Source organism: Triticum aestivum, chromosome 3D, assembly GCF_018294505.1.
Source record: "Triticum aestivum cultivar Chinese Spring chromosome 3D, IWGSC CS RefSeq v2.1, whole genome shotgun sequence".
NCBI lineage: Eukaryota > Viridiplantae > Streptophyta > Magnoliopsida > Poales > Poaceae > Triticum > Triticum aestivum.
The window spans coordinates 153,202,130-153,274,218 of NC_057802.1; positions in this window are offsets into that span (position 1 = coordinate 153,202,130).

A 72,089-nucleotide genomic window follows, 5' to 3' on the forward strand; every position below is an offset into this window, starting at 1 on the left:
TCACATATTTTATGCCAAGCATTCTATGTAATTCTTCTTCTAGTACTTGAGCACAATTTTCCTTTCCATCATTTTCACGAAAGACATTAAAAACATGAAGCAAATGAGGCAACCTTAATTCCATATTTTTTAGTTTTCTTTTATAAACTAAACTAGTGATAAAACAAGAAACTAAAAGATTCGGTTGCAAGATCTAAAGATATACCTTCAAGCACTCACCTCCCCGGCAACGGCGCCAGAAACTGCTTGATGTCCACTACGCAACCTTCTTCTTGTAGACGTTGTTGGGCCTCCAAGTGCAGAGGTTTGTAGGACTGTAGCAAATTTCCCTCAAGTGGATGACCTAAGGTTTATCAATCTGTGGGAGGCGTAGGATGAAGATGGTCTCTCTCAAACAACCCTGCAACCAAATAACAAAGAGTCTCTTGTGTCCCCAACACACCCAATACAATGGTAAATTGTATAGGTGCACTAGTTTGGCAAAGAGATGGTGATACAAGTGTAATATGGATGGTAGATATAGGTTTCTGTAATCTGAAAATATAAAAACAGCAAGGTAAATAGTAACAAAAGTGAGCAAAAATGGATTGCAGTGCTTCGAAACAAGGCCTAGGTTTCATACTTTCACTAGTGCAAGTTCTCTCAACAATAATAACATAATTGGATCATATAACTATCCCTCAACATGCAACAAAGAGTCACTCCAAAGTCACTAATAGCGGAGAACAAACGAAGTGATTATTGTAGGGTACGAAACCACCTCAAAGTTATCCTTTCTGATCGATCTATTCAAGAGTCCGTAGTAAAATAACACAAAGCTATTCTTTCTGTTCGATCTATCATAGAGTTCGTACTAGAATAACACCTTAAGACACAAATCAACCAAAACCCTAATGTCACCTAGATACTCCAATGTCACCTAAAGTATCCGTGGGTATGATTATACGATATGCATCACACAATCTCAGATTCATCTATTCAACCAACACAAAGAACTTCAAAGAGTGCCCCAAAGTTTCTACCGGAGAGTCAAGACGAAAACGTGTGCCAACCCCTATGCATAAGTTCACAAGGTCACTGAACCCGCAAGTTGATCACCAAAACATACATGAAGTAGATCACGTGAATATCCCATTGTCACCACAGATAAGCACATGCAAGACATACATCAAGTGTTCTCAAATCCTTAAAGACTCAATCCGATAAGATAACTTCAAAGGGAAAACTCAATCCATTATAAGAGAGTAGAGGGGGAGAAACATCATAAGATCCAACTATAATAGCAAAGCTCGCGATACATCAAGATCGTGCCAAATCAAGAACACGAGAGAGAGAGAGAGAGAGAGAGAGAGAGAGCGAGAGAGAGAGAGATCAAACACATAGCTACAAGTACATACCCTCAGCCCCGAGGGTGAACTACTCCCTCCTCGTCATGGAGAGCACCGGGATGATGAAGATGGCCACCGGTGAGGGACCCCCCTCCGGCAGGGTGCCGGAACAGGGCCCCGATTGGTTTTTAGTGGCTACAGAGGCTCGCGGCGGTAGAACTCCCGATCTAGGTTATTTTCTGGAGGTTTCTGTATTTATAGGAATTTTTGGCGTAGGTCTCACGTCAGGGGGTCTCCGAGCCGTCCACGAGATAGGGGGGCGCGCCCAGGGTGGTAGGGCGCGCCCCCACCCTCGTGGGCAGCCCGGGACTATTCTGGCCCAACTCTTTTACTCCCGGGGCTTCTTTTGGTCCATAAAAAATCATCAAAAATTGGCACGTCAATTGGACTCCGTTCGGTATTCTTTTTCTGTAAAACTCAAAAACAAGGAAAAAACAGAAACTGGCACTGGGCTCTAGGTTAATAGGTTAGTCCCAAAAAATCATATAAAATAGCATATAAATGCATATAAAACATCTTAGATGGATAATATAATAGCATGGAACAATAAAAAATTATAGATACGTTGGAGACATATCAGGCACCGGAATGATAGACCTCCTCGATAACGTAAGGACCTTCCCATTTAGAGAGGAGTTTTCCTGCAAAAAATCTTAAACGAGAGTTGTATAACAAAACATAATCAGCTACATTAAACTCACGCTTTTGTATCCTTTTGTCATGCCATCTTTTAACTTTTTCTTTAAACAGTTTGGCATTCTCATAGGCATGGGTTCTCCAGTCATCAAGTGAGCTAATGTCAAATAGTCTCTTCTCACTGGCAAGTTTGAAATCATAATTGAGCTCTTTAATGGCCCAATATGCCTTATGTTCTAGTTCGAGAGGTAAGTGAGATGATTTTCCATAAACCATTTTATACGGAGACATACCCATAGCATTTTTATATGCAATGCTAGAGGCCCATAATGCATCATCAAGTTTCTTGGACCAATTCTTTCTAGATCTATTAATAGTCTTTTGCAAAATTTATTTAATCTCCCTATTACTCAGTTATACTTGACCACTAGACTGTGGGTGGTATGGAGATGCAATTCTATGATTAACATCATACTTGGCAAACATTTTACGAAAAGCACCATGAATAAAATGTGAACCACCATCAGTCATTAAGTATCTAGGGACTCCAAACCTCGGAAAAATAACTTCTTTAAGCATCTTAATAGAGGTGTTATGATCAGCACTACTAGTTGGAATAGCTTCTACCTACTTAGTAATGTAATCAACGGGAACTAAAATATGCGTATATCCATTAGAGGAAGGAAACGGTCCCATATAATCAAAGCCCCAAACATCAAATTGTTCAATAGCAAGTGAATAGTTCATAGGCATTTCTTGACGTCTACTAATATTACCAATGCTTTGACATTCATCACAAGACAAGACAAACTTACGGGCATCTTTAAAATGAGTAGGCCAATAAAAACCGGATTGCAATACCTTATGTGCAGTTCTATCACCAGCGTAGTGTCCTCCATAAGCCTCGGAGTGACACTTGCGTAGCATTTGTTCCTGTTCATGCTAAGGTACACAACGTCTAATAATACCATCTACTCCTTCTTTATAAAGGTGTGGGTCATCCCAGAAGTAATGTCTTAAATCATAGAAAAACGTTTTCTTTTGCTGGTATGTGAAACTAGGTTGTATAAATTTAGCAACAATGTAATTAGCATAATCAGCATACCATGGAGCAGTACGAGAAGCATTTATGACAGCTAATTGTTCATCAGGAAAGCTATCATCAATAGGTAGTGGGTCATCAAGAACATTCTCTAACCTAGATAAGTTGTCTGTAACAGGGTTCTCAGCTACCTTTCTATCAATAATATGCAAATCAAATTCTTGTAGCAAGAGAACCCATCTAATAAGTCTAGGTTTAGCATCTTTCTTTTCCATAAGATATTTAATAGCAGCATGATCAGTGTGAACAGTTACTTTAGAATCAACTATATAAGGTCTGAACTTATCACAAGCAAAAACAACTGCTAAAAATTCTTTTTCAGTAGTAGCATAATTTCTCTGGGCACTGTCTAGAGTTTTACTAGCATATTGGATAACATTTAATTTCTTATCAACTCTTTGTCCTAGAACATCACCTACAGCATAATCACTAGCATCACACATAATTTCAAAGGGTAAGTTCCAATCAGGTGGCTAAACAATAGGTGCAGAAATCAAGGCTTTCTTAAGTATTTCAAATGCTTCTACACAATCATCATCAAAGACAAAAGGAACATCTTTTTGTAAGAGATTAGTTAGAGGCCTAGAAATTTTTGAGAAGTCTTTAATGAACCTCCTAGAAAAACCGGCATGACCAAGGAAACTTCTTATACTTTTAATGTCTTTAGGACACGACATCTTTTCAATAGCATCAACTTTAGCTTTATCAACTTCAATTCCTCTTTCATAAATTTTTATCCCCAAGACAATACCTTCATTAACCATAAAGTGGAACTTCTCCCAATTCAAGACAATATTAGTTTCTTCACATCTCTGCAAAACTCGATCAAGGTTGCTTAAGCAATCATCAAAAGAAGTTCCATACACGGAGAAATCATCCATGAAAACCTCAACAATCTTTTCACAAAAGTCAAAGAATATAGCAGTCATACATCTTTGAAAGGTAGAAGGTGCATTACATAAACCAAAAGGCATATGTCTATAAGCAAAGGTACCGAAAGGGCAAGTAAAAGTGGTCTTTTCCTGATCCTCTTTTGACACAGGTATTTGAGAGAAACCAGAATAACCGTCTAGAAAGAAAAAATGCGTATGTTTGGATAATCTTTCTAGCATTTGATCAATAAAAGGTAAAGGGTAATGATCCTTTCTAGTAGCTTTATTTAATTTGCGGAAGTCAATTGCCATTCTATAACCTGTAACAATTCTTTGTGGGATCAATTCATCTTTATTATTAGGAACAACAGTAACACCTCCCTTCTTAGGGACGCAATGGACATGACTTACCCACTGACTATCAACAACGGGATAAATTATACCTGCCTCCAGAAGCTTTAGTATTTCATTTCTTACCACTTCTTTCATCTTAGGATTTAACCGTCGTTGGTGATCAACAACCGGTTTAGCGTATTTCTCCAATTTTATTTTGTGCTGCCATAGAGTGGGACTAATGCCCTTAAGATCACCGAGAGTATATCCAATAGCAGCACGGTGCTTATTCAGAGTTTTCAATAATTTCTCTTCTTCCTGCTCTGAAAGGCTAGCACTAATAATAACAGGATATATCTTCTTTTCATCAAGATAAGCATATTTAAGAGTACCAGGTAATGGTTTAAGCTCAAACACGGGATCACCCTTAGGTGGAGGAGGATCCCCTAAAATTTCAACAGGCAAGTTGTGTTTCAAAATAGGTCCGTGTTTAAAGAATACTTCATCTATTTCCCTTCTTTCATTCATAAACATATCATTTTCATGGTCTAGCAAATATTGTTCTAAAGGATCATTAGGAGGCATGGCAATAGAAGCAAGACCAATAATTTCATCTTTACTAGGCAATTCTTTATCATGGGGTTGTCTACGAAATTTAGCAAAATTAAAATCATGAGACATATCCCCTAAACCAACAGTAACAATATCCTTTTCGCAGTCTATCTTAGCATTAACAGTATTCAAGAAGGGTCTACCAAATATAATGGGACAAAAGTCATCTTGTGGGGAACCAAGAACAAGAAAATCAGTAGGATATTTAACTTTCCCACACAAGACTTCAACATCTCTAACAATCTCAATTGGTGAAATAGTATCTCGATTGGCAAGCTGAATTGTAACATCAATACCTTCTATCTCGGCAGGTGTAATATCATGCATAATTTCTTCGTATAAGGAATGAGGTATTGCACTCGCACTAGCACCCATATCACATAAGCCATGATAGCAATGATCTCCCATTTTAACAGAAATAACAGGCATGCTACAACAAGTCTAAGTTTATTTTTAGTATCAGGTCTAGCAATTCTAGCAGCTTCATTACAGAAGTAAATAACATGCCCATCAATATTATCGACCAAGAGATCTTTAAACATAGCAATACTAGGTTCAACTTTAATTTGCGCAGGGGATGTAGGTGTTCTAGCATTACTCTTACGAATCATAGTTGAAGCTTTAGCATGATCCTTTATACTAACAGGGAAAGGTGGTTTCTCAATATAAGCGGTAGGAACAATAGGATCAACATTTAAGTGATAGTCTTTTCTTCAACTTTAATATGTCAACTACTTTTACTTCAATGGGAGGATGATATTTAAACCACTTCTCCTTAGGGAGATCAACATGAGTAGCAAATGATTCACAAAAAGAAGCTACTATCTCAGAGTCAAGTCCATATTTAGTCCTAAATTCACGAAAAGCATCGGTATCCATAAAAGATTTAACACAATCAAACTTAGGTGTTATACCTGACTCCTTACCTTCGTCGAGTTCCCAATCTTCAAAGTTGCATTTAATTCTTTCCAATAAATCCAATTTTAATTCAATAGTCTTCATCATAAAAGAACCAGTACAAGAAGTATCGAGCATGGAGCGATTATTGAGAGAAAGCCGAGCTTAAAATTTTTGAATAATAATTTCTCTTGAGAGCTCATGATTGGGGCATGAATATAACATTGACTTAAGCCTCCCCCAAGCTTGAGCGATACTTTCTCCTTCGCGAGGCCAAAAATTATATATATAATTACGATCACGATGAACCAGATGCATAGTGTCGGGGATATACCCTGCAGTATGACCCGGCCGGAGTTATGACCCGGCTGGGATAGTTAAGTCAGATCATAACCTGGCAGATGTTAAGTCAGATCATAACCCGGTAGATGTTAAGTCAGATCATAACCCGGCACATGATAAGGAAGATGTTAAGTCAGATCATAACCCGGCAGATGTTAAGTCAGATCATAACCCGGCAGATGTTAAGTCAGATCATAACCCGGCAGATGATAAGCCAGATGGTAAGTCAGATGGTAACCCGGCAGACAGTCATAACCCAGCAGACAGAGTCGCCTGGGATTAATAAGCCCGAGACATTAAGAAGCCCAAGATGTTAAGAAGCCCATGAAGAGAAGTCAGAATAGTTTAAGTCTTAGTCCGAGATGGACTCTACATGTAACCCGCCCCTTCAACTTATATAAGGAGGAGCAGGGCACCCCAAGAGGGGAGAGGAATAATCTTAAGGCTAGACATAACTAGGAGAGCCGGTTTACGGTGACTCCTCGTGATGATAATGAGACCTAGCCACAAATAGCATGTAGGGTTGTTACCGGATGATGTTTCCCGGGGCCCGAAGCTGTCTAAACCCTTGTCTTGTGTGTTGATCCGTCTCGCGTATCTCATCCCGATCAACCCATCTCAAGCTACCACATAGATGCGTTGGCCTCACGACTAAGTCCTCACACTAGGACATCTACCGTGACAAATCCACGACACATAGGGTAAAACTTCTGATGAAATTCCAATTTCAATCAGTTGTAGTTCCATGATCCAATATCATCACATAGCCTAAACCATGTCAATGCCTTTCCCTTCAAAGATAAGGGGAAGAACTTCTTCTTCATAACATCCTTGGGCATACCTGCAAGCTTAAATAATCCACAAACTTCATCCACATAGATTAGGTGCATATCGGGATGTAATGTTCCATCTCCTGTAAAAGGATTAGCTAGCAGTTTCTCTATCATACCCGAAGGAATTTCCAAGTAAACATTTTCAGTAGGTTGAGGAGCAAATCTTTGCTCTATTGGTCGGGGTGAAGATACCCCGAACAAGCCCCTCAAAGGATTATTTTCCATAGTAACAAGTGACAGTAAATTTCAGCACACTATATAATTTTTCCTACCAAATTCCACCTACCAAAGGCACTTCACTCCCCGACAACGGCGCCAGAAAAGAGTCTTGATGACCCACAAGTATAGGGGATCTATCATAGTTCTTTCGATAAGTAAGAGTGTCGAATCCAACAAGGAGTAGAAGGAAATGACAAGCAGTTTTCAGTTAGGTATTCTCTGCAAGCACTGAAATTATCGGTAACAGATAGTTTTAGATAAGGTAATTCGTAAGGGTAACAAGTAAAAAAAGTAAACAAGGTGCAGCAAGGTGGCCCAATCCTTTTTGTAGCAAAGGTCAAGCCTGGACAAACTCTTGTATAAAGGAAAGCGCTCCCGAGGACACATGGGAATTACCGTCAAGCTAGTTTTCATCATGCTCATATGATTCACGTTCGTTACTTTGATAATTTGATATGTCGGTGGACCGATGCTTGGGTACTGCCCTTACTTGGAAAAGCATCCCACTTATGATTAACCCCCCTCGCAAGCATCCGCAACTACGAAAGAAGAATTTAGGTAAACCTAACCATAACATGAAATATATGGATCCAAATCAGCCCCTTACGAAGCAATGCATAAACTAGGGTTTAAGCTTCTGTCACTCTAGTAACCCATCATCTACTTATTACTTCCCAATGCCTTCCCCTAGGCCCAAACAATGGTGAAGTTTCATGTAGTCGACGTTCACATAACACCACTAGAGGAAAGACAACATACATCTCATCAAAATATCGAACGAATACCAAATTCACATGACTACTTATAACAAGACTTCTCCCATGTCCTCAGGAACAAACGTAACTACTCACAAATCATATTCATGTTCATAATCAGAGGGGTATTAATGTGCATAAAGGATCTGAACATATAAACTTCCACCGAATAAACCAACTAGCATCAACTACAAGGAGTAATCAACACTACTAGCAACCCAGAGGTACCAATTTATGGTTTTGAGACAAAGATCGGGTACAAGAGATGAACTAGGGTTTGAGAGGAGATGGTGATGGTGAAGATGTTGATGGAGATTGACCCCCTCCCGATGAGAGGATCGATGTTGATGACGATGGTGATGATTTCCCCCTCCCGGAGAGATGTTTCCCCGGCAGAACAGCTCCGCCGGAGCCCTAGATTGGTTTCACCAGGTTCCGCCTCGAGAGGCGGCGCTTCGTCCCGAAAGCTTCCTTATGATTTTTTCCAGGGCAAAAGACACCTTATACCAGAAGATGGGCATCGGGGGGCTTCCAGGTGGCCCACGAGGCAGGGGGCGCGCCCAGGGGGTAGGGCGTGCCCTCCACCCTCGTGGACAGTGGGTGGCCCCCCTCTGGTGCTTTCTTCACCCAATATTTTAATATATTCCAAAACTGACTTTCGTGGAGTTTCAGGACTTTTGGAGTTGTGCAGAATAGGTCTCTAATATTTGCTCCTTTTCCAGCCCAGAATTCCAGCTGCCGGCATTCTCCCTCTTCATGTAAACTTGTAAAATAAGAAAGAAAAGGCATAAGTATTGTGACATAATGTGTAATAACAACCCATAATGCAATAAATATCGATATAAAAGCATGATGCAAAATGGACGTATCAGTGGCGGAGCAGGCAGAGCGCTCGGCCGAACAAGCCGAGGCGGCTCGCGTGGGGATGATGAATCCACCCGGCGGCCACGCCCCTGATACGTCTCCAACGTATCTATAATTCTTGATTGTTCCATGCTGTTATATTATCAATCTTGGATGCTTTATAATCATTTTATAGTCATTTTATATAATTTTTGGTACTAACCTATTGACATAGTGCCAAGTGCCAGTTGCTGTTTTCTGCATGTTTTTTACATCGCAGGAAATCAATACCAAACGGAGTCCAAATGCAACGAAACTTTATGGAGATTTTTTTGGACCAGAAGACACCTAATGGGCCAAGGCTGCGCCTGGGGGTGCTCCGAGGAGAGCACAACCCACCAGGGCGCGCCAGGAGGCCTAGGCGCGCCCTAGTGGGTTGTGCCCACCTCGGGTGCCCCCCGGACTGCCTCTTTGCTCTATAAATACCCCAATATTCCAGAAACCCTAGGGGAGTCAACGAAAATCAATTCCAGCTGCCGCAGAGTCCAGAACCACCAGATCCAATCTAGATACCATCACAGATGGGGGCCTATCTCTACATAGATAGATCTTGTCTACATCATGTTATCATTCGTATTGCATTACTCCGTTTCTCCATGAACTTAATACACTAGATGCATGCTGGATAGCGGTCGATGTGTGGAGTAATAGTAGTAGATGCAGGTAGGAGTCGGTCTACTAATCTTGGATGTGATGCCTATGTAATGATCATTGCCTGGATATCGTCATGACTATTTGAAGTTCTATCAATTGCCCAACAGTAATTTGTTTACCCACTGTTTGCTATTTTTATCGAGAGAAGCCACTAGTGAAACCTACGGCTCCCGGGTCTCTTTCTCGTATTATTTGCCTTTGCAATCTACTTTTCCTTTGCTTTTATTTTCAGATCTGTTAAACAAAAAAATACAAAAATACCTTGCTGCGTTTTATTATTATTTATTTTATTTGGTGTTCGATCTATCAATCTACTACAATTTTATCTCACGTCCATTTGCCATCTGGGGCGCCGCTACCCGAAATGGATTGACAACCCTTTTTACACGTCGGGTTGCGAGTAGTTGTTATTTATGTGTAGGTGTTGTTTACGTTGTGTTGCTTGGTTCTCCTACTGGTTCGATAACCTTGGTCTCAACTGAGGGAAATACCTACCGCTGATGTGCTGCATCATCCCTTCCTCTTTGGCGAAATACCGACGTAGCTTCAAGCCGCATCAAAAGGAATTTTTGGTGTTGTTGCCGGGGAGGATCAAGTCAAGATAGTCTCCCGGCCACGTGCCAGTTTCTGGCGCCGTTGCCGGGGAGGATCATCAACATCTACCAGGTTCCTAATCACAAATCTCATCTCCCCGCAATTTACATTATTTGCCATTTGCCTCCCGTTTTCCTCCCCCCACTTCACAAAAATCTGCATTTTTATTCGCTCTCTTTTTCGTTTGCCCTTTTCTCGTTTGATCTTTCGTTTGCTTATATATGTTGTCATGTGCCTTCTATTTGCTTGCATCTTCGCTTGCTAAAAATCTATTGATATGGATCCCCATCCACTTGCTAATCTTTTTAAAAGATCCAATCATGATGAACCAATTGCTAGTGAGTTGAGTGCACTAGATTATCTTTATGAGGTTTTGCTTGAGATTCGTGAATCTAAAAATTGTGTTGAAGAAAATTATGAAGTGATTCATGATAGCTCCTTGAATGAAAAGCATGATTGCAATGATTTTACAATAAATTCTATTAATGTCAATTGTGCTAATAATATGCAAAACCCCAAGCTTGGGGATGCTAATTTTGCCATCTCCACTACTTGTTGCAATGATCATGATTGGGGTGATAATGACTCTTATGATCTTGAAAGTTTATTTAATCCTCGTGATGAATATGATTGCAATAATATTGAAAGTGTGTTTGGAAGAGCGTCAACTTTAGGTAAAAATAATCCCACATATTTGGAGAGTGTTCAATCTTATGAAATTTTTCATGAAAGTGGGTTCGGAGAGGTCATGACTTTATTTGATGATAATCACACTATTTTGGAAGAGTGTCAACTTTGCATGCATGTGGATCATGAAGAGAATATTTTACATGATAGTTATATTGTTGAATTTGATTATGATCCTACATGTAATTATTATGAGAGAGGAAAATATGGTTGTAGAAATTTTCATGTTACTAAATTACCTCTCATTATGATGAGATTGCTATTGTTTCTTTCTTCCTTGCATATGCTAGTTTTTGCTTGTCTTGATAATTTGTTTTCCTATAAAATTCCTATGCATAGGAAGTATTTTAGACTTAAATGTGTTTTTTCATATGTTTCATGATGCTCTCTCTTTGTATCTCAATTATTATGTTTCGTGTGAGCATCGTTGAAATTTTATGCCTAGCTAAGGGCGTAAAACTATAGCGCATGTAGGGAGGCAACCCAATGAATAAAATGTATTTTTTGCTTTTTGCTTTCTGTTCTTGAGTGTTAGCACAATTATGCTACTATTATGATTGTGTTTTTTGTGTTTTAATTAGTGTTTGTACCAAGTAAAGCCTTTAGGATCTTCTTGGGTGATAGTTGTTTGATCTTTCTGAAAACAGAAACTTTTGCTCTCACGAAAACAATTCTCATTTTTTACCAGAGCGTGCTAAAATGCCAATTCTTTTTGCAGTGGGTTAATATACAAATTGCTCAGGTCGTCCTAATTTTCAGAATATTTAGAGTTTCAAAAGTATTCGAAATAGTCAGATTGCTACAGACTGTTTTGTTTTGACAGATTCTATTTTCTTTGCGTTGTGTGCTTGTTTTGATGGCTCTATGGTTTTCTTTGATGAGTTTTTCCCATGGAAAAGTTGGAATATAGTAGATATAATGCAAAAACAAAATATGAATTGGTTTGATATAGTACTTATAGTAGTGATTTGCTTTCTTTTACTAACGGATCTCATGAAGGTTTTGTTGAGTTTTGTGTGATTGAAGTTTTCAAGTTTTGGGTTATCTTATGATGGATGAAGGAATAAGGAGTAAGAAGAACCTAAGCTTGGGGATGCCCCGGCATCCCAAGATATTATCCAAAAGAGAGCAAGCAACTAAGCTTGGGGATGCCCCGAGTGGCATCCCCTCTTTCTTCTAACGACCATCAGTATTTTACTCGAAAATATATTTTTATTTGACACATACTATGTGTTTTGCTTGGAGCGTCTTGTATGATATGAGTCTTTGCTTGTTTTATTTTGTGTTTTAAGTCTTGATTCCTTGCTGGACACACCTATTTGAGAGAGCCAAAATTATGTCATGACTTGTTAGAATTGCTCTCTATGCTTCACTTAAATTTTTATGAGCTATGGACTTGCTCTAGTGCTTCACTTATATCTTTCTGAGCACAGTGTGCTTTGGTATTTTTGAAGAAATGCTCTCTTGCTTCACTTAGATTTATTTGAGAGTTAGTAAAATTTTCAAGAAATTCTCTCTTGCTTCACATAAACTAATTTGAGAGAAAGAAAGTAATATTATGCTCATGATCTTCACTTATATTTGTTTGAGCTTATCAAAAGAAACACATGAAAATTAGTTCCAAAGTGATAGATATCCAAGAAGGATATAATAAAAACTTTCATGAAGATCATTGGATGAAATAAACTTGATTCTTAGAATAGTTTTGAGATATGATGATGTGATATGTGAGTCAACTTGATGAGTAATTATGCTTTAGTAAGAATATTGGTGTTAAGGTTTGTGATTCCCTATGCAAGCACGAAAGTCAATAATTATGCAATGAAATTATATCCTACTTGTGGTGCATTATTCGGTGTTAATTATGCTTAATGCTTGCTTATGGGATTATTCGTTTCTTGGTTGGTCGCTTCTCAATCTTTTGCTAGCCTTCATTTTGCACTAAGTATGATCACTACTTGTGCATCCAAAAACCTTTAAGCTAGTTTTGCCACATGAGTCCACTATATCTACCTATATGTGGTATTTTTTTGCCGTTCTAAGCAAATTTGTATGTGCCATCTCTAATTTTCAAAATAAACTTCTCTTTTGTGTGTTCGTACCGCTCGCGGAGCGGTGAGGGGTGGCTAATATTTTCCATGCTAGATGTGTTATTCTCACGATGAGTGTTTATTCACTTGTCATTGCATGAGAGTAAGGCAAATGTTTTAGGGATGCCCAGTCCCGAAATGAAAAATGAATTTACTTTATGTTGTCAAATAATAAATTCCTTGGAAAGTGTTGGTATGGAAGGCAACCGTGGATACGGCTAGCCATGGAAAGTGAAAGTATGGTTGAAAAAGGAATAAACTTTATTTTCTGTTTGGGAAGCACCTATGATATATCTAGCATGAAAGTGTTGGGAATTCTAAGTCGTTTTTGTTGGTGGGAAGGACACACCTCCCAAAATGTTTTTTATCACTAAGTTTTTCGCTTTGAGCTCTGGCACCTCTACAAATCCCTACTTCCCTCTACGAAGGGCCTTTCTTTTACTTTATGCAATTTTTATTTTTGAATTTGAGTCTCCATCTTCTCTTAGAAAAGCACCAACTAGGAGGCAATATGATCGTACTTGAGCATTGGGTGTAGCTAATATGAGAGTGTGTTTCATGAATGGATCAATGATTGAGCATGATGGGCTAGGGATAGCTTATTTTAGCGTTGATATTTTGAAAGACATGGTTGCTTGTTGATATGCTTGAGTATTTAAGTTGTCCTGTCAAAACTAGAGTATTGCTTTGAACAATATAAAAGTCCAAATGTCCATGCTATAAACAAAAGAATATGATATGACATGATAGGCAGCATTCCACATCAAAAATTCCGTTTTATCACTTACCTACTCGAGGACGAGTAGGAGTTAAGCTTGGGGATGCCGATACGTCTCCAATGCATCTATAATTTTTTATTGTTCCATGCTGTTATATTATCAATGTTGGATGTTTTATATTCATTTTATATCATTTTTTGGTACTAACCTATTGACATAGTGCCAAGGGCCGGTTGCTGTTTTCTGCATGTTTTTTACATCGCAGGAAATCAATACCAAACGGAGTCCAAATGCAACAAAACTTTACGGAGATTTTTTTTGGACCAGAAGACGCCTAATGGGCCAAGGCTGCGCCTGGGGGGGTGCTCCAAGGAGAGCACAACCCACCAGGATGTGCCCTGGTGGGTTCTGCCCACCTCGGGTGCCCCCGGACCGCCTCTTTGCTCTATAAATACCCCAATATTCCAGAAACCCTAGGGAGTCGACAAAAATCAATTCCAGCCGCCGCAGAGTCCAGAACCACCAGATCCAATCTAGGGGAGTCGACAAAAATCAATCCTCTCGCTGAATTCTCAATACAATGATCTCTTGGAGATCCATATGATGTAACTCTTTTTGCGGTGTGTTTGTTGGGATCGGGAACTTTGAGTTTATGATCAGATCTATCTTTTTATATTCATGAAAGTATTTGAGTTTCTTTGATCTCTTTTATGCATTATTGCTTATAGCCTCGTATTTCTTCTCCGATATTTGGGTTTTGTTTGGCCAACTTGATCTACTTATCTTGCAATGGGAAGAGGTGCTTTGTAGTGGGTTCGATCTTACGGTGCTTGATCCCAGTAAAGGAAATATGCCCTAGAGGCAATAATAAAGTTGTTATTTATATTTCCTTATATCATTATAAATGTTTATTATTCATGCTAGAATTGTATTAACTGGAAACATAGTACATGTGTGAATACATAGATAAATAGAGTGTCCCTAGTATGCCTCTACTTGACTAGCTCGTTAATCAAAGATGGTTAAGTTTCCTAACCAAAGACATGTGTTGTCATTTGATGAACGGAATCACATCATTACAGAATGATGTGATGGACAAGACCCATCCGTTGGCTTAGCATTATGATCGTTTAGTTTTATTGCTATTGCTTTCTTCATGACTTATACATATTCCTCTCACTATGAGATTATGCAACTCCCGAATACCGGAGGAACACTTTGTGTGCTATCAAACGTCACAACGTAACTGGGTGATTATAAAGATGCTCTACAGGTGTCTCCAATGGTGTTTATTGAGTTGGCATAGATCGAGATTAGGATTTTTCACTCCGTGTATCGAAGAGGTATCTCTGGGCCCTCTCGGTAATGCACATCACTATAAGCCTTGCAAGCAATGTGACTAATGTGTTAGTTACGGGATGATGCATTACAGAACGAGTCAAGAGACTTGCCGGTAATGAGATTGAACTAGGTATGATGATACCGACGATCAAATCTCGAGCAAGTAACATACCGATGACAAAGGGGATGACGTATGTTTTTATGCGGTTTGACCGATAAAGATCTTCGTAGAATATGTAGGAGCCAATATGAGCCTCCAGGTTCCGCTATTAGTTATTGACCGGAGATGTGTCTCGGTCATGTCTACATAGTTCTCGAACCCGTAGGGTCCGCACGCTTAACATTCGATGACGATTTGTATTATGAGTTATGTGATTTGATGACCGAAGTTTGTTCGGAGTCCCGGATGAGATCACGGACATGACGTGGAGTCTCGAAATGGTCGAGAGGTGAAGATTCATATATTGGAAGGTTATATTCGGACATCAGAATGGTTCCGAGTGATCCGGGTATTTTTCTGGAGTACCGAGGGGTTACCGGAACCCCCGGGGAAGTTAATGGGCCTTAGTGGGCTTTAGTGGAGAGAGGGAAGAAGGGCCACGAGGTGGCGCGCGCCTCCCCCTGCCCAAACCGAATTGGACAAGGGGTGGGGGCGTGGCCCCCCTCCTTCCTTTCCCTCTGGTGGAAGAAAGGAAAAGGGGGGCAAATCCTACTTGGACTAGGAGTCCAAGTAGGAATCCCCCTTGGCGCGCCCCTCCTGGCCGCCGGCCTCTCTCCTCCCTCCTTTATATACGTGGCCAGGGGCACCCCAATAGCACAACATACAATCTCTTAGCCGTGTGCGGTGCCCCCTCCACAGTTTAACACCTTGGTCATATCGTCGTAGTGCTTAGGCGAAGCCCTGCGCCGGTAACTTCATCATCACCATCACCACACCGTCATGCTGATGGAACTCTCCCTCATCCTCAATTAGATCAAGAGCTCAAGGGATGTCATCGTGCTGAACGTGTGCTAAACACGGAGGTGTCATACGTTCGGTACTTGGATCGGTTGGATCGTGAAGACGTTCGACTACATCAACCGCGTTACTAAATGCTTCCGCTTTCAATCTACGAGGGTACGTAGACACACTCTCCCGTCTCGTTGCTATGCATCTCCTAGATAGATCTTGCGTGATCGTAGGAATTTTTTTGAAATACTGCGTTCCCAACACCCAGTGACAGAAGGGGAACCGACACGTATGTATCGTTGCTACTAAGGATAAAACGATGGGGGCCTATCTCTACATAGATAGATCTTGTCTACATCATGTCATCATTCTTATTGCATTACTCCGTTTCTCCATGAACTTAATACACTAGATGCATGCTGGATAGCGGTCGATGTGTGGAGTAATATTAGTAGATGCAGGTAGGAGTCGGTCTACTAATCTTGGATGTGATGCCTATGTAATGATCATTGCCTGGATATCGTCATGACTATTTGAAGTTCTATCAATTGCCCAACAGTAATTTGTTTACCCACCGTTTGCTATTTTTCTCGAGAGAAGCCACTAGTGAAACCTACGGCCCCCGGGTCTCTTTCTCATATTATTTGCCTTTGCGATCTACTTTTCCTTTGCTTTTATTTTCAGATCTATTAAACCAAAAATACAAAAATACCTTGCTGCGTTTTATTATTATTTATTTTATTTGGCGTTTGATCTATCAATCTGCTATAATTTTATCTCACGTCCGTTTGCCATCTGGGGCGCCGCTACCCAAAAGGGATTGACAATCCCTTTTACACGTCGGGTTGCGAGTAGTTGTTATTTGTGTGCAGGTGATGTTTACGTTGTGTTGCTTGGTTCTCCTACTGGTTCGATAACCTTGGTCTCAAATGAGGGAAATACCTACCGCTGCTATGCTGCATCATCCCTTCCTCTTTGGGGAAATACCGACGTAGCTTCAAGCCACATCAGCCCCGTACGCGTCCTGGAGCCAGCAACGCATCGGGTCTCCGGCCGGCTTCTCGTCGCCGCCACAACCCTGGGGCTACGCGCCATCGCCGGGCTATGCCGACGGCGACGCGCATGGCGTGTTCAACCCGAACATCACCTTTCCTCATGGTCACCCGGCCCAGCGCACGCCCTCGCCCGCCTTCGCCAGCATGCAATACCCACCGTACACCTACTCGCCGCCAGCTTACGCAGCCTCTCCGACGCCGCCTCTCCGCCGTGGTGCGCTGCCCTTCTCACAAGCCTCCTCGTCGCATCTCGGTGACACCGACGCGACGGAGGCTGACATGGACGACATCATCACGGTCGGATCGGCCGCCGCGGCCGCCTCCCCAGGGTTCACTTCCCAAGACGATACAATGGACCTCAACGGTGGCATGGACTGCGAGCTTGACTATGGCGAGGAGGAGCCAGAGGAGGAGGAGGAGGAGGAGCCGGTGCCTTCTCCGACGAGGAAAGGGAAGAAGAAGAAGAAGCGGGCGGCCAGGACCGGCGAGCCGTGCATCAAGTGGGCGTCTAAGGAGCAGAGTGCCTCGCCGAAGCGTGGAAAGTCGTCTGCCTCGACCCGATCAGCGGCATGAACCAGAGCATCGACATGTATTGGGAGTGCATCAAGGCCGAGTTCGATGAGCGCAAGCTCGTTGACCCCTACTTCAAAGGCGATTACATGCAGCACGGGTCGAAGGCAATGGCGAATGATTGCGGGCTCATCCAAACGGCGTGCAACAAATGGCATGGGATCCTCGAGGATATCGCGGCTCACCCAGAGAGCGGCGCCAGCATGGAGGATCAGGTATGGCACGTCCGTCTCCCACTTTTTTTTGCCGTGTGCGGGCCCACCAACTGTTTGTTCCTCGGCGCAGCTGCTGCGGATGTTCGCCCTATATTGCCAGGACAACAGCGACCAAGATTTCAAGTACCTCCATGTCTTCAAGCATATCGACAAGTGCGAGAAGTGGGCGGATACCCGGCGCACCCTCGCCAAGGCCAAGGAGTCCTACAAGCCAGACGCGCCGACACCGGGCGCGGGCGACGGGCGCCTGGAAGGCAACAAAGGGGACAAGAAGGGGAAACATGTCAACTCGGCTACCGCATGAGTCCAAGAGTCCATTGAGCATTGCCTTGCCGACGCACAGGCCCGGGCCGCCCTGCGTGAAGAGAAGACCAAGGCGCGGTGGTTGGCGTTGATGACGAACAGCGCTATCAAGCTCGACCTACTCCGGACCAACATCACCGCGAAGACGAGGAACACCGACCTGTCTTTCTTGATGGGCGGGCGGACATGCTCCAGAGCAATGACGAGCAGCTCAAGGCGTGGTATCTAGTGGAGCGTGGCCTCATCCTGAACCAGCTGTCGTCGACGGTGTCGGTGTCAAAACCGGCGGATCTCGGGTAGGGGGTCCCGAACTGTGCGTCTAGGGTCGATGGTAATAGGAGATAGGGGACACAATGTTTACCCAAGTTCGGGCCCTCTCTATGGAGGTAATACCCTACTTCCTGCTTCATTGATCTTGATGAATATGAGTATTACGAGAGTTGATCTACCACGAGATCGTAATGGCTAAAACCCTAGAAGTCTAGCCTGTTTGACTATGATCGTCCCTTCGGACTAAGCCCTCCGGTTTATATAGACACCGGAGGGAATTAGGGTTGTACAAAGTCGGTTACAGAGAAAGGAATCTTCATATTTGGACGCCAAGCTTGCCTTCCACGCCAAGGAGAGTCCCATTTGGACACGGGAGAGAGTCTTCGGCCTTGTATCTTCATAGCCATTAGTCTGGCCCATGTCCAACAGGCCGGACGCCCGAGGACCCCTTAGTCCAGGACTCCCTCAGTAGCCCCTGAACCAGGCTTTAATGACGAGGTGTCCGGTGCATAGATTTTTTTCGGCATTGCAAGGTGGGTTCCCCTTTCCGAATACTCCAAGATAGTCTTCGGACGCAACGAACGTGTCCGGATCTGCAACACAAGTACCACACACAACCGCAGAGAGTATAATATTTCATGAGTCCAATCCGCTGACAACTTTTTGTAATGTGACATCACGTCTGCCCGGTCATTATTTCGAACCGTTTTCGTCTGCCGTTCCACGTTTTGAGACGTGGTTTTCATTGGCACGTCTTGTCGAAGCAGAGATCGTGTCCCCTTATTGCGGGATTCTCATCAATACGGGCGTGGGTAATCCAACCGTGCCGTTTGCACAGCCCTTGGGAACAGGCGAGTTTTAAAGCGAGTGGGGAGGCGCTTGATATTCACTGCCTTTATAAGAAGATAAGGATTCCTTCCTTCCACCCACACCTTCTCTCTTTCTCTGCCCTTCCATTCTTGAGCTCCAGCGCCCAAGTCCTCATCTTTTCCGTCTCAAGAAAGCACTCAACCATGTCCGGATCTAGAGCGCAAGGCAAGTGGAAGGCCTCCTCCGTTAAGGAGAAGGACATCACCAAGCTTCGAGAGGCCGGGTATTTGGCGAAAGAAATCGCCCACCGGCTTCCGGCCATGGGGCAAATCATCCCCACTCCGAAGCCCAATGAGAGGCTGGTGTTCATCCCCCATTTCGTCTGCGGGTTTGGGTTTCCACTCCACCCTTTCATCCGCGGACTCATGTTCTATTACGGGCTAGATTTCCATGATCTAGCCCCAAACTCCTTCCTCAACATCTCCGCATTCATTGTCGTGTGCGAGGCCTTCCTCCGCATTCCTCCCCACTTCGGACTATGGCTCAAGATATTCAACATGAAGCCGAAGGTGGTGGATGGTCAACACGCAGAGTGCGGAGGCGCCATGGTGAGCAAGATTCCCAACGTCACATGGCCCAAAGGTACCTTCGTGGAGACTGTCAAGGAGTGGCAGAAACTGTGGTTCTATATCACAGAGCCTCGCGACGCCACTTGGGCCGCGGCTCCCGAATTCAAGTCTGATGCCCCAATGCGGCTCACCTCCTGGCTAGAGAAGGGCCTGAATTGGTCTTCGTGAGACGAGCTGATAGCGCTGCAAACGCGCATTAAGAGCATGGTGGACAAGAACATCAAGCTCGTCAACGTGATCCAGGTGATGCTAGTTCGCCGGATCCTTCCATGCCAGAGCCGGACTTGCCATTTATGGGAGTTCGATCCGGCCAAGCACCAGACTCTGCAACAGTTCTTCGGAAATACGCACGAGGACATCTGGAAGGTGCTCTTCACGGGCAAGGAGACGCCGCCGGCGATGACCGAGGACCGTGGGCACGCCCTAGCCCATCCCGCCAGTCCGGTAAGTTTTTCCCGTTCCAAGATGCATCCTTTACTTGCTTGTTCAGTGAAGATACTTAAGCTTCACCGTGCATCTTTCAGGGCTGGACGAAGAAGGCGGAGTGGATTCGGTGTCCGGCTCCGTGATACGTCTCCAACATATCTATAATTTTTGATTGTTCCATGCTATATTATATTCTGTTTTGGATGTTTAATGGGCTTTATTATACACTTTTATATTATTTTTGGGACTAACCTATTAACCGGAGGCCCAGCCCAAATTGCTGTTTTTTTCCTATTTCAGAGTTTCGCAGAAAAAGAATATCAAACGGAGTCCAAATGGAATGAAACCTTCGGGAACGTGATTTTCAGAACAAACGTGATCCAGAGGACTTGGAGTCCACGTCAAGAAATCAACTAGGAGAGCATGAGGCAGGGGGCACACCTACCCCCCTGGGCGCGCCCTCCACCCTCGTGGGGCCCACGTTGCTCCACCGACGTACTTCTTCCTCCTATATATACCTACGTACCCCCAAACCATCAGAGGCATCCACGAAAACCTAATTCCACCGCCGCAACCTTCTGTACCCGTGAGATCCCATCTTGGGGCCTTTTCCGGCGCTCCGCCGGAGGGGGCATTGATCACGGAGGGCTTCTACATCAACACCATAGCCTCTCCGATGATGTGTGAGTAGTTTACCTCAGACCTTCGGTCCATAGTTATTAGCTAGATGGCTTCTTCTCTCTCTTTGGATCTCAATACAAAGTTCTCCATGATTCTCGTGGAGATCTATTCGATGTAATCTTCTTTTGCGGTGTGTTTGTCGAGACCGATGAATTGTGGGTTTCTGATCAAGTTTATCTATGAACAATATTTGAATCTCCTCTGAATTCTTTTATGTATGATTGGTTATCTTTGCAAGTCTCTTCGAATTATCAGTTTGGTTTGGCCTACTAGATTGATCTTTCTTGCAATGGGAGAAGTGCTTAGCTTTGGGTTCAATCTTGCGGTGTCCTTTCCCAGTGACAGCAGGGGCAGCAAGGCACGTATTGTATTGTTGCCATCGAGGATAACAAGATGGGGTTTATATCATATTGCATGAATTTATCCATCTACATCATGTCATCTTACTTAAAGCATTACTCTGTTCTTATGAACTTAATACTCTAGATGCATGCTCGATAGCGGTCGATGTGTGGAGTAATAGTAGTAGATGCAGAATCGTTTCGGTCTACTTGTCGCGGACGTGATGCCTATATACATGATCATACCTAGATATTCTCATAGCTATGCTCAGTTCTATCAATTGCTCGATAATAATTTGTTCACCCACCGTAATACTTATGCTCTTGAGAGAAGCCACTAGTGAAACCTATGGCCCCGGGGTCTATTTTCCATCATATTAATCTTCCAATACTTAGCTATTTCTATTGCCGTTTATTTTACTTTTCATCTTTATTTACTCTTTATCATAAAAATACCAAAAATATTATCTTATCATATCTATCAGATCTCACTCTCGTAAGTGACCGTGAAGGGATTGACAACCCCTTTATCGCGTTGGTTGCGAGGTTCTTATTTGTTTGTGTAGGTGCGTGGGACTCGAGCGTCGTCTCCTACTGGATTGATACCTTGGTTCTAAAAAACTGAGGGAAATACTTACGCTACTTTACTGCATCACCCTTTCCTCTTCAAGGGAAAACCAACGCAGTGCTCAGGAGGTAGCAAGAAGGATTTCTGGCGCCGTTGCCGGGGAGTCTACACACAAGTCAAGACATACCAAGTACCCATCACAAACCCTTATCCCTCGCATTACATTATTTGCCATTTGCCTCTCGTTTTCCTCTCCCCCACTTCACCCTTGCCGTTTTATTCGCCCTCTCTTTTCCGTTTGCCTCTTTTTCGCTTGCTTCTTGTTTCCTCGTGTGTTGGATTGCTTGCTTGTCACGATGGCTCAAGATAATACTAAATTGTGTGACTTTGCCAATACCAACAACAATGATTTTCTTAGCACTCCGATTGCTCCTCTTACCGATGCTGAATCTTGCAAAATTAATGCTGCCTTGTTGAATCTTGTCATGAAAGATCAATTCGCCAGCCTTCCTAGTGAAGATGCCGCTACCCATCTAAATAGCTTCGTCGATTTGTGTGATATGCAAAAGAAGAAAGATGTGGACAATGATATTGTTAAATTGAAGCTATTTCCTTTTTCGCTTAGAGATCGCGCTAAAGCTTGGTTTTCATCTTTGCCTAAAAATAGTATTGATTCATGGAATAAGTGCAAAGATGCTTTTATCTCTAAGTATTTTCCTCCCGCTAAAATCATCTCTCTTAGAAACGATATCATGAATTTTAAGCAACTTGATCATGAACATGTTGCACAAGCTTGGGAGAGGATGAAATTAATGATACGTAATTGCCCTACACATGGTTTGAATCTTTGGATGATTATACAAAATTTTTATGCCGGATTGAATTTTGCTTCTAGAAATCTTTTAGATTCGGCCGCGGGAGGCACTTTTATGGAAATCACTTTAGGAGAAGCTACTAAACTCCTAGATAATATTATGGTTAATTATTCTCAATGGCACACCGAAAGATCTACTAATAAAAAAGTGCATGCGATAGAAGAAATTAATGTTTTGAGTGGAAAGATGGATGAACTTATGAAATTATTTGCTACTAAAAGTGTTTCTTCTGATCCTAATGATATGCCTTTGTCTACTTTGATTGAGAATAATAATGAATCTATGGATGTGAATTTTGTTGGTCGGAATAATTTTGGTAACAACGCGTATAGAGGAAACTTTAATCCTAGGCCGTATCCTAGTAACTCCTCTAATAATTATGGTAATTCCTACAACAACTCTTACGGAAATTTCAATAAGATGCCCTCTGAATTTGAGACTAGTGTTAAGGAGTTTATGAATTTGCAAAAGAATTTCAATGCTTTGCTTGAAGAAAAATTGCTCAAAGTTGATGAATTGGCTAGAAACATTGATAGAATTTCTCTTGATGTTGATTCTTTGAAACTTAGATCTATTCCGCCTAAGCATGATATCAATGAGTCTCTCAAAGCCATGAGAATTTCCATTGATGAGTGCAAAGAAAGAACCGCTAGGATGCGTGCTAAGAAAGATTGTTTTGTGAAAACGTGTTCTTCTAGTTTTTGTGAGAATAAAGACAAAGATCTAAAAGTTATTGATGTGTCTCCTATTAAATCTTTGTTTTGCAATATGAATCTTGATAATTATGGGGCTGGAGATGAGTCACCTTTACCTAGAAGGCGTCCCAAAAATTCGGAGTTTTTAGATCTTGATGCAAAAATTGGTAAAAGTGGGATTGAAGAGATCAAAACTTTAGATATTAGTGAACCCACTATTTTTGATTTCAAGGAATTTAATTATGATAATTGCTCTTTGATAGATTATATTTCCTTGTTGCAATACGTGCTAAATTCTCCTCATGCTTATAGCCAAAATAAAGCTTTTACTGAACATATCGTTGATGCTTTGATGCAATCTTATGAAGAAAAACTTGAGTTGGAAGTTTCTATCCCTCGAAAACTTTATGATGAGTGGGAACCTACTATTAAAATTAAAATTAAAGATCATGAATGCTATGCTTTGTGTGATTTGGGTGCTAGTGTTTCCACGATCCCAAAAACTTTGTGTGATTTGCTAGGATTCCGTGAATTTGATGATTGTTCTTTGAACTTGCGCCTTGCGGATTCCACCATTAAGAAACCTATGGGAAGAATTAATGATGTTCTTATTGTTGCAAATAGGAACTATGTGCCCGTAGATTTCATCGTTCTTGACATAGATTGCAATCCTTCATGTCCTATTATTTTTGGTAGCCCTTTCTTAGAACGATTGGTGCAATTATTGATATGAAGGAACGGAATATTAGATTCCAATTTCCATTAAGGAAAGACATGGAACACTTCCCTAGAAAGAAAATAAAATTACCTTATGAATCTATTATGAGAGCCAGTTATGGATTGCCTACCAAAGATGGCAATACCTAGATCTCTCCTTGCTTTTATGCCTAGCTAGGGGCGTTAAACGATAGCGCTTGTTGGGAGGCAACCCGATTTTATTTTAGTTTTTTGCTTTTTGCTTCTGTTTAGGAATAAATATTTGATCTAGCCTCTGGTTAGATTTGTTTTTATGTTTTAATTAGTGTTTGTGCCAAGTGAAACCTATAGGATCTTCTTGGATGATAGTTATTTGATCTTGCTGAAAATTCCAGAAACTTTCTGTTCACGAAAACAATTGTTAAAAATCACCAGAACGTGATAAAATACTGATTCCAATTGCAGTAGATCAATAAACAAATTTCTAGGTCTTCCTATTTTGGTAGATTTTTTGAGTTCCAGAAGTTTGCGTTAGTTACAGATTACTACAGACTGTTCTGTTTTTGACAGATTCTGTTTTTCGTGTGTTGTTTGCTTATTTTGATGAATCTATGGCTAGTAAAAGAGTTTATAAACCATAGAGAAGTTGGAATACAGTAGGTTTAACACCAATATAAATAAAGAATGAGTTCAATACAGTACCTTGAAGTGGTGTTTTGTTTTCTTTCACTAACGGAGCTCACGAGATTTTCTGCTAAGTTTTGTGTTGTGAAGTTTTCAAGTTTTGGGTAAAAGATTTGATGGATTATGGAACAAGGAGTGACAAGAGCCTAATATTGGGGATGACCACGGCACCCCAAGATAGTCTAAGGACACCAAAAAGCCAAAGCTTGGGGATGCCCCGGAAGGCATCCCCTCTTTCGTCTACTTCCATCGGTAACTTTACTTGGAGCTATATTTTTATTCACCACATGATATGTGTTTTGCTTGGAGCGTCTTGTATGATTTGAGTCTTTGCTTTTTAGTTTACCACAATCATCCTTGCTGTACACACCTTTTGAGAGAGACACACATAAATCGGAATTTATTAGAATACTCTATGTGCTTCACTTATATTTTTTGAGCTATATAGTTTTTGCTCTAGTGCTTCAATTATATCTTTTAGAGCACGGCGGTGGATTTGTTTTATAGAAACTATTGATCTCTCATGCTTCACTTATATTATTTTGAGAGTCTTAAAACAGCATGGCAATTTGCTTTAATTATAATATCATGAGAAATTTGATGCTTGATAATTGTTTTGAGATATAAAGGTGGTAATATCATAGTTGTGCTAGTTGAGTAATTGTGAAATTGAGAAATACTTGTGTTGGAGTTTGTGATTCCCGTAGCATGCACGTATGGTGAACCGTTATGTAACGAAGTCGGAGCATGAGGTATTTATTGATTGTCATCCTTTGTGTGGCGGTCGGGATCGCGCGATGGTTAACTCCTACCAACCCTTCCCCTAGGAGCATGCGTAGTAGTACTTTGCTTCGAGGGCTAATAAATTTTTGCAATAAGTATATGAGTTCTTTATGACTAATGTGAGTCCATGGATTATACGCACACTTACCTTTCCGCAATTTTCTAGCCTCTTCGGTACCGTGCATTGCCCTTTCTCACCTTGAGAGTTGGTGCAAACTTCGCCGGTGCATCCAAACCCCGTGATATGATACGCTCTATCACACATAAACCTCCTTATACCTTCCTCAAAACAGCCACCATACCTACCTATTATGGCATTTCCATAGCCATTCCGAGATATATTGCCATGCAACTTTCCACCGTTTCGTTTATCATGACACGCTCCATCATTGTCATATTGCTTTGCATGATCATGTAGTTGACATCGTATTTGTGGCAAAGCCACCGTTCATAATTCTTTCATACATGTCGCTCTTGATTCATTGCATATCCCGGTACACCGCCGGAGGCATTCACATAGAGTCATATCTTGTTCTAAGTATCGAGTTGTAATTCATGAGTTGTAAGTAAATAAAAGTGTGATGATCATCATTATTAGAGCATTGTCCCAAGTGAGGAAAGGATGATGGAGACTATGATTCCCCCACAAGTCGGGATGAGACTCCGGACTAAATAAAAAAAGAGGCCATGAAAAAAGGAAAAGGCCCAAAAAAAAATGAGAGAAAAAGAGAGAAGGGACAATGTTACTATCCTTTTACCACACTTGTGCTTCAAAGTAGCACCGTGATCTTCATGATAGAGAGTCTCTCATTTTGTCACTTTCATATACTAGTGGGAAATTTCATTATAGAACTTGGCTTGTATATTCCAATGATGGGCTTCCTCAAATGCCCGAGGTCTTCGTGAGCAAGCAAGTTGGATGCACACCCACTTAGTTTCTTTTGTTTGAGCTTTCATACACTTATAGCTCTAGTGCATCCGTTGCATGGCAATCCCTACTCCTTGCATTGACATCAATTGATGGGCATCTCCATAGCCCGTTGATTAGCCTCGTCGATGTGAGACTTTCTCCTTTTTTGTCTTCCCACATAACCCCTATCATTATACCTTATTCCACCATAGTGCTATATCCATGGCTTGCGCTCATGTATTGCGTAAAAGTTGAAAAGGCTGAAGCGCGTTAAAAAGTATGAACCAATTGCTTGGCTAAAACCGGGGTTGTACATGATATGAATATTTTGTGTGGGGAAGATGGAGCATAGCCAGACTATATGATTTTGTAGGGATAACTTGCTTTGCCTATGTTATTTTGATAAGACATAATTGCTTGGTTAGCATGCTTGAAGTATTATTGTTTTTATGTCAACATCAAACTTTTATCTTGAATCATATCGAATATGAACATTCGTGCCACAATAAGAAGAGTTACATTGAAATTATGCTAAGTAGCATTCCACATCAAAAATTCTGTTTTTATCATTTACCTACTCGAGGACGAGCAGGAATTAAGCTTGGGGATGCTTGATACGTCTCCAACGTATCTATAATTTTTTATTGTTCCATGCTATATTATATTCTGTTTTGGATGTTTAATGGGCTTTATTATACACTTTTATATTATTTTTGGGACTAACCTATTAACCGGAGGCCCAGCCCAAATTGCTGTTTTTTGCCTATTTCAGAGTTTCGCAGAAAAAGAATATCAAACGGAGTCCAAATGGAATGAAACCTTCGGGAACGTGATTTTTGGAACAAACGTGATCCAGAGGACTTGGAGTCCACGTCAAGAAATCAACCAGGAGAGCATGAGGCAGGGGGCGCGCCTACCCCCCTGGGCGCGCCCTCCACCCTCGTGGGGCCCATGTTGCTCCACCGACGTACTTCTTCCTCCTATATATACCTACGTACCCCAAACCATCAGAGGCATCCACGAAAACCTAATTCCACTGCCGCAACCTTCCGTACCTGTGAGATCCCATCTTGGGGCCTTTTCCGGCGCTCCGCCGGAGGGGGCATTGATCACGGAGGGCTTCTACATCAACACCATAGCCTCTCCGATGATGTGTGAGTAGTTTACCTCAGACCTTCGGGTCCATAGTTATTAGCTAGATGGCTTCTTCTCTCTCTTTGGATCTCAATACAAAGTTCTCCACGATTCTCGTGGAGATCTATTCGATGTAATCTTCTTTTGCGGTGTGTTTGTCGAGACCGATGAATTGTGGGTTTATGATCAAGTTTATCTATGAACAATATTTGAATCTCCTCTGAATTCTTTTATGTATGATTGGTTATCTTTGCAAGTCTCTTCGAATTATCAGTTTGGTTTGGCCTACTAGATTGATCTTTCTTGCAATGGGAGAAGTGCTTAGCTTTGGGTTCAATCTTGCGGTGTCCTTTCCCAGTGACAGCAGGGGCAGCAAGGCACGTATTGTATTGTTGCCATCGAGGATAACAAGATGGGGTTTATATCATATTGCATGAGTTTATCCCTCTACATCATGTCATCTTACTTAAAGCATTACTCTGTTCTTATGAACTTAATACTCTAGATGCATGCTGGATAGCGGTCGATGTGTGGAGTAATAGTAGTAGATGCAGAATCGTTTCGGTCTACTTGTCGCGAACGTGATGCCTATATACATGATCATACCTAGATATTCTCATAACTATGCTCAATTCTATCAATTGCTCGACAGTAATTTGTTCACCCACCGTAATACTTATGCTCTTGAGAGAAGCCACTAGTGAAACCTATGGCCCCCGGGTCTATTTTCCATCATATTAATCTTCCAATACTTAGCTATTTCTATTGCCGTTTATTTTACTTTGCATCTTTATTTACTCTTTATCATAAAAATACCAAAAATATTATCTTATCATATCTATCAGATCTCACTCTCGTAAGTGACCGTGAAGGGATTGACAACCCCTTCATCGCGTTGGTTGTGAGGTTCTTATTTGTTTGTGTAGGTGCGTGGGACTCGACCGTGGTCTCCTACTGGATTGATACCTTGGTTCTCAAAAACCGAGGGAAATACTTACGCTACTTTACTGCATCACCCTTTCCTCTTCAAGGGAAAACCAACACAGTGCTCAAGAGGTAGCACTCCGTTGGCCGAGGAACCAGCAATTCCGCTTCTGACGAAGATTAATTCAGGCCAAGGGGGTCAGGAGTGGCCCCCGCCGCAAGGGAGCGTCGGACGTGTCGTCCGAAGACAACAAGACTCACTCCTCTGCCGCCGAGGACGACGAGGAGGAGGAGTAAGAAAGCAACTCTCCCTCTGATGGGGGAAGGAAGAAGAGGGCGGCCTCCACAAATCTAGAGGTGAAGGCGCCCAAGAGGGGGAAGGGCCCCCTCGCGGATAACTCCGCGTGGGACATCGACAGCAGCTCACAGCGACGCCCTCGAAGCAAGCCCCCAGCTGACTCGTGAGTACTAAAAACCCGTATACGTCCATGTATCCGGCCTCTCCACTTCATGGTATTAATATGTTAACTTATGGTATTGTAGTCCGGCCCATGACAGCTCCCTGCGATCATCATCAGGAGGTTCGCTGGATTCAAAGGCGATGGCCAGCGAGTCACCGCCGGACGCTCACTCTCCCAAGTCCAAGGGCGACGCCAAGGTGCTATTCCGAAGGACCTTCCCAGGCCAGGGGAAGGTTCAGGAGGCTGTCAGGGAGGCGCCGGAGGGCGAAACCTCAGTCGTCGGACACACAGGGGAGCAGATCCCCATGGAGACTGGCGATGGGGGCCATGTTCAGTTCGGCCCCAACTGAATATGGTTCCGGAGACCTATATGGCTCCAGAATCCGGCGAGAAGCCTCCTTCGAGAGGAGGAGGTGTGCCTATCCCGCCAGTGTCCTCTGTCCAACCAGAGGCACTGGATAATCTGCTGGAAGCGCTACGAGGCGCTTCCATTGTGGAGGAACACCGTATCCTTATGGGTACGGTGATTGAGAGGGTTCAGTCCATCAAGAGCGGACTGGCCGAAGCCTGCAGCAGCCTGCTGGCAGGCTTTGAGGTAAGGGATGCAAAAAAGAAAGTCCTAGTATAGACAGTTTCCCATGAGACACTGTCTGGTGTTCGGAAACAAAAGCCGGACAGAGGATCAAGTATTTTCGTAGGAAACTAACTAAATATGTCTTATGTGAATAAGCAGGCGTCGTTGCTGGCCGCGACCTCGCATGCTCCTGAGGTCTCCGGACTAAAGCAGAGTCTGGAGCGGGCCGAAGAAGAGCTCGGCCTTGTAAAAAGGCAGCTAGAGGATAAGCAAGGTATGTTGTGAATTGTTGTATATTCGGAAAGAATGAATGACGTGTATTGACCGTAGTGCCATGATATTTGTAGGCGCGGCGACCGAGATCGAGGTCCTTAGAAAGGCCCTGGCTGAGGCCGAGGAGAAAGTTGCCAAGGAACAAGCCGCTCGTAAGAAGCACGAGGCCAGGCTTGATGAGGTCCGGCAAGAGCTCCAGGATGCCGTGAAGAAATGCGAGTCCTTGGAGCGCGATGTTTCGGCTCAAGAGACCGAGCTCGCTAAGGCTCGCCGAAGTGCACAGGAGGCCCAGGTTGAAGCCCAGGGCCCTCCAGGAAATCCAGGAGGCCAAGAAGATTGCGGCAGGTAAGGCTTTTAGTATGCAAAGCAAGTATGTGAAGAAGAGGTATCTCTTACTAACCCGGATTTGGAGTTCTCCAGGGGCATTTGCGGATCTGCCGCGCAGTGTTTCTGATGCTGTGGAGTTCTTCCGAGCCGAAGAAGGGAGTTCAACGGAGAAGCTGTTCTGGTCACAATACCTTGCGCCAGAGCATCTGGTGCCCTTTGGCGATTAGCTAAAACAGCTGGTCGAGCTGCATAGGGTGGCCGAACTGTCCATGAAGGACTTAATAATCCGGCTGTGGCCTGCCGAAGCTATACCTAGCAGCTACTTCGGACTCGTGAAGCGGTTGGTGAATGCTTGCCCTCGGCTGGACGTCATCAAGCGGTCGGTCTGCATCGAGGGCGCGTGTATGGCCCTCGCCCGCGTCAAGGTGCAGTGGGCGAAGATGAACGCCGTCAAGCTTGTGACCGAGGGACCGCCAGAGGGCAAGGAGCACCGCACGCCCGAGCGGTATTTTGAAGATGTCCTGGAGGGGTCCTGTATTGTGGCGACGCAATGTGCTCAGGACATTATCTTGGAATGAATACATTCATGTTGTCAATGCCTTGTATGATGAAACAAAGTCGTTATGTAATATAATGTTTGTTTTAAAAATTTCACCTCCTGTGCGGCCGTGTTTTGTGAAATCTGAGAGTCGGCCAGTCGGCGGCTTCTGCCCCCACTGTCGGGGGTTGGGTGCGACATATGCCAATGGATGGCTTATCATGGTGGGAGCGAGTAGAACGTCGCCGGTGCCTGGAAGCGGGATGAGGCGTAGACACGAACGCCGACGCACTTTACCCACGTTCGGGGCTCTCCTAGGAGATAACACCCCTAATCGTGCTCTGCGGGGTCTCCGCATGATCACTAAGACACTAGTGGTACAATGGTGCTCCTCGAGCTGTTTGCTAGAGGTGGGAGAAGGCAGGCAGGCTCTCTCCTCCTCTAGATATGAGTCTAATTCTAACAGGTTGGAACCCTTTGCATGGGTGCCCTGGGGGGTTTATATAGGCCTCCCCCCAGGGGTATATTGGTAATCCGCCGGGTGTAGGACCTGGCTGTCAGTGTCTCTGGTCGCCGGCTTCTCCGTCGGCTGCTGGGGCCCGTCGCCTGGTGGGCCCCGCCGACTGGTCTGGTACGGAGCCGACAGGCCGCTCCCGCCGCTCACGGGTCTTGCCGGTTGCTGATCACTGTAGCCGTGATGCTAATGATGCAGGCTTGGTCGGGGGAGTGTGGCTACAGTCCCGCCGCCTGGTGGGTGATCACTGTAGCCACTCTGTGTCTCATCTGGTTGATGGCGCACGGGGCCCGAGGGAGGGATAAGCCGCCTGCTGGAAGCCGGCCTCCCTCGGGTCCGGCTGGCCTGGCTTCCTCCGTCTCCAGGGCTCTCACTGCCTGGTAGGGCCCGCCGCATGCAAGCCGTACCGACAGGCCGTCGTGGGAACAGGGCTCCGCCTGTCAGGAGTGACGTCTAGGGGGAGTGGCAACAGTGTCGCGTCATGCGGAGATCTCCGCCCGTACGAGGCGCTGTGGCCACGCCCAGCCCTGGATTCAGGGGGATGGCCTATGCTGTAGCCACATCCTGTCTTGTCTTCTTGATGAGGGCGCAGACTTTGAGGGCGCCACGGGCCGACTGCTAGGGCCGGCCTCTCTGGAGGCCGCCCACTAGGAGTCGGCCTGTTGTGATGCCGTCTTCTGGAACTCGGCCGCCTTCTGATAGTCGGCCGTTCGGCCAACCGGCCGCCAGAAGGCGGAGATCTATCTTGACGTCTTGAGGGGCGCAGCCGGCCCCGATGTATTGAAAGGTTCGGGGCCACGGGTTAGGCTACCCGTGGCCCATTACTCCGACAGTAGTCCCTGAAGCTAGTGAGGCGCCGCGGCTGAGGAGCTAAGGAGCCTCAGCAGCTTCCTTCTCCAGGTGCATCGGGCGGTAGCTTCGCCCGGCTTCTAGGAAGCCGGTCGGCGGGAGTCGGGTGCGTCCAGCCGGATCTTTCTAGAATTTTGAATGCATCGGCGGGAACCAGGTGGCGTGCTTGCTAAGATTCTCGGCCCGCCGCCCATCGTGGGCATGCCACATGGTGCCAGCCAGCCGGGTCGGCCTGCCAGCCCACGCGCAAGACGGGACGCGACCGCAGGCTGGGCCCGCCACCACCGGGCCTCGGCATGCGAGCGGATCCGCTGCGGCCGAGGCAGGCGGTTGGGTTTCCCTGCGGAGTTACTGCGCCTAGTTACTCGTGCGGTAAAGGCGGGAGCGTGGGGTCGTGGGCACAGTTAATCCCACGATCCCACGCCCGCCCCCTCGGCTTCGTAGCCCGTTGGCTATAAGTAGGGAGGGGAGGGGGAGCGGCGAAAGCACGCACGCCACTCATCCCCATTCTCCCTCCTTCTTCTTCCTCTCGCCGCAGTGCCCCGAGCCCCGCCGAAGCGCTGCCGCAGTTCGTCTCCGTCGAGTTCGTCCGTCAACTTCTCGCCCCCATGGCGCGCTCCGGAGCCTGGGACGGCTCCACGGTCCATGAAGACCACATCAACTTCCTCCGCCAGACGCGGCGGCTGCCCAGCAAGGACTACGTGAAGGTTCGCCTCACGCCGGAGGGTGAGCGGGTCGTCTTCCGCTCGCACTGCCTACGCGGCCTCGGCCTGCCGGCGAGCGACTTCTTCCGGGCCTTCCTCGAATTCTACAACCTCCAGCCGCACCACCTCACCCCGAACACGGTGGTGCTGCTGTCCGCCTTTGTCACTCCGTGCGAAGGCTTCCTCGGCGTCCTCCCCACTATCGAGCTTTGGGGGGAGTTTTTCTACACCAAGCTTGGCACCGTCGTCGCGGGCGTGCCGGCTCAATGCGGCGCCTTCATCGCGGTGCGGAGGCCGGCAGCCGACAATCCATTTCCTCCTATCACGCTGATCCAGTCGGTGAAGATGTGGCAGCAGTCGTACTTCTACGTGAAGAGCATCTTCGCGGAGGGTGACTGGGTTAACCTGCCGGCTTATGCAGCCGGCCCGCCAGCCGGGAGGTGGCCCAACTGGTCGTCCCGGGCCAAGACACTGTCGCCGTCTGGAGCCGCCGCCATCGCGCGGCTCCGGGTGTTGGTACAGTCGGAGGGCCTGACCGAGCCCGACTTGCTGTCCGCCTTCGTGGCGCGTCGGGTGCTCCCGCTCTAGGGCCGCCCTCACATGATCTGTCAGATGAGCGGGCACCAGGACCCAAGCCGGCTGTGCACCAAGGAGATGCCTCACACAGAGGTAGCTCATATGGTGAACTACCTTGCGAACTGCAAGCTCACGGAAGAGTGGCGGTTCGGCAAGGAGCCGTATTCTCGCGCTGACCCCCCGCCTATGGTAAATTACCCTTCCTTCTCTTTCTCTTTCTTGTTGCCGAGTTCTGCTTGTCCAACCCGACCAATTGGCTTTTTGAACAGAGCCCCCTCCTCCAGTCGGCAGCCGGCGCCGCGGGGCCGGAGCGTCAATTTCTCCCTGACCGGGCGGAGAGCGACGTAGATGACCCCGACTTGGGGGCGGCGGCCTTGGAGGACGACACCGAGGGAGGGGGCGGCGAAGCAGGCGGCTCAGGGCTCGGAGCCGGCCTCGAGGACTGGTCAGACGACGACGCGGGGGAAGTCGTCCCGCGCCGCCAGCCGGGGTCCGACCAGCAGGGCGCGAGCTCGTCTATCGCTCAGGTAGCCCGAGGTGGTGCGCAAAAGCGCATGGCCGTGCCGAGCCTGTTCGGCAGCCTGCCGAAGAAGCCCAAGGGCTCGGCCGCAGTGACCAAGCGGGGTGAAGCGGCCGCGAAAGCCATCCGCTTCCGCAAGGCGGTGAAGGAGCCACAGCTGGTTTCCGCGTAAGCACTGTCTCCCTCTCGTACTTTCTCCTTCCTTGCTGATCTTGTCTGAGTTTCTTCGCTTTGCTTCCTTTGATCTAGGGCCCCGCTCTCTCTTGAGAAGTCGGCCGCCGCCTCCATCGTGGGGTCGGCGGAGACTTCCACCACCACCCGGCGAATCGATCCGGCCGCCGACCTCCGGGAGGCGATGGAGCGGAAGGCGCGCGGAAGGCGCGCAAGGAGCAAGAAGGCGCCCGCCTGGAGAAGGCGGAGGCGGACAGGGCGGAGGCCGCCGCTTTGAAGAAGCTGGCCGAGGCCGAGGCTACCACCGCGACGAAGAAGCAGGCCGGGGAAGCCGCACGCCGCCAGTCGGCGATATTCGTCACCCCCCTGAACTCCGCGCCGCCACCACCGGAATTCGTGGCGCGGACTGGGGGAGCCGGCGGCGAGCACCCTATTATGGAGAGGGACAGCGGCGACATCGCCATGCCGGACGTAATCGTGCCCCCGCCACCACCTTCTGAGGAGGCTGATAGCCCACAAGTATAGGGGATCGCAACAGTTTTTGAGGGTAGAGTATTCAACCCAAATTTATTGATTCGACACAAGGGGAGCCAAATAATATTCTCAAGTATTAGCAACTGAGTTGTCAATTCAGCCACACCTAGATAACTTAATATCTGCAGCAAAGTATTTAGTAGCAAAGTAATATGATAGTAGTGGTAACGGTAACAAAGCTAACGGTAGCAAAAGTAATATTTTTGGTGTTTTGTAGTGATTGTAACAGGAGCAACGGGAAAGTAAATAAGCGGAGAACAATATATGAAAAGCTCGTAGGCATTGGATCGGTGATGGAGAATTATGCCGGATGCGGTTCATCATGTAACAATCATAACATAGGGTGACACAGAACTAGCTCCAATTCATCAATGTAATGTAGGCATGTATTCCGAATATAGTCATGCATGCTTATGGAAAAGAACTTGCATGACATCTTTTGTCCTACCCTCCCGTGGCAGCGGGGTCCTAATGGAAACTAAGGGATATTAAGGCCTCCTTTTAATAGAGTACCGGAACAAAGCATTAGCACATAGTGAATACATGAACTCCTCAAACTATGGTCATCACCAGGAGTGGTCCCGATTATTGTCACTTCGGGGTTGCCGGATCATAACACATAGTAGGTGACTATAGACTTGCAAGATAGGATCAAGAACACACATATATTCATGAAAACATAATAGGTTCAGATCTGAAATCATGGCACTCGGGCCCTAGTGACAAGCATTAAGCATAGCAAAGTCATAGCAACATCAATCTCAGAACATAGTGGATACTAGGGATCAAACCCTAACAAAACTAACTCGATTACACGATAGATCTCATCCAACCCATCACTGTCCACCAAGCCTACGATGGAATTACTCACGCACGGCGGTGAGCATCATGAAATTGGTGATGGAGGATGGTTGATGATGACGACGGCGATGGATTCCCCTCTCCGGAGCCCCGAACGGACTCCAGATTAGCCCTCCCGAGAGGTTTTAGGGCTTGGCGGCGGCTCTGTATCGTAAAACGCGATGAATTCTTTCTTTGATTTTTTTTCTCCCCGAAAGCAAATATATAGAGTTGGAGTTGAGGTCGGAGGAGCTCCAGGGGGCCCACGAGGTAGGGGCGCGCCCTAGGGGGGAGGGCGCGCCCCCCACCCTTGTGGCTAGGGTGTGGGCCCCCTGGTCTTCATATTTTGCAAGGATTTTTTATTATTTCCAAATAGACGTTCCGTGAAGTTTCAGGTCATTCCGAGAACTTTTGTTTCTGCACATAAAAAACACCATGGAAAGTCTGCTGAAAACAGGGTGCAAGTTAGAGTCCAAAACAAGGGCAAAAGTGTTTGGAAAAGTAGATACGACGGAGACGTATCAACTCCCCCAAGCTTAAACCTTTGCTTGTCCTCAAGAAATTCAGTTGACAAACTGAAAGTGATAAAGAAAAACTTTTACAAACTCTGTTTGCTCTTGTTGTTGTAAATATGTAAAGCCAGCATTCAACTTTTCAGCAAAGATTATGACTAACCAAATTTGCAATAACTCTTAGGTCTCATGTTTACTCATATCAATGGCATAATCAACTAGCGAGCCATAATAATAAACCTCGGATGACAACACTTTCTCAAAACAATCATGATATGGTATAACAAGATGGTATCTCGCTAGCCCTTTCTGAGACCGCAAAACATAAATGCAGAGCACCTTTAAAGATCAAGGACTGGCTAGAAATTGTAATTCATGGTAAAAGAGATCCAATCATAGTCATACCCAATATAAATTAATAGTAATGGATGCAAATGACAGCTGCGCTCTCCAGCTAGTGCTCTTTAATAAGAGGGTGATGACTCAACATAAAAGTAAATAAATAGGCCCTTCGCAGAGGGAAGTAGGGATTTGTAGAGGTGCCAGAGCTCGGTTTTGAAATAGAGATAAATAATATTTTGGGCGGCATACTTTCATTGTCAACATAACAACCAAGAGATGGCGATATCTTCCATGCTACACACATTATAGGCGGTTCCCAAACAGAATGGTAAAGTTTATACTCCCCCTCCACCAACAAGCATCAATCCATGCCTTGCTCGAAACAACGAGTGTCTCCAACTAGCAACAGTCCCAGGGGGAGTTTTGTTTGCAATTATTTTGATTTAGTTTGCACAAAGCATGGGACTGGGCATCCCGGTGACCAGCCATTTTCTCGTGAATGAGGAGCGGAGTCCACTCCTCTTGAGAATAACCCGCCTAGCATGGAAGATACGGACAGCCCTAGTTGACACATAAGCTATTCGAGCATGCAAAACAGAATGTTTATTTGACGGTTTGGAGTTTGGCACATACAAATTTACTTGGAACGGCAGGTAGATACCGCATATAGGAAGGTATAGTGGACTCATATGGAATAACTTTGGGGTTTAAAGGATTGGATGCACAAGCAGTATTCCTGCTTAGTACAAGTGAAGGCTAGCAAAAGACTGGGAAGCGACCAACTAGAGAGCGACAACAGTCATGAACATGCATTAAAATTAATAAACATTGGATGCAAGCATGAGTAGGATATAATCCACCATGAACATAAATATCGTGAAGGCTATGTTGAATTGTTTCAATTACATGTGTGAACATGTGCCAAGTCGAGTCACTTAAATCATTCAAAGGAGGATACCACCCCACTATACCACATCACAACCATTTTAATAGCATGTTGGCACGCAAGGTAAACCATTAGAACTCATAGCTAATGAAGCATGGCATGAGCAACTATAATCTCTAATTGTCATTGCAAACATGTTCATTCATAATAAGCTGAATCAGGAACGATGAACTCATCATATTTACAAAAACAAGAGAGGTCAAGTTCATACCAGCTTTTCTCATCTCAGTCAATCCATCATATATCGTCATAATTGCCTTTCACTTGCACGACTGAACGATGTGAAAATAATAAGAGTGCACGTGCATTGGATTAAGCTAGAATCTGCGAGCATTCAATAAACAGGAGAAGACAAAGCAACGTGGGCTCTTGGTTAAATCAACAATGATGCATATAAGAGCCACTTCAACAATTTAATCATGGTCTTCTCCTATCGACCCCCAAAGAAAATAAAAGAAATAAAACTATTTACACGGGAAAGCTCCCAACAAGCAAAAGAAGAACAAGAAATCTTTTTGGGTTTTCTTTTTAATTATTACTACTACAGCAAGAAAAGTAAACTAACTAAAAGTTACACTAAATTTTTTGTTTTTCTTAAGGTTTATCAAACACACAAGAAGAAAGAAAGAAAAAGGAAAATAAACTAGCATGGATATTACAGTGAAAGAGTATGAGCACCAACATCTAACAATGAGTGTGGGTGAACATAAATGTAATGTCGGTGGGAAATACGTACTCCCCCAAGCTTAGGCTTTTGGCCTAAGTTGGTTCATTGCCAAGGATGGCCTGGCGGATATCCGTAGTTGTAACCGGGGTCGTACTGAGATGAAGAGGACTCTGACTGCCACTGGCTGGCAGTCATCTCCGAATCCCAAAAGTAATCAGATTGTCGTGGAGGCTCAAATTGCGGTTCCGGCTCCGGGGCTGGTGTAGGGTTCCGGTAGGCTTGAATGGCCGCCCACAGAACGAGATACGGACCTTCAGATAAATTAAACAAGGAAGGAGCAGGCAAGGTAATAGTCTCAGGGTGATGTCTATCAAAGAACAATTTGTATTTAAGCTCCCCTTCCTTATTCTTAACAATAAAGTCATGCGCTAACATACTCTTATAATCTGAATAAGCATTGGGCAGCAATTTTTCTTCTTTCTCATAGAGCCTAATAGGTATATTATAATGTGCATCAAGGCGTGAAGCGTAAATACCTCCAAAGATGGGACCCTTAGTACGGTTCAGACTTAACCGTTTAGCAATAATACCGCCCATACTAACAGTGTTATCAGAATATAAACCATGGAGCAAAATGATAATATCAGGAACACTAAGGTTTCCATAGTTTCCGCGGCCAATTAAGCAACGACTAGCAAATATAGCAAAGTGGCGTAAAATAGGAAAATGTATGCTAGTGATTCTTGCATCGGAAACCTTCCTAGTTTCCCCTATAGTAATAGTGTCAATAAACCCGTCCACATCCTTAGGATGTGGTTCATCTAAGGTACCCTCGAAGGGTATTCTGCAAACCTTGCAAAATTCATCTAGTGGCATCTTCTTAACAACATCATATAAATGAAACTCTACGGAAGGAGGTGTTTCTTTAGGAAAATAGTAGAAGTTTTGCACAAAAGTATTGGTGAGTAAGAGATACTAATGACGTTGGTCGCGGAGGAAGTCGGTGAGGCCAGCATTCTCAGCCAATGAATAGAAATCATCATAAATCCCGGCTTTTCTCAAGAAATCATCGGAAGGCCATTCACACGGCCGGACCTCCGTGGTGCGAGGCAAATTATATTTGGGCCTCTGTGCTTCTTCATTTTGCTTTTCCTTCGAGCTTCGGCTCGATGAGCCCCTAAAAAATCTCTTCATTATTTTCTGAAATTTTTAGTAACTTCAAACAAAAGTGAAAACCTTAATAAAATTGATAGCAACTACTCCTACAAGTGCCTAGAGACTATATCATGCATTAGAACTACTTGGAACCATATAAATTTGACATGCAAGCTCAAGAACATGGTCACCTAGGCAGCACAAAATTGCAATGAATAGAGCACTAGAACAAAATCTAATTGGACCAATGGAGGAGTCACATACCAAGGAACAATCTCCCCAAGCAGTTTTGTGAGAGGTGCTTTGAGCAAGGAGATCGAAAATCGCAGCAAAATGAGCTAGAACTCGTGCTTGAGCTGGATATTGGTGTTTGTGGGAGGAAGAAGGAGTGTATGGGTGCAGGAATAAGTGGAGGAGGGCCACCGTGGGCCCACGAGGCAGGGGCACGCCCTGGGGGTAGGGCGCGCCCTCCACCCTCGTGGCCAGGTGCTTGCCCCTCCTGCTGTGTTCTCAGTGCCAGATATTCTCAAATATTCCAGAAAAAATCATATTCCATTTTCAGGGCATTTGGAGAACTTTTATTTTCGGGGTATTTTTATATTGCATGGATAAATCAGAAAACAGACAGAAAAATACTATTTTTACTTTATTTCAACTAAATAACAGAAAGTAGAAGAGGGTACAGAAGGTTGTGCCTTCTAGTTTCATCCATCTCATGCTCATCAAAAGGAATCCACTAACAAGGTTGATCAAGTCTTGTTAACAAACTCATTCCGAATAACATGGAACCGGAGAAATTTCGAATAACACTATGTTACCTCAACGGGGATATGCACATCCCCAATAATAAGAATATCATATTTCTTCTTGACAGTAGGAAGAGGAAATTCAAAACCTCCAAATATAATCGATGGAATTTTTCCAATAGAGTTGATACTATGAACTTGAGGTTGTTTCCTCGGAAAGTGTACCGTATGCTCATTACCATTAACATGAAAAGTGACATTGCCTTTGTTGCAATCAATAACAGCCCCTGCAGTATTCAAAAAAGGTCTTCCAAGAATAATAGACATACTATCGTCCTCGGGAATATCAAGAATAACAAAGTCCGTTAAAATAGTAACGTTTGCAACCACAACAGGCACATCCTCACAAATACCGACAGGTATAGCAGTTGATTTATCAGCCATTTGCAAAGATATTTCAGTAGGTGTCAACTTATTCAAATCAAGTCTACGATATAAAGAGAGAGGCATAACACTAACACCGGCTCCAAGATCACATAAAGCAGTTTTAACATAGTTTCTTTTAATGGAGCATGGTATAGTAGGTACTCCTGGATCTCCAAGTTTCTTTGGTATTCCACCCTTAAAAGTATAATTAGCAAGCATGGTGGAAATCTCAGCTTCCGGTATCTTTCTTTTATTAGTAACAATATCTTTCATGTACTTAGCATAAGGATTCATTTTGAGCATATCAGTTAATCGCATACGCAAAAAGATAGGTCTAATCATTTCAGCAAAGCGCTCAAAATCCTCATCATCCTTTTTCTTGGATGGTTTGGGAGGAAAAGGCATGGGTTTCTGAACCCATGGTTCCCTTTCTTTGCCATGTTTCCTAGCAACAAAGTCTCTCTTATCATAACGTTGATTCTTTGATTGTGGGTTATCAAGATCAACAGCAGGTTCAATTTCTATATCATTATCATTACTAGGATGAGCATCATCATGAACATCATCATTAACATTTTCACTAGGTTCATGTTCATTACCAGATTGTGTTTCAGCATCAGAAATAGAGATATCATTTGGATTCTCAGGTGGTTCAGCAATAGGTTCACTAGAAGCATGCAAAGTCCTATCATTTTTCTTTTTCTTCTTTTTAGAAGGACTAGGTGCATCAATATTATTTCTCTGAGAATCTTGCTCAATTCTCTTAGGGTGGCCTTCAGGATACAAAGGTTCCTGAGTCATTCTACCAGTTCTAGTAGCCACTCTAACAGCATAATCATTTTTCTTACTATTCATTTCATTGAGCAAATCATTTTGAGCTTAAGTACTTGTTCTACTTGAGTGGTAACCATAGAAGCATGTTTAGTAATGAGTTTAAGTTCACCTCTAACATTAGCCATATAATCACCCAAGTGTTCAATCATATAAGCATTTTGTTTTAATTGTCTACCAAAATAAGCATTGAAATCTTCTTGCTTAACCATAAAGTTATCAAACTCATCCAAGCATTGGCTAGCAATTTTAGTAGGAGGGATTTCAGCTCTATCATATCTATAGAGAGAATTTACCTTTACTACCTGTGTCGGGTTATCAAGACCATGAGCTTCTTCAATAGGTAATGGATTAAGATCATATGTTTCTTCAACAGGCGGTAGATTAAGACCATGTATTTCTTCAATAGGAGGTAAATTCTTAACATCTTCAGCTTTTATACCTTTTTCTTTCATAGATTTCTTTGCCTCTTGCATATCTTCAGGACTGAGAAATAGAACACCTCTCTTCTTCGGAGTTGGTTTAGGAATAGGCTCAGGAGCTGGCTCAGGAAGTGTCCAATTATTTTCATTTGTCAACATATTATTCAATAGAATTTCAGCTTCATCCGGTGTTCTTTCCCTGAAAACAGAACCAGCACAACTATCCAGGTAATCTCTGGAAGCATCGGTTAGTCCATTATAAAAGATATCAAGTATTTCATTTTTCTTAAGAGGATGATCAGGCAAAGCATTAAGTAACTTGAGAAGCCTCCCCCAAGCTTGTGGGAGACTCTCTTCTTCAATTTGCACAAAGTTGTATATTTCCCTCAAAGCAGCTTGTTTCTTATGAGCAGGGAAATATTTAGCAGAGAAGTAATAAATCATATCCTGGGGACTACGCACACAACCAGGATCAAGAGAATTAAACCATATCTTAGCATCACCCTTTAATGAGAACGGAAATATTTTAAGGATATAAAGTAGCGAGATCTCTCATCATTAGTGAACAGGGTGGCTATATCATTTAATTTAGTAAGATGTGCCACAACAGTTTCAGATTCATAGCCATGAAAAGGATCAGATTCAACCAAAGTAATTATATCAGGATCAACAGAGAATTCATAATCCTTATCGGTAACACAGATAGGTGAAGTAGCAAAAGCAGGGTCAGGTTTCATTCTATCATTAAGAGATTGCTGATTCCATTTAGCTAATAACCTCTTGAGCTCATATCTATCTTTGCAAGCTAAAATAGCTAAAGAAGCTTCTTTATCAAAAACATAACCCTCAGGAATAACAGGCAAGTCTTCATCATCACTTTCATCAATATAATCAGTTTCAATAATTTCTTTCTCTCTAGCCCTAGCAATTTGTTCATCAAGAAATTCACTAAGGGGCACAGTAGTATCAAGCATAGAAGTAGTTTCATCATAAGTATCATGCATAGCAGAAGTGGCATCATCAATAACATGCGACATATCAGAACGAATAGCAGAAGCAGGTTTAGGTGTCGCAAGCTTACTCAAAACAGAAGGTGAATCAAGTGCAGAGCTAGATGGCAGTTCCTTACCTCCCCTCGTAGTTGAGGGATAAATTGTTGTCTTAGCGTCTTTCAAGTTCTTCATAGTGACCAGCAGATATAAATCCCAAGTGACTCAAAGAATAGAGCTATGCTCCCCGGCAACGGCGCCAGAAAATAGTCTTGATAACCCACAAGTATAGGGGATCGCAACAGTTTTCGAGGGTAGAGTATTCAACCGAAATTTATTGATTCGACACAAGGGGAGCCAAAGAATATTCTCAAGTATTAGCAGTTGAGTTGTCAATTCAACCACACCTGGATAACTTAATATCTGCAGCAAAGTATTTAGTAGCAAAGTAATATGATAGTAGTGGTAACGGTAACAAAGTAACGGTAGCAAAAGTAATATTTTTGGTGTTTTGTAGTGATTGTAACAGTAGCAACGGAAAGTAAATAAGCGAAGAACAATATATGAAAAGCTCGTAGGCATTGGATCGGTGATGGAGAATTATGCCGGATGCGGTTCATCATGTAACAATCATAACATAGGGTGACACAGAACTAGCTCCAATTCATCAATGTAATGTAGGCATGTATTCCGAATATAGTCATACGTGCTTATGGAAAAGAACTTGCATGACATCTTTTGTCCTACCCTCCCGTGGCAGCGGGGTCCTAATGGAAACTAAGGGATATTAAGGCCTCCTTTTAATAGAGTACCGGAACAAAGCATTAGCACATAGTGAATACATGAACTCCTCAAACTATGGTCATCACCGGGAGTGGTCCCGATTATTGTCACTTCGGGGTTCCGGATCATAACACATAGTAGGTGACTATAGACTTGCAAGATAGGATCAAGAATTCACATATATTCATGAAAACATAATAGGTTCAGATCTGAAATCATGGCACTCGGGCCCTAGTGACAAGCATTAAGCATAGCAAAGTCATAGCAACATCAATCTCAGAACATAGTGGATACTAGGGATCAAACCCTAACAAAACTAACTCGATTACATGATAGATCTCATCCAACCCATCACCGTCCAGCAAGCCTACGATGGAATTACTCACGCACGGCGGTGAGCATCATGAAATTGGTGATGGAGGATGGTTGATGATGACGACGGCGATGGATTCCCCTCTCCGGAGCCCCGAACGGACTCCAGATCAGCCCTCCCGAGAGGTTTTAGGGCTTGGCGGCGGCTCCGTATCGTAAAACGCGATGAATTCTTCTCTCTGATATTTTTCTCCTGAAAGCAAATATATAGAGTTGGAGTTGAGGTCGGAGGAGCTCCAGGGGGCCCATGAGGTAGGGGGCGCGCACTAGGGGGGAGGGCGCGCCCCCACCCTCGTGGCTAGGGTGTGGGCCCCCCCTGGTCTTCATCTTTTGCAAGGATTTTTTATTATTTCCAAATACAAATTCCGTGAAGTTTCAGGTCATTCCGAGAACTTTTGTTTCTGCACATAAATAACACCATGGAAAGTCTGCTGAAAACAGCGTCAGTCCGGGTTAGTTCCATTCAAATCATGCAAGTTAGAGTCCAAAACAAGGGCAAAAATGTTTGGAAAAGTAGATACGACGGAGACGTATCAGAGGCACGAGACAAGCAGCCGGCCGACCCGCCGGCGCCACCACCCGGAGACGAGATGGTGACGGGCCCGACTCCCGGGGTCCGCACACCCTTACGCCGCCGGATCGCGAAGGCGGCCTCGGCGCCACGCCCGCTAGAGACCGGCGCCGCAAGCTCTTCAATCCCAGACGCCGAGGCAACCAGCACCGCGCTCACTGGGTTGGTGCGGGGAGGCGGGACGAGCCCTCTGAACAAGGCGATCCTGGACGTTCAAGCCAAACTCCGCGCCGAGGCCGACGCTCTCAAGCACTGCAACAAGGCGTTCCTGGAATCGCAAGAGGCCATCCGGGTATGCCTCTTGCTTCTTCGTTTTTAATTCTTGTATTGTTTCATGGGAGCACGCCAGCTCTGAGTACTAATATCTTTGCTGCAGGACTATCATAACCTCCGTGCGGCCGCCTTCAACTCCAAAGTCCAGGAGTTGGATCAACGTGTCGTCGACTTGTCGGAGAGCCGGAGTAAGTCTTCTTCTTTCTCTGCGGGGGCGCGCTGGTGCACCCGCGGGCTGTAGTCCCCGAGATTCGGGCCGGCTGCTGAGCAGTCGGGCCGGATCTTCCTGGCAACTGCCCTTCTTTTTGTTGACATTCGGTAGCTTCTTTCTCCGCGGGGGCGCGCTGGCACACCCGCGGGCTGTAGTCCCCGAGATTCCGGCCGGCTGCTGAGCAGTCGGGCCGGATCTTCCTTGCAACTTCATCTTTCTTTGCTGATTGTTGATGTCCTTTTCTTCTTCTTCTTTTGCAGAAGCCAACACCACCTTGCAGCAGCAGCTGGGAGAAGCTAACACCGCGCTGCATGCCAAGGAGGCAGACTGCAACAAGCTGGCCGAGGAGCGTGACTGGCTAGTCACGCAGCTGGCGGAGCAGGCGGAGCTTCTCAAGAAGACCCAGAAGGAGGCGGAGGACAAGGAGACCGGCCTCCTTGCTGAGTTCACGGCCAAACGCTCCTCCTGGACCGACAAGGAGGCAATGCTGACTGACAGCTTTGGCGAGGTTGAAGACATGGTCGACGGTAGGCTGCCTTCTTTACTCTTTCTTTAAACTGCCGGCCTCTGATCAAGCCGACTTCTTATTTTTGATCTGACTCTTTGCTTTTTTGTCCGAGCAGATTTCTTCCCAGGTCACTCTAGTGCTGCCAACTAGGCTATCGAGGCCGATCGCGAAGGACAGAGGGCAGAAGGTGAGCAGATCGCTGTCGACGCCCCCACACTCTTGGCGAGTAGCTTCTCAGCATCCAGGCTCCTCTTCGGCCGGCTCATCGGATGCTGCGCCGCCTTCAGCGTGTCGGCGCCCAGGTGATCGCCGCCCTGTGGCAAGGCATGCCGGCTCCGCGCACACCTAGCCGGACTGCCGACTGACTGGAGGTGGCGGCCGGTCGCCTTGAGGCGTGGAAGGGCTCCTTGGCCCGGGCCGGAGCACGCCGGACCTTGGAGTTCGTCAAGGCGTGGTACCCTGGGCTAGATCTAGCCCAGTTGACCATGTTTCGACTGGAAGCCCAGGAGGAGCTGGTGGCGGTGGAGGATGATCTTGTCAAGCAAGCGGCGGCAATCGCCGAGTACACCAACACCAGCATCTTCGTCCCGGAGCTGGCCGAGAACGGTGTCGAGGCGCCATCGGAGTGGTTTGGGCTGAACCCGGAGGATGACGAGGACTCGGCCGAGGTGATCGACTCCAGCAATGAGGGAGAAGACGAAGAGGAGGAGGAAGGTGAAGAGGAGGCGCCAGATGTCAGAGCGGACGACCAGCCTCAACCCGACCGCGCCTCAGCAACGAGCCACGCCCGAGCGAGCTGGCTGCTGTTGAGGGCGACCAAGCGGAGACCGACCAGCCGGCCGCCCAACCAGCCGGCACCACCGACTCCACCATTCCGCCGACTCCGTCTGCTGCTTCCTAGGCTGCCATTTACCTTTGTTTCTTCCTGCTTATCGGTCTCGACAAACTTTGTTAATTTCACACAATTCCACCCGTGGGGTGTATTTCAAACTTCCATTGAATGTCGGCCGAGGGCCTTTTGATGTGTAAATATCTTAGCCGAGTTCTATCTTTCCTTGCTTTCTGCTCTTTTGGCTTTTTTCCTTTGCCGCCTTCCCTTGGTTGCCGTCTTGCCAGCCGAACAGCCGCTCTGCGGACTGTGGCTGGGTCAAGTACTTAGCCGCTTTCGGGAAGGCAAGTACTTAGCCGACTAGAGTTTTCTAGCAAGTTAAGTAGAAACCGGCCGGCCGACTGGTCGATAGCCGGTCGGCGAGGCGAGAAGCCGGTTTGGACTATGTGTATGCTTTAGGTCCTTAGCCATTTTTCATGTAGACACCCTTTTCGCCTTAGCTCCTGCTGACCGAACAGTCGCTCTGCGAGCTGTGGCTTCTGGCAGGAGAAAGCTTAAGTACCAACACATTACTTGTCCGGCTGCAGGAAGCATTTCATAGTACAAAGCGGCAAGTCCCCGGGTCGACTGGTCGAACCCGGTGCCAGACGGACTAATGGGATAACACAAATGGCAGGCGTAATACTTATCATATAGATAAAAGAGGGCAGTCCCCGAGCTCTTCTCGGGGGACCCAGAGTCTTCGTACTTAATACAAAAGTTGGCGTGGTACATACTGCTTTAACTGTAAAACCTTCGAAGGAGATTCGCATTCCATGGTCGCTCCATCTCCTTGCCGGAGTCATCTCTTTTGCGTGCTCGAGGCTTCTGAGCATCGATGAGGTAGTAGGAGTCATTTCCCAACACCTTGTTGATGATGAATGGGCCTTCCCAAGGTGCCGAGAGCTTGTGCTGGCCGGCTGTTCGCTGGATCAGCCGGAGCACAAGGTCTCCTTCTTGGAAGGATCTTGGCTTGACCTTTCGGTTGTAATATCGGCGCAGGATCTACTGGTAGATGGTGGACCGGCTGAGTGCAAACAGCTGGCCCTCTTCCAGCAGATCGACGCCGTCTTGTTGTGCTTCTTCTGCCTCTTCCTCGGTGTACATGGTGACTCGAGGGGAGTCGAATTCTATATCCGTCGGGATGACGGCTTCGGCACCGTAGAGGAGGAAGAAAGGCGTAAAGCCGTTTGACTTGTTCGGAGTTGTGCGCAGGCTCTAGAGGACGGCCGGCAGCTCGTCGAGCCAACAGCCGGCCGACCGCTCCAGAGGCTCGACCAGTCGGGGCTTGATGCCGGATAAGATGAGGCCGTTTGCTCGCTCCACCTGGCCGTTTTACTACAGATAGGCAACGGACGCTAGATCCAGTCGGATGCCCTGCATCACGCAGAAACGGGCCAAGGCGCCTTTGGCGAAGTTTGTGCCATTGTCGGTGATGATGCTGCGTGGTATGCCATACCGGATGGTGATGTCGGAGATGAATGTCACAGCAGTCGGACCATTCAACTTCTTAATTGGCTTTGCTTCTATCCACTTGGTGAACTTGTCCACCGCGACGAGCAAATGAGTCATGCCGCCTCGTGTCGTCTTGAAAGGTCCCACCATGTCCAAGCCCTAGACGGTGAAGGGCCAGGCAATGGGAATAGTCTTCAGTGCAAAAGCCGGCTGATGTGGCTTGGAGCGGAACTTCTGGCACCCCTTGCACTTTTGGACCAAGTCTTTGGCGTCTTCTAGAGCAGTCGGCCAGAAAAAACCGTGGCGGAAAGCTTTGGCAACAAGTGCTCTTGTAGCCGCGTGGTGACCACACTCGCCTTGATGGATATCTTTGAGGATTGCTTGGCCTTGCTCCGGCTCGACGTAGTGCTGGTAAACGCCAGTGACGCTGCGCCTCACGAGTTCTCTGTTGACGATGGTGTATGCTGCTGCCCGGCGTTGCACTTGTCGGGCCGAGATCTCGTCAGTCGGCAGCTCTTTGTTCACCAAAAAATTGAGGATGGGCTGAGCCCAGGAAGGTGCTGCAACTTCTTCAACTGCTAGGACTGCTACTTGCACGAGAGCGGTTGGGCCGGGAGGCGGCGGGTCAGAGTCGGCTGCCACTTGCTTAGTCGATGAAGTCCCCGGGCCGACTGCTGCAGTCCCCGGGTCGGGTTCTGAAGTCCCCGAGTCGGGTGCGTCTGCTACAGTCCCCGGGTCGCCTGCCAAATTCCGCGTGCCGGCTGCTGGGGTCCTCAAGTCGGATCCGACTAATTCGGGAGGAGCCGGCACAAAGATGGAATCCGACTCTGGCGATGGCTTGACAGATGGCCTGAGGAGGCGTTGCAGAGCGACGCCGGCTGGTATTGCTTGTTGGGTGGAGCCGATTCGTGCCAAGGCGTCTGCTTGCTCGTTGTCATTTCTTGGCACATGGAGGAACTCGCACCCTTCGAAGTATCCACTGAGTTGCTATACGAGGAAGTGGTAGCTTGCCATGTTTGAATCCTTGGCGTCCCAGTCGCCTGACGACTGCTGGACCACCAAGTCGGAATCACCGTAGCACAAGATCCGGCGAATGCCGAGTTCCTTGGCAAGCCGGAGCCCGTGAATGAGTGCTTCGTATTCAGCAACGTTGTTAGAAGCGGTGAAGTGAATTTGCAGCACATATCTGAGCTTGTCGCCTTTGGGAGAGGTGAGGACGATGCCGGCTCCCAAACCGGTGCGCATCTTTGAACCATCAAAATGCATTCGCCAATGGGTGGAATCTAGCGCTGGCGGCAGGTACTGGGTCTTGGCCCAGCCGACGAGGAAGTCAGCCAGTGCTTGTGACTTGATGGCGGTGCGAGGCTGGTAGTAGATGGTGTAGGGGGCCAAATCTATGGCCCATTTGGCCACTCGGCTTGAGGCATCTCGGCTTCCAATGATCTCGGCAAGTGGAGCTGTGCAGACCACAGTGATTGGGTGCTCTTGGAAGTATGGCTTCAGCTTCTTGGCAGCAAAGTGCACGCCATAGCACATCTTCTGGTAGTGGGGGTAGTTTTGCTTGGAGGCGGACAGCACTTCACTCAGGTAATACACCGGTCTCTGGACGGGTAGTGCTTTGCCTTCTTCTTTGCGTTCCACCACTATGACTGTGCTGACCACCCGGCTGGTGGCGGCGATGTAGAGGAGCATGGGCTCCTTAGGAGTCGGAGCCGCCAGGACAGGCGGAGCGGTCAACATCTTTTTGAGCTGGAGAAAAGCTTCATCTGCTTTGTCAAGCAGCCGGTGAATTTTTGCACGTCCAGCTGTCGGGTGGGCACCTCCATCCTCTCGATGGCCTTGATCTTCACAGGGTTGCACTCTATGCCGCGTTCTGAAACCAGAAAGCCAAGAAGCTGGCCGGCTGGCACTCCAAAGATGCATTTCTCCGGGTTGAGCTTGATCTGAAATCAGCGCAAATTCTCGAAGGTCTCCTTGAGGTCCTCTAGCAGCGTTCCACACTTCTCCGTCTTCACCACCACATCGTCCACATAGACATGGGCATTTCTGCCGAGTTGCTTGAGGAGACACTTCTGCATGCAACGCTGGAACGTGGCGCCGGCATTTCTCAAACCGAACGTCATGGTCAGGTAGCAGAAGGCTCCGAATGGCGTGATGAAGGTGGTCTTCAGCCTGTCGGCCGGGTTCAGCTTGATCTGGTGATACCCTGAGTATGCATCCAAAAAGCTCAACAGCTCGCATCGGCTGTGGAGTCAATCACTTGGTCGATTCTTGGTAGGGCGAGTGGATCTTTGGGGCATGCTTTGTTGAGGCTGGTATAATCAATACACATGAGCCACTGCTTGTTCTTCTTCAGCACTAGGATCGGGTTGGCTAACCACTCTGGAAAGAACACTTCCATGATGAAGCCGGCTGCTAGAAGCCGGGCTATCTCTTCTCCAACGACTCTTCTCTTCTCCTCCGACAGGCGGCGCAAGGGCTGCCTGACTGGCTTGGCATCTGACCGGACGTGTAGCTTGTGCTCAGCGAATTCCGTCGGAACACCCGGCATGTCCTTGGGAGACCATGCAAAGATGTCCCGATTCTCATGGAGGAAATCGACGAGCTTGCCTTCCTATTTGCTGTCAAGGTTTGCACCTATGACAGCGTACCTCTCCGGGTGCTCCGGGTCCAAGGGTATCTTCTTCGTTTCTTTGGCCGGCTTGAACGAGCCCTCGGCTTCCGACTCCTTGGGGTTGGGCGACATTTCCGGCTGCTTGCCTGCCATTGCCACAACCTGGTCAAGGAGCTGCTTCTCAGCCGCGATTACGAGGGACTCGGCCAACCGGCTGCTCTCTACTACGCAGGCAGACGACTTCTTGTAGTCTCCTGCTATGGTCAGGATTCCCTTGGAGCTCGGCATCTTCATCTTCAGGTAAGCATAGTGGGGGACCACCATGAACTTGGTCAGGGCAGGCCGGCCAAGTAATGCGTGATAGGGGCTCTCAAGGTCTAGCACCTCAAACTAGACTGGCTCTCGGCAGAAATGATTTGTGTCCCCGAAGAGAACATCTATCTGAGTCTTGCCGATTGGTGAGCAGGAAAGGCCAGGAACTATGCCATGGAAAACGGTCCGGTTGGGCTGAAGATGTCTCTGCTTGATCCCCAACTTCTCCATGGTGTCTTTGTACAGGATGTTGATGTTGCTGCCGCCATCTATCAGGACTCGGGAGAAGCGAGCAGCTCGCCTCTCCGTAGCAAACGTGGCATCCAACACCAGGGCATAAGAGCCGGGATTGGGCATCACCTCCGGGTGGTCGGCTCTGCTCCAGCTGATGGTCTTCTCAGACCAATGCATGAACTCGGGGGTCTTTGATGCTACCGCATTTACTTCTTGTTGCTGCTGTCGTCTGCTGCGCCTGTCGTCGGCCACGCTGGTGAACACGACATAAGCTCCATGCTCTTCAGGATAATCATCTTGTATGGCGCCGACTGGCCGAGCCGCCGGCTGCTGGGGAGGAGGAGGCGGCGGGCCGGCTGGCGGTGGAGGCTGGAGTCCGTCACCCTTGGCGATCCTGGTGAGCCAGTGGCACTTCCGAGTGGTGTGATTGGACAGCTTCGCACCGCTATGGAACTTGCAAGGCGCATCGAGAGTCTGATCGTACGAGAAGGCGGGTAGCCAGTTGGGCTTGCCACCCTTCTGATGTTTGGGAGGAGGCTGCCCCTCTGGCTGCTGATCTTCAACTATCGCCACCTGTCGGCTCATGGAAACCGGCTGCATGACCTTGCGCTTGTTGTCGTTCAGTTGCTGTCGCCGACTGGGGTCACCAGCCGGGGTCCGAGGAGCTTGAGGGGCCACCTTGCCCGACACGTTGACTTGAATCTCCGCCTTCATCGAGGAGTCGCCCGTGGCGTACTTATCTGCTATGATTAGCAGTTCGTCGAGGGTCGCCGGCTCGTCGCAGAGAAGCTTGTGTTTGAGGAGGGTGCCCTCTCGGCACCCGGCAGTGAAGTACTCGATTGCCTGCACCTCGTGCACACCCTCGCACGAGTTACGCAACTCGGCCCAGCGCGTAAGATAGTCGCGAATCGACTCGTTGGGGCCTTGGACGCATAACGAGAGTTGGCGAGGCTTGGGCGGCCACTTGTACGTGCTGGTGAAGTTGCGGATGAACGCTTCAGTGAAATCAACCCAGCTGTTGATGCTGCGGGGCTTCAGGCTGTTCAGCCATGTCCGGGCCGTGCCCTGGAGCATGAGCAGGACGTACTTCACGGCAATGCGCTTGTTGCCGTTGGCGATGCTGACGGCTGTAGAGTAGTCGACGATCCAGTCCTCCGGCTTCACGGAGCCGGTGTACTTGGGTGTGTCTCTCGGGAGAGTGAATCCTTTGGGGAAGGGCTCATCTCGAATGCGGGGGCCAAAATAAGGCGGGCCCAGCTCATCTTCCTCTTCTAGTGCCAGGGATCAATTGAGGCGATCGATCCGGTGGTGGGCATCGTTTTCTCCGATTCCTTCTCGGTGGCCAAGGCGGTCGCCGAGTGATGGATGATCAACAGGCGGCGAGGAAATGCGCCTCTCCCTGCGAGGAGGAGGAGGCGGACAGTTGTCTCGCCGCCGCACTGCTCTTGGGCGACCGTCTTGGTCGCGCTCGATGGTGATGTGAGTCCGGCTGCGGCTGGCAGCCGGCTCCTTGTCTTTTCTGTCGCGGACGCCACCAGTCGGTGTCCGGGACGTCGTGCCTTGGTCTCGTCGAGGAGGCAGATCGTCGTTTCGCCGGTTGGGCGCTTCAGTCCGGCACCCGACATCTTGCTGCTCAGCAGCCGCGTCAAGGAGCGGCTGAACTCGCTCTGTCATGTGGCAATGCTCGTCGCCCTCGAGCTTGTCTAGCTCGTCTGCTGCCGCCTGGGCAGCTCGTATGTTCTCCGCAGGCGTGGCGTAGATGGGACGATCTGTTCCGAACATGCTGGCGATGGTCGTGCCGCGTTGTTGGACCAAGCCAATGCGGCTAGGCCCACCAGGAGCCGGCGTGCCGCCGACGGCACGGTCCATCTCGCGCTGGTAGGCCTCCGAAAGGCGTCTCATGCTGGCCAGCCGGTTGGCGCTCTCGACGAGCTGGACGCGGCGTGCTTCCAGCGTCTTAGCGTCGGCATCTTCCGGGATAGGCGCAGCCAGGTCTTGCATTGCCACCTGCAATGGATCCTGGCCTCCTCCGCCAGAGTGCTCGCCGTGGCTGATGACGAGCACCTCCATGATGGTGCTGCCACCGCTATCCGCGCGAGGAAGCGGCTCATCGTAGACCACCACGTTGGAGGGGAACACGTCAAGCGACGCTGTGTCGGAGTCGACCAACATTGGTTCGGTGGAGCCAACCGACTCCAAGTCGGCAGCAGGCTCGCCGGTGACGTGGAGCTGATCGAGGAGGCTCACGAGGCGGCTCTCGGGGCCATCGGTGCCCGCATCGGACGCGGGCTCGTCGGAGAGGCGAATCTCGCCAACAAGATCAGCGAGGCAGCTGGCCGCGCAGGCGACCTCCGCACCACGCAGCGCGTCGATGCAGACGCCGTCTGGCGTGCCGGGCTGGCTACGCTCGCCAGGAAGGAACAAGGTTCCCGTCCAGAGCAGGTCTCCGGGAGACGGTGCACCTCGCCCCACGGTGGGCGCCAAATGTCGGGGGTTGGGTGCGACATATGTGAATGGATGGCTTATCTTGGTGGGAGCGAGTAGAATGTCGCCAGTGCCTGGAAGCGGGATGAGGCGTAGACACGAACGCCGGCGCACTTTACCCACGTTCGGGGCTCTCCTAGGAGATAACACCCCTAATCCTGCTCTACGGGGTCTCCGTATGATCACTAAGACACTAGTGGTACAATGGTGCTCCTCGAGCTGTTTGCTAGAGGTGGGAGAAGGCAAGCACGCTCTCTCCTCCTCTAGATATGAGTCTAATTCTAACAGGTTGGAACCCTTTGCATGGGTGCCCTGGGGGTTTATATAGGCCTCCCCCCAGGGGTATATTGGTAATCCACCGGGTGTAGGACCCGGCTGTCAGTGTCTCTGGTCGCCGGCTTCTCCGTCGGCTGCTGGGGCCCGCTGCCTGGTGGGCCCCGCCGACTAGTCTGGTACGGAGCCGACAGGCCGCTCCGCCGCTCGCGGGTCTTGCCGGCTGCTGATCACTGTAGCCGTGATGCTAATGACGCAGGCTTGGTCGGGGGAGTGTGGCTACAGTCCCGCCGCCTGGTGGGCGATCACTGTAGCCACTCCGTGTCTCATCTGGTTGATGGCGCACTGGGCCCGAGGGAGGGATAAGCCGCCTGCTGGAAGCCGGCCTCCCTAGGTCCGGCTGGCCTGGCTTCCTCCATCTCCAGGGCTCTCACTGCCTGGTAGGGCCCGCCGCCTGCAAGCCATACCGACAGGCCGTCGTGGGAACAGGGCTCCGCCTTTCAGGAGTGACGTCTAGGGGGGAGTGGCAACAGTGCCGCGTCGTGCGGAGATCTCCGCCCGTACGAGGCGCTGTGGCCATGCCCGGCCCTGGATTCGGGGGGATGGGCTATGCTGTAGCCACATCCTGTCTTGTCTTCTTGATGAGGGCGGTCTTGTCTTCTTGATGAGGGCGGTCTTGTCTTCTTGATGAGGGCGCGGACTTTGAGGGTGCCACTGAACGACTGCTAGGGGCCGGCCTCTCTGGAGGCCGCCCACTAGGAGTCGGCCTGTTGTGATGCCATCTTCTGGAACTCGGCCGCCTTCTGACAGCCGGCTGTTTGGCCAACCGTCCGCCAGAAGGCGGAGATCTATCTTGATGTCTTGAGGGGCGCAGCCGGCCCCGATGTCTTGAAAGGTTCGGGGCCTCGGGTTAGGCTACCCATGTCCCATTACTCCGACACCCACGTAGGTAGTACGGGGGTGTTCGGGATGGAATCTAAACACTCTTGATCCAATTGTTTGGTCCTTGAGGGAGGTGTTTAGCGCAACGAACCAGGCAATCAGACTATGCGGCTTTAGGACCCTCACTTAGCCATAGGAGTTTGACAATAAGATTTTAGGCGCAGCCCCTAGTATCCGAACTAGGATGCTGTAGACACCTGATCGGGTAAGTACCAATCCCTCGCATAATGCGGAAAAAATCGCTAAAGATTTGAAACCTCCGAAGAGCTGACCGGCTCTCGCCGCATCATGACAGTCAGTTTTCGGCTTTCTCTACTGAGGTGCTCATCCGGGTAAACCAGGGCACAATCGCAGTAGTTCCCCCTTTACTACCTTAGCCGATATAAAGGAACGTAAGAAGCAAACACAGGAGCCGGGCAACCCAACTATTGACCAAAGACATGATTCGGAGCCAATGCATATAGTGCTAAATTCAGGGTGCCGAACTATACTGTAAAAAGTGTTCGGACTTTGTTGTCGTATTGCTGGGCGCTATGAAGCCCCTGGTAGATTGAAAACGTACCAAAGTGTACGGGTGCTATTTGATAAGGTTATCAAAAAAGAAAAGAGGAAAGGGTAGTAAGCTAGAGCCGCAAAATTTGGGCCGCAAACTGTTTCCATTATAGTTTGATTAATATGTCAAAGCGCATTCGTACAAGTAGTGCAATAAGCAACAGGCTATTTAATATGTCACAACCAAGGGAGAGCTGCGTGTGGGTCCTGAAGACAGGTAGAGTGATCGTTAAAGAGACCACCTAGAAATTCGCCTGTACGTCCTTGCTTCTTGCCCTCTTGGTGTATTTATCCTTCGAAAGGACCGGTGATCAAGCCGTCAGGGAAGGCCTGTGAAAAAGAAACCTGAAAAAGGAGAAAAAGGAAACAGTGGAAGTATGTGTGTCCGGGGTCGGTCGAGCCGTGTTGTGGATCACAAGCTAGTTATGCCTCCGTCTATGTCCATGGTATTTTGAGTGCGTAATTATGTACGCGTGGTACGAATGCTGCCACTTGGTTGGGACTGGGACGGAGGCCAAATTGCTAGTCGAGCTCTTGACGAGCTAGACTGTCCTGCTGCAGAATAGTCCGGACTTTCTTGACAGTGTCCGGGAGCTCGGCCGCCGAGTTAAGGTTCTGCTTGAAAAGGCCGCTCTATACTTCTGCTGCTAAGGCAGCGGTGTGCTCCTCGGTGCGGAGGGAGCGTTCTGTGTTTCCATTAACTGTTATGACGCCACGTGGTTCGGGCATCTTGAGCTTGAGATAAGCATAGTGCGGCACCGCGTTGAATTGAGCGAATGCGGTTCGTCCAAGCAGTGCGTGATAGCCGCTGCGAAAGGGGACGATGTCGAAGATTAACTCTTCGCTTTGGAAGTTGTCCGGAGATCCGAAGACAACCTCTAGTGTGATTGAGCCCGTGCAGCGGGCCTCTACACCTGGTATGACTCCTTTAAAGGTAGTCTTTGTGGGCTTGATCCATGATGGATCAATGCCCATTTTGCGCACTGTATCCTGATAGAGCAGGTTGAGGCCGCTGCTACCGTCCATGAGGACTCGCGTCAGGTGGAATCCATCAATTATAGGGTCAAGGACCAGTGCGGCTGAACCACCGTGACGGATACTGGTCGGATGATCCCGACGATCGAAGGTGATCGGGCATGACGACCATAGATTAAATTTTGGGGCGACTGGCTCTATCGCACAGACGTCCCTGAGTGTGCGCTTGCAATCCCTCTTGGGGATGTGGGTAGCGTACATCATGTTCACCGTTTTGACCTGAGGGGGAAACTTCTTCTGTCCCCCTGTGTTCGATGGCCGGGGCTCCTCGTCATCATCCTCGCTTTGCGATCCCTTCTCCTTGTTTTCGGCATTTCACTTGCCGACCTGTTTGAAAACCCAACAATCTCTGTTGGTATGGTTGGCTGGTTTTTCTGGGGTGCCATGGATCTGGCACGGACGATCGAGTATGCGGTCCAAGCTGGATGGTCCCGGATTGTTTCTTTTATATGGCTTCTTCCGTTGACCGGCCTTGGAACCACTGAATCCGGTGTTGACTGTAGTGTCATCGGTGTTACCACCATTGCTTCGACATTTGTGCTTGTTGCGTCGGAGCTTGCCGTTGCTGTTTTTGACCTCGGAGGTGCCCGCTTTGCTGGCCGTGTTGTTGCTACGGGCCAGCCAACTATCCTCACCCGCGCAAAAGCGGGTCATGAGTGCCGTAAGGGCAGCCATGGACTTCGGTTTTTCTTGGCCGAGGTGGCTGATAACCCACAAGTATAGGGGATCGCAACAGTTTTCGAGGGTAGAGTATTCAACCCAAATTTATTGATTCGACACAAGGGGAGCCAAAGAATATTCTCAAGTATTAGCAGTTGAGTTGTCAATTCAACCACACCTGGATAACTTAATATCTGCAGCAAAGTATTTAGTAGCAAAGTAATATGGAAGTAACAGTAACGGTGGCAAAGGTAACAGTAGCAGTTTTGTAGTGATTGTAAGTAACTAAGCGGAGAACAATATGTGAAAAGCTCATAGGCATTGGATCAGTGATGGATAATTATGCCGGATGCGATTACTCATGCAACAGTTATAACATAGGGTGACACAGAACTAGCTCCAATTCATCAATGTAATGTAGGCTTGTATTCCGAATATAGTCATACGTGCTTATGGAAAAGAACTAGCATGACATCTTTTGTCCTACCCTCCCGTGGCAGTGGGGTCCTATTGGAAACTAAGGGATATTAAGGCCTCCTTTTAATAGAGTACCGTACCAAAGCATTAACACTTAGTGAATACATGAACTCCTCAAACTACGGTCATCACCGGTAAGGATCCCGATTATTGTCACTTCGGGGTTCACGGATCATAACACATAATAGGTGACTATAGACTTGCAAGATAGGATCAAGAACTCACATATATTCATGAAAACATAATAGGTTCAGATCTGAAATCATGGCACTCGGGCCCTAGTGACAAGCATTAAGCATAGCAAAGTCATAGCAACATCAATCTCAGAACATAGTGGATACTGGGGATAAAACCCTAACAAAACTAACTCGATTACATGATACATAGCGATGTCTCCTCCTTCTTGATCCAGCAAGGGGGAAGGAGAGGTTGATGCAGATCCAGCAGCACGACGGCGTGGTGGTGGATGTAGCGGGTCTCCGGCAGGGCTTCGCCGAGCTTCTGCGAGAGAGAGAGAGGTGTTGCAGGGGAGGAAGGAGGTGCCCAAGGCTGGTGGTTGCTGCCCTCCCTCTCCCCCCCCCCCTTTATATAGGCCCCTGGGGGGGCGCCAGCCCTGGGAGATGGGATCTCCAAGGGGGGGCGGCGGCCAAGGGGGGAAGGGGTTGCCTTGCCCCCCAAGGCAAGGGGAAGCCCCCCACCCTAGGGTTCCCAACCCTAGGCACATGGGGGGAGGCCCATGGGGGGCGCCCAGCCCACTAGGGGCTGGTTCCCTTCCACTTTCAGACCATGGGGCCCTCCGGGATAGGTGGCCCCACCCGGTGGACCCCCGGGACCCTTCCGGTGGTCCCGGTACAATACCGGTAACCCCCAAAACTTTCCCGGTGGCCGAAACTTGACTTCCTATATATAATTCTTCACCTCCGGACCATTCCGGAACCTCTCGTGACGTCCGGGATCTCATTCGGGACTCCGAACAACTTTCGGGTTTCCGCATACATATATCTCTACAACCCTAGCGTCACCGAACCTTAAGTGTGTAGACCCTACGGGTTCGGGAGACATGCAGACATGACCGAGACGCCTCTCCGGTCAATAACCAACAGCGGGATCTGGATACCCATGTTGGCTCCCACATGTTCCACGATGATCTCATCGGATGAACCACGGTGTCGACGATTCAATCAATCCCGTATGCAATTCCCTTTGTCAATCGGTATGTTACTTGCCCGAGATTCGATCGTCGGTATCCCAATACCTTGTTCAATCTCGTTACCGGCAAGTCTCTTTACTCGTACCGCAATGCATGATCCCGTGACTAACGCCTTAGTCACATTGAGCTCATTATGATGATGCATTACCGAGTGGGCCCAAAGATACCTCTCCGTCACACGGAGTGACAAATCCCAGTCTCGATCCGTGCCAACCCAACAGACACTTTCGGAGATACCCGTAGTGCACCTTTATAGTCACCCAGTTACGTTGTGACGTTTGGCACACCCAAAGCACTCCTACGGTATCCGGGAGTTGCACAATCTCATGGTCTAAGGAAAAGATACTTGACATTGGAAAAGCTCTAGCAAACGAAACTACACGATCTTTCATGCTATGCTTAGGATTGGGTCTTGTCCATCACATCATTCTCCTAATGATGTGATCCCGTTATCAATGACATCCAATGTCCATAGTCAGGAAACCATGACTATCTGTTGATCAACGAGCTAGTCAACTAGAGGCTTACTAGGGACACGTTGTGGTCTATGTATTCACACATGTATTACGATTTCCGGACAATACAATTATATCATGAATAATAGACAATTACCATGAACAAAGAAATATAATAATAACCATTTATTATTGCCTCTAGGGCATATTTCCAACAGTCTCCCACTTGCACTAGAGTCAATAATCTAGTTACATTGTGATGAATCGAACACCCATTGCGTCCTGGTGTTGATCATGTTTTGCTCTAGGGAGAGGTTTAGTCAACGGATCTGCTACATTCAGGTCCATATGTACTTTACAAATATCTATGTCTCCATTTTGAACACTTTCACGAATGGAGTTGAAGCGACGCTTGATATGCCTGGTCTTCCTGTGAAACCTGGGCTCCTTCGCAAGGGCAATAGCTCCAGTGTTGTCACAGAAGAGAGTCATCGGGCCCGACGCATTGGGAATCACCCCTAGGTCGGTAATGAACTCCTTCATCCAGACTGCTTCCTGTGCTGCCTCCGAGGCTGCCATGTACTCCGCTTCACATGTAGATCCCGCCACGACGCTTTGCTTGCAACTACACCAACTTACTGCTCCTCCATTCAAAATATACACGTATCCGGTCTGTGACTTCGAGTCATCCAGATCTGTGTCGAAGCTAGCGTCGACGTAACCCTTTACGACGAGCTCTTCGTCACCTCCATAAACGAGAAACATATCCTTAGTCCTCTTCAGGTACTTCAGGATATTCTTGACCGCTGTCCAGTGTTCCATGCCGGGATTACTTTGGTACCTTCCTACCAAACTTACGGCAAGGTTTACATCAGGTCTGGTACAAAGCATGGCATACATAATAGACCCTATGGCCGAGGCATAGGGGATGACACTCATCTTTTCTGTATCTTCTGCCGTGGTCGGGCATTGAGCCTTGCTCAAGTGCACACCTTGCAATACAGGCAAGAACCCCTTCTTGGACTGATCCATACTGAACTTCTTCAATATCTTGTCAAGGTATGTACTCTGTGAAAGACCAATGAGGCGTCTTGATCTATCTCTATAGATCTTGATGCCTAATATATAAGCAGCTTCTCCAAGGTCCTTCATTGAAAAACACTTATTCAAATAGGCCTTTATACTTTCCAAGAATTCTATATCATTTCCCATCAATAGTATGTCATCCACATATAATATGAGAAATGCTACAGAGCTCCCACTCACTTTCTTGTAAACACAGGCTTCTCCATAAGTCTGTGTAAACCCAAACGCTTTGATCATCTCATCAAAGCGAATGTTCCAACTCCGAGATGCTTGCACCAGCCCATAGATTGAGCGCTGGAGCTTGCATACTTTGTTAGCATTTTTAGGATCGACAAAACCTTCCGGCTGCATCATATACAACTCTTCCTTAAGGAAGCCGTTAAGGAATGCCGTTTTGACGTCCATCTGCCATATCTCATAATCATAGTATGCGGCAATTGCTAACATGATTCGGACGGACTTCAGCTTTGCTACGGGTGAGAAAGTCTCATCGTAGTCAACCCCTTGAACTTGTCGATAACCCTTAGCGACAAGTCGAGCTTTGTAGATGGTCACATTACCATCCGCGTACGTCTTCTTCTTAAAGATCCATTTGTTTTCTATGGCTCGCCGATCATCGGGCAAGTCAGTCAAAGTCCATACTTCGTTTTCATACATGGATCCTATCTCGGATTTCATGGCTTCTAGCCATTTGTCGGAATCCGGGCCCGCCATCGCTTCTTCATAGTTCGAAGGTTCACCGTTGTCTAACAACATGATTTCCAGGACAGGGTTACCATACCACTCTGGTGCGGAACGCGTCCTTGTGGACCTACGAAGTTCGGTAACTTGATCCGAAGCTTCATGATCATCATCATTAACTTCCTCCCCAGTCGGTGTAGGCACCACAGGAACATTTTCCCGCGCTGCGCTACTTTCCGGTTCGGAAGGGGTGACTATCACCTCATCAAGTTCCACTTTCCTCCCACTCAATTCTTTCGAGAGAAACTCCTTCTCCAGAAAGGACCCGTCTTGGCAACGAAGATCTTGCCTTCGGATCTGAGGTAGAAGGTATACCCAATAGTTTCCTTAGGGTATCCTATGAAGACGCATTTTTCCGATTTGGGTTCGAGCTTTTCAGGTTGAAGTTTCTTGACATAAGCATCGCATCCCCAAACTTTTAGAAACGACAGCTTAGGTTTCTTCCCAAACCATAATTCATACGGTGTCGTCTCAACGGATTTCGACGGAGCCCTATTTAAAGTGAATGCGGCAGTCCCTAAAGCATAGCCCCAAAATGAGAGCGGTAAATCGGTAAGAGACATCATAGATCGCACCATATCCAATAGAGTGCGATTACGATGTTCGGACACACCATTTCTCTGAGGTGTTCCAGGCGGCGTGAGTTGTGAAACTATTCCACATTTCCTTAAGTGTGTACCAAATTCGTGACTTAAATATTCTCCACCACGATCTGATCGTAAGAATTTTATTTTTCTGTCACGTTGATTCTCAACTTCACTCTGAAATTCCTTGAACTTTTCAAAGGTTTCAGACTTGTGTTTCATTAGGTAGACATACCCATATCTACTTAAGTCATCAGTGAGAGTGAGAACATAACGATATCCTCCGCGAGCCTCAACACTCATTGGACCGCACACATCGGTATGTATGATTTCCAATAAGTTGGTTGCTCGCTCCATTGTTCCGGAGAATGGAGTCTTGGTCATCTTACCCATGAGGCATGGTTCGCACGTGTCAAATGATTCGTAATCAAGAGACTCCAAAAGTCCATCTGCATGGAGCTTCTTCATGCGCTTGACACCAATGTGACCAAGGCGGCAGTGCCACAAGTATGTGGGACTATCGTTATCAACTTTACATCTTTTGGTATTCACACTATGAACATGTGTAACATCACGTTCGAGATTCATCAAAAATAAACCATTGACCAGCGGGGCATGACCATAAAACATATCTCTCAAATAAATAGAACAACCATTATTCTCGGATTTAAATGAATAGCCATCTCGAATTAAACGAGATCCAGATACAATGTTCATGCTCAAAGCTGGCACTAAATAACAATTATTGAGGTTTAAAACTAATCCCGTGGGTAGATGCAGAGGTAGCGTGCCGACGGCGATCACATCGACCTTGGAACCATTCCCGACACGCATCGTCACCTCGTCCTTCGCCAGTCTCCGTTTATTCCGTAGTTCCTGCTTTGAGTTACAAATATGAGCAACCGCACCGGTATCAAATACCCAGGAGCTACTACGAGTACTAGTAAGGTACACATCAATTACTTGTATATCACATATACCTTGGGTGTTGCCGGCCTTCTTCTTGTCCGCTAAATATTTGGGGCAGTTCCGCTTCCAGTGACCACTTCCCTTGCAATAAAAGCACTCAGTCTCGGGCTTGGGTCCATTCTTTGACTTCTTCCCAGTAACTGGTTTACCGGGCGCGGCAACTCCCTTGCCGTCCTTCTTGAAGTTCTTCTTGCCCTTGCCCTTCTTGAACTTAGTGGTTTTATTCACCATCAACACTTGATGTTCTTTTCTGATCTCCCCTTCCGCTGATTTCAGCATTGAATATACCTCGGGAATGGTCTTTTCCATCCCCTGCATATTGTAGTTCATCACGAAGCTCTTGTAGCTTGGTGGAAGCGACTGAAGGATTCTGTCAATGACCGCGTCATCCGGGAGATTAACTCCCAGCTGAGTCAAGCAGTTGTGCAACCCAGACATTCTGAGTATGTGCTCACTAACAGAACTGTTCTCCTCCATTTTACAGTTGAAGAACTTGTCGGAGACATCATATCTCTCGACCCGGGCATGAGCTTGAAAAACCAGTTTCAGCTCCTCGAACATCTCATATGCTCCATGTTGCTCAAAACGCTTTTGGAGACCCGGCTCTAAGCTGTAAAGCATGCCGCACTGAACAAGGGAGTAATCATTAGCACGTGATTGCCAAGCGTTCATAATGTCTTGGTTCTCTGGGATTGGTGCTTCACCTAGCGGTGCTTCTAAGACATAATCTTTCTTGGCTACTATGAGGATGATCCTCAGGTTCCGGACCCAGTCCGTATAGTTGCTGCCATCATCTTTCAGCTTGGTTTTCTCTAGGAACGCGTTGAAATTGAGGACAACGTTGGCCATTTGATCTACAAGACATAGTGTAAAGATTTTAGACTAAGTTCATGATAATTGAGTTCATCTAATCAAATTATTTAATGAACTCCCACTCAGATAGACATCCCTCTAGTCATCTAAGTGAAACATGATCCGAGTTTAACTAGGCCGTGTCTGATCATCACGTGAGAAAACTAGTCAAGATCGGTGAACATCTCCATGTTGATCGTATCTTCTATACGACTCATGCTCGACCTTTCGGTCCTCCGTGTTCCGAGGCCATGTCTCTACATGCTAGGCTCGTCAAGTCAACCTAAGTGTATTGCGTGTGTTCCGAGGCCATGTCTGTACATGCTAGGCTCGTCAACACCCGTTGTATTCGAACGTTAGAATCTATCACACCCGATCATCACGTGGTGCTTCAAAACAACGAACCTTCGCAACGGTGCACAGTTAGGGTGAACACTTTCTTGAAATTATTATAAGGGATCATCTTACTTACTACCGTCGGTCTAAGCAAATAAGATGCAAAAACATGATAAACATCACATGCAATCAAATAGTGACATGATATGGCCAATATCATCATGCTCCTTTGATCTCCATCTTCGGGGCACCATGATCATCTTCGTCACCGGCATGACACCATGATCTCCATCATCATGATCTCCATCATTGTGTCTTCATGAAGTCGTCACGCCAACGATTACTTCTACTTCTATGGCTAACGCGTTTAGCAACAAAGTAAAGTAAATTACATGGCGTTATTCAATGACACGCAGGTCACGCAAAATAATAAAGACAACTCCTATGGCTCCTGCCGGTTGTCATACTCATCGACATGCAAGTCGTGATTCCTATTACAAGAATATGATCAATCTCATACATCACATATATCATTCATCACATCTTCTGGCCATATCACATCACATAGCACTTGCTGCAAAAACAAGTTAGACGTCCTCTAATTGTTGTTGCAAGTTTTTACGTGGTTTGTAGGTTTCTAGCAAGAACGTTTTCTTACCTACGTATGACCACAACGTGATTTGCCAATTTCTATTTACCCTTCATAAGGACCCTTTTCATCGAATCCGTTCCGACTAAAGTAGGAGAGACAGACACCCGCTAGCCACCTTATGCATCTAGTGCATGTTAGTCGGTGGAACTTGTCTCACGTAAGCGTACGTGTAAGGTCGGTCCGGGCCACTTCATCCTACAATGCCGCCGAAACAAGAAACGACTAGTAGCGGCAAGAAGAATTGGCAAACTCAACGCCCACAACTGCTTTGTGTTCTACTCGTGCATAGTAACTACGCATAGGCCTGGCTCATGATGCCACTGTTGGGAATCGTAGCATAATTTAAAATTTTCCTACGCTCACCAAGATGCATCTATGGAGTATACTAGCAACGAGGGGAAGGGAGTGCATCTACATACCCTTGTAGATCGCGAGCGGAAGCGTTCCAATGAACGTGGATGACGGAGTCGTACTCGCCGTGATCCAAATCACCGATGACCGAGTGCCGAACGGACGGCACCTCCGCGTTCAACACACGTACGGTGCAGCGACGTCTCCTCCTTCTTGATCCAGCAAGGGGGAAGGAGAGGTTGATGGAGATCCAGCAGCACGACGGCGTGGTGGTGGATGTAGCGGGTCTCCGGCAGGGCTTCGCCGAGCTTCTGCGAGAGAGAGAGAGGTGTTGCAGGGGAGGAGGGAGGTGCCCAAGGCTGGTGGTTGCTGCCCTCCCTCTCCCCCCCCTTTATATAGGCCCCTGGGGGGGCGCCAGCCCTGGGAGATGGGATCTCCAAGGGGGGGCGGCGGCCAAGGGGGGAAGGGGTTGCCTTGCCCCCCAAGGCAAGGGGAAGCCCCCCACCCTAGGGTTCCCAACCCTAGGCGCATGGGGGAGGCCCATGGGGGGGCGCCCAGCCCACTAGGGGCTGGTTCCCTTCCACTTTCAGACCATGGGGCCCTCCGGGATAGGTGGCCCCACCCGGTGGACCCCCGGGACCCTTCCGGTGGTCCCGGTACAATACCGGTAACCCCCAAAACTTTCCCGGTGGCCGAAACTTGACTTCCTATATATAATTCTTCACCTCCGGACCATTCCGGAACCTCTCGTGACGTCCGGGATCTCATCCGGGACTCCGAACAACTTTCGGGTTTCCGCATACATATATCTCTACAACCCTAGCGTCACCGAACCTTAAGTGTGTAGACCCTACGGGTTCGGGAGACATGCAGACATGACCGAGACGCCTCTCCGGTCAATAACCAACAGCGGGATCTGGATACCCATGTTGGCTCCCACATGTTCCACGATGATCTCATCGGATGAACCACGGTGTCGAGGATTCAATCAATCCCGTATGCAATTCCCTTTGTCAATAGGTATGTTACTTGCCCGAGATTCGATCGTCGGTATCCCAATACCTTGTTCAATCTCGTTACCGGCAAGTCTCTTTACTCGTACCGCAATGCATGATCCCGTGACTAACGCCTTAGTCACATTGAGCTCATTATGATGATGCATTACCGAGTGGGCCCAGAGATACCTCTCCGTCACACGGAGTGACAAATCCCAGTCTCGATCCGTGCCAACCCAACAGACACTTTCGGAGATACCCGTAGTGCACCTTTATAGTCACCCAGTTACGTTGTGACGTTTGGCACACCCAAAGCACTCCTACGGTATCCGGGAGTTGCACAATCTCATGGTCTAAGGAAAATATACTTGACATTGGAAAAGCTCTAGCAAACGAAACTACACGATCTTTTATGCTATGCTTAGGATTGGGTCTTGTCCATCACATCATTCTCCTAATGATGTGATCCCGTTATCAATGACATCCAATGTCCATAGTCAGGAAACCATGACTATCTGTTGATCAACGAGCTAGTCAACTAGAGGCTTACTAGGGACACGTTGTGGTCTATGTATTCACACATGTATTACGATTTCCGGACAATACAATTATAGCATGAATAATAGACAATTACCATGAACAAAGAAATATAATAATAACCATTTATTATTGCCTCTAGGGCATATTTCCAACATCACCGTCCAGCAAGCCTACGATGGAATTACTCACGCACGGCGGTGAGCATCATGAAATTGGTGATGGATGAAGGTTGATAATGACGACGGCGATGGATTCCCCTCTCCGGAGCCCCGAACGGACTCCAGATCAGCCCTCCCGCGAGAGTTTAGGGCTTGGCGGCGGCTCCGTATCGTAAAACGCGATGAATCCTTCTCTCTGATTTTTTCCTCCCCGAACGTGAATATATAGAGTTGGAGTTGAGGTCGGTGGAGCACCAGGGAGCCCACGAGGCAGGGGGCGCGCCTAGGGGGGTAGGCGCGCCCCCACCCTCGTGGACAGGGTGTGGGCCCCTGGCCTTGATTCTTTCGCTAGTATTTTTTATTATTTCCAAAAATATTCTCCGTCAAGTTTCAGGTCATTTGAGAACTTTTATTTCTGCACAAAAATAACACCATGGCAATTCTGCTGAAAACAGTGTAAGTCCGGGTTAGTTCCATTCAAATCATGCAAGTTAGAGTCCAAAACGAGGGCAAAAGTGTTTGGAAAAGTAGATACAACGGAGACGTATCAACTTCCCCAAGCTTAAACCTTTGCTTGTCCTTTGACAAACTGAAAGTGATAAAGAAAAACTTTTACAAACGTTGTTTGCTCTTGTTGTTGCAAATATGTAAAGCCAGCATTCAAGTTTTCAGCAAAGATTATGAACTAACCATATTCAGAATAACACTTAGGTCTCATATTTACTCATATCAATGGCATAATCAACTAGTGAGCAATAATAATAAATCTCGGATGACAACACTTTCTCAAAACAATCATAATATGATATAACAAGATGGTATCTCGCTAGCCCTTTCTGAGACCGCAAAACATAAATGCAGAGCACCTTTGAAGATCAAGGACTGACTAAACATTGTAATTCATGATAAAAGAGATCCAGTAATAGTCATACTCAATATAAATTAATAGTAATGGATGCAAATGACAGCGGTGCTCTCCAACTGGTGCTTTTTAATAAGAGGGTGATGACTCAACATAAAAGTAAATAGATAGGCCCTTCGCAGAGGGAAGCAGGGATTTTTAGAGGTGCCAGAGCTCGATTTTGAAACAGAGATAAATAATATTTTGAGCGACATACTTTCATTGTCAACATAACAACCGAGAGATCTCGATATCTTCCATGCTACACACATTATAGGCGGTTCCCAAACAGAATGGTAAAGTTTATACTCCCCCTCCACCAACAAGCATCAATCCATGGCTTGCCCGAAACAACGGGTGCCTCCAACTAACAATAGTCCCGGGGGAGTTTTGTTTGCAATTATTTTGATTTGATTTGCTTAAAGCATGGGACTGGGCACCCCGGTGACCAGCCATTTTCTCGTGAGTGAGGAGCGGAGTCCACTCCTCTTGAGAATAACCTGCCTAGCATGGAAGATACAGATAGCCCTAGTTGATACATGAGCTATTAGAGCATACAAAACAGAATTTCATTTGAAGGTTTAGAGTTTGGCACGTACAAATTTACTTGGAACGGCGGGTAGATACCACATATAGGAAGGTATGGTGGACTCATATGGAATAACTTTGGGGTTTATGGAAGTGGATGCACAAGCAGTATTCCCGCTTAGTACAAGTGAAGGCTAGAAAAAGACTCGGAAGCGACCAACTAGAGAGCGACAACAGTCATGAACATGCATTAAAATTAATAAACATTGAGTGCAAGCATGAGTAGGATATAATCCACCATGAACATAAATATCGTGGAGGCTATGTTGATTTTGTTTCAACTACATGCGTGAACATGTGCCAAGTCAAGCCACTCGAATCATTCAAAGGAGGATACCACCCTATCATACCACATCACAAACATTTTAATAGCATGTTGGCACGCAAGGTAAACCATTATAAACTCCTAGCTAATTAAGCATGGCATAAGCAACTATAATCTCTAATTGTCATTGCAAACATGTTTATTCATAATAGGCTGAATCAGGAACGATGAACTAATCATATTTACAAAAAAAAGAGGTCGAGTTCATACCAGCTTCTCTCATCTCAATCAGTCCATCATATATCGTCATTATTGCCTTTCACTCGCACGACCGAACGGTGTGGAAAATAATAATAGTGCACGTGCATTGGACTAAGCTGGAATCTGCGAGCATTTAATACAAGGGAGAAGACAAGGTAATATGGGTTCTTGGTTAAATCAACAATAATGCATATAAGAGCCACTTTAACATTTTCATCATGGTGTTCTCCTATCGACCCCCAAAAGAAAAGAAATTAAATAAAACTATTTACACGGGAAAGCTCCCAACAAGCAAAAGAAGAACGAGAAATCTTTTTGAGTTTTCTTTTAATTACTACTACTACAGGCAAGAAAAGTAAACTAGCTAAAAGCTATAACTAATTTTTTTGGTTTTTCTTAAGGGTTTTCCAAACACACAAGAAGAAAGCAAGAAAATAAAGTCAACTAGCATGGATAGTACAATGAAAAAATATGAGCACCGACAACTGGCATGAGTGTGTGAACATGAATATAATGTCGGTGAGAAATACATACTCCCCCAAGCTTAGGATTTTGGCCTAAGTTGGTTTAGGGCCAGAGATCAAAGTTGTAGCTGGGGTCGTACTGAGATGCAGTAGCTATTGCCTCGTGAGCTGCAGCTTGGAGGCGAGCTGCCTCCGTCCTCCTTTTATACTCGTTCGCCTCCTCCCTGGTTATAATATATCTCCCTTTTGCCTGAAAATCAAGAAAGTAGGAGCAGGGAGAGCAACATGGATAGTGCGGCGCCTGTCAAACATTAGTCGGTACTGGAGAGGCTGTTCATTCCTCTCAATAAATTGATGGCAAACCATAGCACCATAATCTAGATAAACGGGAGGCAATTCCATATCATTTTCATGTATGGGTATCTCAAGATAATTAGCCACTCGGGTTGCATAAATCCCACCAAACAAGTCTCCACTAATACTGTTATTATGCAACCTACGTGCAACAATGGCCCCCAAGTTATATTGTTTATCTCCTAACACAGCACTCTTGAGAACACTAAGATCTGGAACACACATGTGGCATGCCTCATCCTTACCATTTATGCATCTACCTATAAAGAGAGCAAAATAATGTAGCAGGAAAATGAATGCTCCCTATGGTAGCTTGTGTTATCTCTCTAGATTCCCCCACAGTGATACTAAAAAGAAAATCTTTAAACTTGGATTTGCGAGGTTCACTAGCACTACCCCATTGTGGAAGTTTACAAGCAGTATTAAAATCTTCTAAGTCCATAGTATAAGATTTACCATAGATATCAAATAGGACAAAATGAGAATTGTGTGAAGATGAAAATTTGAACCTCCTCACAAAGGAATCAGTTAGGTGATAATACTGAGGGCACTTATCTAGCATGAAGCCCTCGAGTTCAGCATTACGCACATATGCGTCAAATTCCTCATTAATTCCTGCTCGAACCATTAAATCTTCTGACGGCCATTCACAAGGCCGCACTTGAGCTTCTCTTGGTGGTTCATGGTCCGGCTCACGTATTGCGGGCCTGGGTCCTTGCTTCCTTGAAGAACCACCTTGGTACATTTTCCTAAACATATTTCTTCCTCTGAAAATTTTAGTAACTTAAAATAAAAGTGAACCAAACTCAACAAAATTGATAGCAACTACTCCCACAAGTGCCTAGAGACTATATCATGCATTAGCACTACTTGGGACCAAATAAATTTGACATGCAAGCTCAAGAACAGGTTCACCTAAGCAGCAAAAGTTTGCAATGAATAGAGTACTAGAACAAAAACTAATTGGACCATTGGAGGAGTCACATACCGAAGAACAATCCCCCAAAGCAGTTTTGTGAGTGGAGCTTTGAACAAGGAGATCGAAAATGGCAGCAAGATGAGCTAGAACTCGTGCTTGAGCTGGTTGGTGATTTTTTTGGGAGCAAGAAGGAGTGTGTGGTGGCTGGAATAAGTGGAGGGGGCCCACCAGGGGCCCACGAGGCAGGGGGCGCGCCCTGGACCCTCGTGGCCAGGTGCTTGCTCCCCCTGATGTGTTCTCAGTGCCAGATATTCTCAAATATTCCAGAAAAATCATATTTCAATTTCGGGGCATTTGGAGAACTTTTATTTTTGGGTACTTTTTTATTGCACGGATAATTCAGAAAACAGACAGAAAATACTATTTTGCTTTATTTAATCTAAATAACAGAAAGTAAAAGGAGGGTACAGAAGGTTTTGCTTTCTAACTTCATCCATCTCATGCTCATCAAAAGGAATCCACTAACAAGGTTGATCAAGTCTTGTTAACAAACTCTTTTCGAATAACATGGAACCGGAGAAATTTCGAATAACACTAGGTTACCTCAACGGGGATATGCACATCCCCAACAATAAGAATATCATATTTCTTCTTGACAGTAGGAAGAGGAAATTCAAAATCTCCAATAATAATCGATGGAATTTTTCCAATAGAGTTGATACTGTGGACTTGAGGTTGTTTCCTCGGAAAGTGTACCGTATGCTCATTACCATTAACATGAAAAGTGACATTGCCTTTGTTGCAATCAATAACAGCCCCTGCAGTATTCAAAAAGGGTCTTCCAATAATAATAGACATGCTATCGTCCTCAGGAATATCAAGAATAACAAAGTCCGTTAAAATAGTAACGTTTGCAACCACAATAGGCACATCCTCACAAATACCGACAGGTATAGCAGTTGATTTATCGGCCATTTGCAAAGATATTTCAGTAGGTGTCAACTTATTCAAATCAAGCCTACGATATAAAGAGAGAGGCATAACACTAACACCGGCTCCAAGATCACATAAATCAGTTCTAACATAGTTTCTTTTAATGGAGCATGGTATAGTTGGTACTCCTGGATCTCCTAGTTTCTTTGGTATTCCACCCTTAAAAGTATAATTAGCAAGCATGGTGGAGATTTCAGCTTCCGGTATCTTTCTTTTATTTGTAACAATATCTTTCATGTACTTAGCATAAGGATTCATTTTAAGCATATCAGTAAAACGCATACACAAGAAGGTAGGTCTAATCATTTCAGCAAAGCGCTCAAAATCCTCATCATCCTTTTTCTTGGATGGTTTAGGAGGAAAAGGCATGGGTTTCTGAACCCATGGTTCTCTTTCTTTACCGTGCTTCCTAGCAACAAAGTCTCTCTTATCATAATGTTGATTCTTTGATTGTGAGTTATCAAGATCAACAACAGGTTCATTCTACATCATTGTTATTGCTAGGTTGAGCATCAACATGAACATCATCATTAACATTATCACTAGGTTCATGTTCATCACCAGATTGTGTTTCAGCATCAGAGATAGAAATATCATTGGGATTCTCAGGTGTGTCAACAACAGGTTCACTAGAAGCATGCAAAGTCCTATCATTTTTCTTTTTCTTCCTCTTAGAAGGACTAGGTGCATCAACATTAGTTCTCTGAGAATCTTGCTCAATTCTCTTAGGGTGACCTAAAGGATAGAAAGGTTCCTGAGTCATTTTACCTCCTCTAGTTGCAACTCTAACAGCAAAGTCATTTTTCTTAATATTTAATTCATTGAGCAAATCATTTTGAGCTTTGAGCACTTGTTCTACTTGAGTGGTAACCATAGAAGCATGTTTACTAATAAGTTTAAGTTTACCTTTAACTCTAGACATATAATCACTCAAGTGTTCAATCATATAAGCATTTCGCTTCAATTGTCTACCAACATAAGCATTGAAGTTTTCTTGTTTAACAATAAAATTATCAAACTCATCTAAGCATTGGCTAGCAGACTTATACCGAGGAATATCACCTTCATCAAATCTATAGAGAGAATTTACCTTTACTACCTGTGTCGGGTTATCAAGACCATGTATTTCTTCAACAGGTGGCAATTTAAGACCATGTATTTCTTCAATAGGAGGTAAATTCTTAACATCTTCATCTTTAATACCTTTTTCTTTCATAGATTTCTTTGCCTCTTGCATAACTTCAGGACTGAGAAACAGAATACCCATTTTCTTCGGAGTTGGTTCAGGAAGTGTCCAATTATTTTCATTAGTCAACATATTATTCAATAGCAATTCAGCTTGATCAACTGTTCTTTCTCTGAAAAATCAACCAGCACAA